Source organism: Salminus brasiliensis, chromosome 2 (genome assembly GCF_030463535.1).
Source record: "Salminus brasiliensis chromosome 2, fSalBra1.hap2, whole genome shotgun sequence".
Classification (NCBI taxonomy): Eukaryota; Metazoa; Chordata; class Actinopteri; order Characiformes; family Bryconidae; genus Salminus; species Salminus brasiliensis.
This window is the reverse complement of record NC_132879.1, coordinates 12,947,503-13,012,118: the sequence shown is the minus strand read 5'-3', so window position 1 is coordinate 13,012,118 and position 64,616 is coordinate 12,947,503. Positions and strand designations below refer to the sequence as shown.

Sequence of the window (64,616 nt, the reverse complement as noted above, 5' to 3'; positions counted from 1 at the left end):
AGCATTTAGTATGTTTGCTAACTAAATTAAATAATTAATTATTGACATCATTTTTTACACATTTGTATTATTTCTGAGACTGCTCTAATTGTTAATATTCAGTTTTTTCTTATCATTACCTTTTAATCTATATTGATTATTGAATAGTGTTTCACACTTTTATATCTTTTTATTTTTATCTGTTGCTGTTGTGTGAATTTACATTCTTTTCATACTTTAACTCTCCAATCTTAAATATAAATGGGCTTCAAATAGTTCTTTAAGTGATGCCACTGAAGAACCTCTTTTGGTTCCATAACAAACCATGTTTGCAATAGAGACTGTGTGACTGGTAAAGAAATTTCATCAATTAGGCAAAGGTCTAAAAAGTTATTAAAAATTATGTCAAGATAACAATCTCAAATAAATACTTTATTAATTTTTCTAAACAAAACAAAAAGATGCCTATAGGTATAACAGAGGTTATAATTCGCTGAAGTTCAAGATTAGATACCTTGAAATTTTAGACTAGACCAGTCATCAGTCTTCCTGGAGATCTACCTTCCAACAGGTTTCACCTGCAATCCAAATCTAACACCTCATTCAGCTGTTCAGGGACCTCCAGGGGCCAGTAATCGGATGGATCAAGGGGGGTTGATTAGGGGTGGAGTTCAAGCCTGCAGGACGGTAGATCTTCATGCACAGGGCTGTTGACACCTGGCTTCACTTGTCCAGCTATCAAGCCCTTACAGACCTAGCTCACATGCACAAATGCATTTAGCGCATAACTGCTGTCCTTCAGACTGCAGACCTGTCCATCCCTATCCCAGACTAATTAATTCCCAGTGCCCAGAGTAGTTTACTCCAAGCCTAGCCGTGAGCTCTGTTTGCAAAGTGTCCCTATGTGGTTCATGACCTTGGGAACTTTCACAGTGAGTGAACAGATCACTTCCCTCTTCTCTTTTTCAACATCTGCCATCTGTTTCTCTGCCCTGCCCTCTCCACCTTCCTCCCTCAATTCATCTCTCTCCATCCAACTGTCCCTCCCTCTGTTTAATCACGTCTGCTCTGCTTCTTGCTCGATCTCCTCTACCCTCTCCATCCACCCCCTTTTCTGCATCAATGTCTTTTCCACGCCTCCGTTTCCTCTCTCGTTCTGCTTGTTTTTTCTGTCAGTAGGACGCCATTCTGATAACTAGAACATGAATAAAAGTGCTTCTTAGTAGAAAACAGTAATATCAGACACCTTAAAGGCTGGATTCCATTTCTAAACCTTAGACAAAAGCCTCAGGGCCTTCTAAATCTTCAGAGGAGGCTGAATGATTTCTGCGAAACGCATGTACTGGCGCTTACACATACAAATATTGCATTAACACTCTTATTACCGTTAGTTTTACAAGTAAGTTTCACATCAGGAAATTACCCAGTCATTTTTCCAGCGTCATCTAAGCAGGGTGGCAAATTCTTGTCTTGGAGATCCTCTGTCTTTCCATTTAAGGTGGAATTACAGCTGGCGAATAAGAAATGAAAACAGTTACATATGAGAATTGATATCTGAGAATTGTTTCCAATGCTCCCCCTACAGATGATGAGTGTAACTCACTTTTACATAACTGTCGTAAATACAAATCGTGCTTTGAGCGCCCCCTCATGGACAGCTGTACACATGCATTTGTTAACAAAGTGATGTACAGAACCACTGAAGTACATAAGCATGTGGACTGAGGCTGTAGAGTAATATTACAGGATTTCACACCAATATGACTTGGGTTATGCAGCGTCATAGTTCTGATGGGAGGTCTCATGCAGCTCCACCAAAGTTCCATAGTGCAGTAGCAGAGTAGCAATGACAGAGATGCCATTCTCCCCATTACAGTCAGTGGAGCATCAACATGATTTTTAAGCTTTTTAAAGTACAGACTTTTTAAAGGACAGACTGTTGATCCATATTCAAAGTCTAGATTTATTAACTTAGTTCAGCACTGATTTGCATACAAAACAGAGGAGCGGGAATGAAGCTAGATATTTATTTTGAAATTTCCTTAAATTTAAGATCCACACATCTGTGCAAAAAAAAAAAATGATAATAGATCATAAAGATAATCTGCTGTCTTTTATTACTGAGTTTTATTTTGGGATAAATCTCCTTCCTTTGCTACAATGTGTGCGTCTACTGACTGACTAGCATCAGTCAGTGTTAGCAGCATTAATCAGTGTAAGGGTATTATTAGTAAGTCACATTACCATACTGGGTGGATCTTTATAGACTGACAGCTTGTTTTACAACTGATTGCGGTTTGTGGTATTCAGGTTTTAAATTAGACCATATTATTGTAATATGTAAGTCTGTGAGCTTGGGTCTCTTTTGTGTGTGTGTGTGTTGCATGGATGCTGTTGCTGGGGGTTTGGCTGCGCTGTGTGCTGATGCTTTGATAAGGGCCTGTCCCAGCTGTGTGTGAAATCATCCAGAATGAACCAGAAACTGAACACTTTACTGACCAGCTGTGGACGGTCGTTACTCTAGCTGTGCATCTCTCAATCTATAATGAAACACCAAATGTTGGAATTTCATCAAATGAATTCAGATTGTCTATTATCATCAGGTTCTACCAAATTCAGCCGCAAAGAGCTGTTCAGATGTTCATGTGCCATCCACTGATGTTCAGTAGCTGTTCTGGCTGTGTTTGAAGCATCTATTCTAGTTTGGTGGAGGTCAAACAACAATGCCTGGAGACATCAGCCATGTAAAATGAGAACTGAATATATGACATGAAATGAAGCCATTTGGTAAAGTTAAGTCATTCAACAAAATACACACTTAGCAAAAGGGTCTTAAATTGTACTGCAACAAAAGTGCTTTTGACCAATAGTAGTGGAACCCTTTTTGGTGCCATATTGAATCATTTTAAAAAGAGACTCATTTTTAGAGAATCATCAACAATACAGCCATAGTTTTCACACAATCCAAAATATGAGAAATTAATTGTAGAAAAATGACACCCATTGGCCAAATGTTTGTGGACACAATGAATACACTTCTAATGCATTTAGCTACTTTGAGTTGAACCAGTTTCTGACACACATGCACAACTGCACTTAAAAAAAGCTTGTCTAGTCCCTGCAGAGAAGTATAGAGTCCTATAGAATAGGACTCTCTGAAACAAATAAATACAAACCTATTGGTACCATGCCTAATGCCAAGTATGAGCTAAAGGGGTACAAACCTTCATTGCTCAGTGCACAACATCGTTCACTAGAACGATGTTTGGTTTTCCATTCAGTACTTTTGTGAGGAGTTGGGGAGCCAGGGATGAGGTGGGGTGATGATAATCTAACATCCTAATCTTACTAACGCTCTTATTGCTGAATGCAATCAAATCCTCACAGCAATGCTTCAGAATCTAGTAGAAAGCCTTCCATGGACAGTAGAGACAGTTACTCCAACAAAAGCAGGATAAACTCTTTAACAACCTTGATTTCAGAAGAAACAATGAAAGAGCAATTTGTCCCAATGCTTTTGTCCATACGTTGTATGAGAAATTACTAATTATTGTTTTGACAAAATAATTAACCTAGGTAAAAGATAAACCAGAGAAAACTAAATTATTACATGTAGATATTGTGTCATTTGTCCTTATTTATTAATTTATTGTTTTTAGTCTGCTAAATAAAAATTCTTCAGACATAATTTCCTGCTGGCAGAAACCTTCACCCTGGCAGCGAGAACGGTTTTAGTTGTAGAGGAGCGTGACAAAAACCTCATTTTGTTAAACTTATGCTCATGCAGTTATTTACACTGGAAGAAGATCCTTCATTCGAGCAAAAAGTGGAGGAGCAAAAGCTATTCGTTGCTTTCCTTTACTAAAACTGGGAGTGCTGTTCTTGCTCCATTGCTCAGACACTATTGCGTACACTGTTCTCATCACATGTTTATTACCTTATTCTCCTAGGTTATGACCCTATAACTCGAGGGCTCCTATCCTAGGTCCGGGGGAACCCACACTATGCACATTTATGTTCCCTCATGTTCCCTCCTGTAGCACACCTAATGTCTTATTTGCAAAGAGCGAACCACATTCACTATGGATGGAGGCAAGGATAGGGGGATAGGAGGATTGGGCTGGAGATCTGGGCAGCTTTAGTTGATGAGAATTAAGGCCAGACCCCGCTTGCTGAACAGAGACCGAGCAGGAGTGGCAGTTTCGTGTGGATTTTCATCACGAGAAGATGAGGGAAGGGGAGAGATTTTATAGGGTGTGTAATAATGGAGAGGAGGAGTTTGAGTTATTAAAAAGTTGAAGGACATTAATCACCAAAAAAAAAGAAAAATCTGTAAGTAATTATGAATGATGAATTATGAAGTTAAAATGCTAACTAGCACACCCTTGAACTCGGGAGAACAAATAAATGTGTGTGTGTCTTAAACTGTCTTGAGATCTTTTTCCCCCCTTATATATAGTGTATAGATATAGATAAATGATATAGACAGGCTGGATTCATCAAGCTAAGAAAGGAGCTGTGTGAGTGAGTGAGTGAGTGAGTGAGGGTGAGAGAATTAGAGTTATGTGTTTTAATGCCAATTTCAGCATAAATGAAGTGTAATCTACCTTCTAAACTCAACAGTAGTGACACTGTGTTTACATTGCTAAATAAAAGCGCTAATACATCACTAGGTTAAAGTTTGCAGACTGATTGTGTGTGTTAACGTTGACAACACTAGTTATTTCATAACTCAATTAAATGATTAGGAAGGCCTGTCCCAGTTCTGGTTTACTGATCGTACACACAGACACACACCCCAAGTGGACTCAAGTGTATGCAGACCAGAATATGACCCTTGCGAAACTGAAATCCTACATAGTTTTATTTTAATTTTTATTACAGTGCGGCATCATTTACAAAAGCACATTTGGTAATACAGAGTACAAAACACCACTGGGCTTACTTCCCTTAAGGAGATCTTACTGTGTTATAAAAACAAAAAGACATGAATACATGAGAGCATTAGCACAAAACTCAGCCCACTGGACAGCGGACTCCATACTTTGTGAAAACCAGACTCAGGAAGGCAGGCCGAGACATGAAAGTCACGGCTGTGTGCGTTTGTGTGTGGTTTCTTTGACCCTTCGGAGGCGTGCTGCAGTGCAGCGCAGCGACTGAGAGGATTTTGGCTTCATATACATTACCTCTCTCTTTCCATCTCACTATATGAACAGGCTTCCCGGGCTGCTGTATATCTGTACATCAGCCGAGGGTAAAAGGTAGCTTGTAAATGGTGCAAGAGTCCATCGCTCTGCTTTGTTCAAGGAGGTTTATTTACAGGTAAGCTAACGCCACGTTAAAGAGAGTCCACAGTTTAGATGCTGTGTGTGTGCAGCGCTTATCTGATGGCGACAGAGGCCGGCAGATGAGCCGATCTGCTCGGTGGGCGTGTTCATCTGGCCGAAGCAGAGGTCAGCAGATGAGCGGGTTTGGTGGGGATGGGCGGTTTGACGCATGGCGAAGCGGTTTTGGCGCTCGGAGTGTTAAAGTTCCTCCTCAGCTGAGCCACGCGGCTTCCGTAAGATGAGCTGATTGCCTGTTCATTTGCCACTCCTTCAGAGAAAGAGAAAAGAGAGAGACTGTCATTAGTAAGGGTATAACTGTACACCATACATAGGAACGCAAAACTGTGATAACGTGCATTGTGGACATGAGTAGCCTCAGCTATGCTCTATTGAGAATGCCATCTAACCAGAGAAAAATACTCAAGTATTTGTATTTCATTACTATAGTCAAGTATTATGTACTGTACTGGGGTATCATGAAAATGAAATGAAACTGTCAAGAGAGCACAAAACCATCCATTTGAATCCCTATATGTGGCCGTTAGTGGCGCATAGTGGGTAATACCACTAGATTCCCTGTGGCAGACTAGGGTTTAATTCCCTTATAACTAAAGGAGCTTTGGTGGTCCTTGTGCAAGATTCCAAAAAAAAAAAAAAAAAAAAAAAAAAAAGACTCTGTACCCTTAAAAATAAAGGAGATGCCATAAGAACCATATTTGAAATAGAGATTTGTAAAGGGTAAAGAACCTTTAGACCTTTGCACTCACACAGCTCCATTACAAATATTTACTATTCATTACATTATAATTAAATGGCTCACATTTGATAAAAAAAATAATTTTACTTTATTTTCTATATATTGCATATTGTAGTCCCTCATTCAAGCCCGTAACATTGCCATTTCTTCCCAAAAAACAATGGTTTGAGCTTTCCGAAATAATTTTGCAGAAGTGACATAGAGGCAAGACAAAGCAATTTCCCCACTTCTTCACATAGTCAAACATTTCTACTTTTAGATCAAGCTTGTCAAGCTCAATGTTTCAATCCTGATCACGCTTAAAATATTAGTTAGCAAATTAATCACCAGAAAAAATATTGCAAATAGTGCAAAATCTGATGGGAAAACACACATTTTGTACAATAGCATTTGCTAACAAAGAAAAGCATTAGCCAGTCCAGCACCAAACCTTCAACTCGGGCACATTTTTGAATGTGATCAGATTGAACGGTTGTTACGGAGTTTAAAATCGCTTTTTTGGGAATTTCTGAGAATGACTCTTCCAATCTGTCCCAGCAATCTGAACTTTAGAACTTTTGGACCATATAAACAATCAATCAATCAGTCAAGCTTTCTGGATCCGAGAACATTTTATAAGCACATTTTCTAGTAATGCCAATTATGCACATAGTCACAACTGACTATGTGCAATATGGGCTTCTCACAATAGGTAGGTATATATTAAAAACTGGAAGTTAATCAATCATTTATACTTTATGATCAGTGAAATTCAGAAAATATTTTATTATATATTGAAATAACTGCCCTAATTGCTTAGTCATCTGTTTTGAGAACAGTCTAAACAGTCTGTTAGCTTGGCTGTAGCTTCAATTAGCTTCAACAACACAACCCAGCTCGGTAGTGCGACATCCTAAACTGGAAACCCAACATTATGTCTCAACGCTAAACAAGGAGTGCTACAGTTTCTCATTAGATTGAATGGGATTTTTGGTTAGGTTGCCAATAGCTGCTATGAAGGAATGCATTTGTGGCTGGGAGGATAAATGAATTGCAATGTTTGAACATAAAAGGTCACAATTAACTTTTTCCACGTTCGCAGTCATCCATCACTCTCTCATTTTTCTTCATTCAAATTTGGTTGAAAGTATCACGACAGAATACCACATGGAGAAACCTCTCCCTCAACCCAACAGTCAATCCAGAGTGGTGTAATGATAAGCTGTTTTATTGGCTGTAAATCTCTCCTGCCTGTAGAAAGCTCTATGGACCCTGACACAGACCAGCTGGGAATTCAATATACACAGCTGTCTCTCCTCCTCTGCCTCGCGCTCCCCTTCCATCTCTCTCACACTCCACTTCTACCCACACAGGACAGATCTGGAGGTCACAGAAGGGAAAGCAAAGGATAACCACAAAGTTGAAAAAAAAAAAAAAAAAGTCAGAGAATAAATGGAAAGTTTAGGGCAAGAAAAAAAAAACAACAACAACAAGACAAAACAAAAAAACACACAAGCCAATTAGAATGTGTTAAACGGGGTGAGCGATATGGTCAGACGGTAGGTGAAGGGATGAGTGAATAAGCAGGAGCGAGAGCGAAGTACTGCAGAGACAGATGCTGTTCAGGCTCAGAGGAGCAGCCAGAAGAGTGAGATAGACAGTATTTTTAGCTTCTCCCTAAGGGCTTAAAGCCTAGAGCTGACTCTCTCTCCCTCTCTCTCTCTCTCGGTCTCAAATCCGGACTCGACCCATGGATGGTCTATTTTCTCCCAAGTGACACTGTGCACCCTGCTGCTGCTGCTGCTGCTGCTTCAACGTCTACTCTTGCTTACCCTCTCTCTCCCTCTCCCTCTCACTTTCTCTTGGTTTCTCACACACACAGCCCTGCACACCCCCAACCCACCCCACATGGTATCTCTCCCTCGTTCACTCTGTCTTTGTCTCGCTGCCTGTCTGTCTGTCCCAGTCTCCCTCTCCCTCTCAGCCGGTCTGTACCCCTCTCTCTCCCTCTCTGCCCTTTGATCTGTACTTCCTCTTAACGTCTCTCTGTCCATTCCCTGCTGCCGTGACCCTCTGACTGTGTTAGGCTGTCGCCATGGAGACCAGGGTTTAGCAATAGGTTCTCCCTCTCGCTCTTGCGCTCCCTCTCTCTCTCGCTCGCGCTCTCTGAATTTAAAAATCACATAAGTTCTCTTTAACTGAACAAACTAACCAAAGTAAAAGATCACCTCAGATGTCCCTGCCAGCATAAACGAGTGAATTAGCAATATCTGCAGAGGCTGGTACTGAATGGGACCTGGCCAGCGTCCATTCAGTTCAAGGGCTTGAGATTCCTGAGCCATTTCACCACCGACTGTTTGAGCCAAGCCTTCTGGCTTCCTTCTCAATGCTGCAAAGCGGCGTAATAGCGGCCTGTGTTAGGGACTTAATAAATATAACATGTGGTGTTGCATCGAATTGTATCACAGTGCATCATACTGCATCGGTGTATTGAGACATTGCTGGCTAGCATCTTAGCTTTGGGCTTTTTTGTTAGCTTGGGGCTAACATATTAGCTTGTGGCTAGAGAGTTCGATAAAGAGATTCAGCTTTGGTTTCAAACTGTACTTCTAATGTTGCACTTGAACTCATAATTGCAGCTAAAAGCTGCATCAAATTCTGAATGTTTCACACCCCTAACATACAGATGTCATCAATAGGGTGTATTAGTCTCGTGTGGGACGTTTTTGCATTAGGATGCTTCCTATTTGAAGATTTCTTTGAAGATTACCTATTTGACATAATGTAATTTTGGTTATATCCTACCTACACTGACAAAAGCTTAGGTGTCCCACATTAGGGCAATTCTGTATAAGTAACGTGTGTATTGGTGTCGAATTATTGAACAGACAATGTTTGTGTATCTCAGATTCTCCTCGGACCAAACACACAAAAGACCCCTGGGATTATTAATGGAATCACTATCCACTTCCTGGCCTAGCCCCCTATCACTTCGCACAATGCAAGTCAGGGTGGGTGTCTGTTAGCTGAAGCAACAGAACTGACAATGTTCTCCAAGTGTATTCAGCTGTCCAGGGATGTTGAAGGCAAAGGAAATGGTTAGCTGGCTTCATGTGACTCGGCTGAAGCACATGCTAGCCTTCACAATCCCAGTATCAGTACAATTGTGTGATGGGGATTTTAAATATCGCGTCAGAATTGAATATTACTAATTGTGAAGAAAACTGTGGGTGAAAGAAATCATGTACATTTCTATAATTATTCAAAACTCTGTTTTCAAGTATCGTGAACATGCCATATGGTCCACCCATTTAGTGTTACCAACTGTGGGTTCTACCAGACAGTGGTGGATTAGTTACATTTTACACATGGTGGCCTATTAAATAGACAAACCACCAATCCTGAATTTTAATTCATCATGTGCATCATCAAGTATTGTGGAGATGCATATAATATAAATAATTTTTCATATATATTTTTTTTAAATAACAACATTATCATCTATTATATGTTGCATGTTGCATTTTTTATGCTAATCTAAGCCAGTTTTACTAACTATGATGAATAGTGGTGAATAAGATAAGACATAAGACATGGAGTGGCAACATGAATCAGCCCACCTGTAAATAAAAATCTGGTTGGATTGGACTGTGGACCCATACCGTATAGCATCAATACTGTATATAGAGCATCAATGGAGGTCCACTACACACAAGTTCACTACACACATACTGCACATCCTCACTCTGTACAGACCTTTTTAATCTCTGTATGTGGTCTACTCATATTGCCTCTTGGGATGGTTTTAAAAAAAAAAAAAAAAAAACACAACCAACCTGGCTTTTAATATTGCATAACTCATTATCTCTCACGTTTTGCTGTCTGTTCTGACCATTCAGTGATTGGTAGTTCAGTACAACTAAGCCCACTTTAACACCTAAACCCCATATACTGAATAGTAACACTAATGGTCATGAATCAGGCCAATTCAATTACATCTTGAGATTCATTTTACAGGTACAAAAACAAGCTAAATGAGAAATGTTCTGGACCCATTACAGCTAGCTCAAAAGTCAGATGGACATCTTCCTCACTAAGTGTTTCTGAACTGGGAACATTCATTACGGTTCGTTACGGATTCCAGTCCAGCATGCATCAATTTCTGAGGTGTTTTGGGTGAACAGTACAATGTGAATGACGGATCTTCGACACATTCTCTAGCACATTAAAGAACTCTGAGAATAAGTCAGATGGTGCTGGATTCAATTTTGCATTTTAGAGCCTTAGCAGAAAGCTAAGAAAGCTAAGGAAAGCTAAGAAAGCTAAAGAAAGAGTGATGACCCATCCATAAGGGGAAAAAGAGAAACCAAAAAAAACACAGTCTTACTGGCAATTTAGCATTTCCTGTGCCCTCGCTGACATTACTCAAATTAGCAAATTACCAGTCCCTTCCTCAGGCTGGAGGAAGTTAGTGGAGGTAAAACAGAGACAATATGCAGTGTATCCACAAAGTCTAGGACAAATAGAGACAGGAACAAAAAAAAAAAAAGTTTGTATTATAGAGAGGGTTATTTTTTGCTATGTTTTATATGGCTGCATTGCCTTTACCAAAGAACCATGTAAGAACTGTTTAAGATGGTGTTTAAGAACTGTGCACAACAGGGTTTGTTTTTTTTAAATCACAGAGAAGAACTGCTTGCAATGACATTATGGAGCCCTAACACCAAGGTTCATTTCAGTACATTAGGCATTAGAGCATTACAGTGCCACTATACAGCCACTAGATGGCACTAGATGACTACTTCCAGCACACCCCAACCTCCACTCCCGCCCCCCCCTCCAAACCTCAAGAGTACTACAACTTTCAGTCTACACTTATTTACCATTGTCTTGTGTGGGTGTGTCCTCTGGGTGTGGCTTGTTTGTGACAGGCAGCTGAACCTGGGAGTTTCTCTGCAAGTTAAGCTGGTTGAGTCTCTCTGTTACAGAAGTGTCTTCGTCTGTTCGGTGTGGTTTGGAAATGGCCAAATCGCTGTTATGGTCGGTCACATAATTTGAGGACTCTGAGGAGTCCGAGTCGTCCTTTTGGTCCTTCAGGTCTTCCTGAGAGTCAGAATCGCTGTCCTGTTTCTGGCTGTCTGGGACAGTGCCTGAATGGTTCATCTCCTCTGCTTTCTGTGAATATAGCAGCACCATAATCAGTAAACAAACCCTGGCCAACACTCGACACAGCTAGGCTACTGTATCCATTAAATGATTATTTTATTATATTCTACATATTCTCTTACATTACGTATCTTCATGATGAATGGGCAAAAAGAAATGCTCTGAAATTCAATTACTTTACTGTCATACTAATAAAGGCTTGTACAATACAACAAAACACTGTTAGGCTAAGTCTCTGGTGCAGAATAGTATGGACACGATACAACAGTGCAGGGTCTATAGACAAAACATGAGACATGATGCAGAGACAATAACTACAAAGACATTAAATACAAAAATTTACAAATGTGTGTTTTTGCAAATGTGTGCATGTAGGCTGGGTGATTAAGGCCCAAACTAAATGACTAAATTGGCAAATAACAAGATTGAGAAGACGTGGCTAAGTGAGGAGCCAATCACAGACTCTTCTGCTTTGTATGTGGCTAAGACCAGTGGAAGCAGCAGGTTCTCCAAGCAGCAGGTCGAGTAACAGACGCAGCAGAACCAAACTTTCAACCTCTTGGGGGCGCATTAGCCAGATTTAGAAAAGCAACAGGGTAATTTATTCCCATTAAATGGCTTTTGTTGAACAAAATCACTCGTTTTAACTAAATGCTATAAGGATTTTGGAGTTAACTCACTCTTTAAAGGCCTTATACGGTTTGTTATTGTTTAGTTAGGGCCATTTCTTCAATCAATCGTAAAAAGAGATGGAAGATTAATTAGCTACTAATACAATTGATAACGAGAGCTCTACTTCAGCCCATCACAGTTCATTAAACAGTTTCTATTGCACACTCAAAAAACAAACCTGCTCCCATTCGCAATTCACTTCATGCATACAGAATTTATGTAAATACACTCCATCATTGGTACTCACTTTGAGCAGCAGTTCGATCCCTGGCTTAGAGCTGGCTTGCTGGACCGGTCTGTTGGCATCAGAAAAAGGCATGCTTTCTTTACCCACTCATACTACAACCTGACAGTTTCTTATTGGTGAAGGGTAATTCTGTGGGTATTTTAAGATTTTACTTGTAGCAAAACTAAGAAATCAAACTTCAGACACCAGACATGAATTTGCTTGTCAACTACATTTGGTGCAAGAAGAAAATACAGCATAATTCAAATACATTAAATGTATTAGTATAGTGCTCGTCACAGAGCAGCTGTAATGAGAGCCAGGTCTCTACAGTGAGTCAGCCAAGAAAACACAGTACGTTTGATTTTTTACTGAATTACTACCTTGTGGACATACAACTGGAATCATGATGAGAAGACAAAACTATAACTGGCTGTGGTGTATTCATGGGTACAGTACCTGTTGACTTTGCTGGTCCCGTTTTTCTTCCTGAGTTCAGACAAGATGAGTTTTGGGGACTTTAACTCTTCTGTATCGCCAATGATGCACACATGCACGTCTCCATCGCGTCCTAGGAGCCAGCTGACACTCTTACAGGGACCTGAGGGGAGCAGCCAGAAGAGCACCTTTAGACACCCACTGGCTACCATAAAAAACACAAATACTAACTACTCAGTGTGGATTAAAGTACATACTGATTATATTATGAGATCTCTCTCAAGTTGTAAATGCTTTGTAATTAGGTTTAATCTCATATGTCAACTAGGTGGCAACTTTCCAGAAGAAGAAAAAAAAAATAAAAATAAAATCTCAGTCATTTCTATTGCTCCATGCATCATTAAATTTGGACACACTGTAAATAACTTGAAAGTGATACATAAGTAAAGCAAAGTTCCATATGCATAAATTACATACATGTATTATACATACATAGAAGAGATGAGGACAGCATTGATATTTAAAAACACGCCGTCATAACATCATGCACCAGCAGAGGGCACTACAAGACCAAGTGTGATGAGCTGAGTAATGGTGGACCACTTTAATTTTACTGGGGAAGAATAACCACCCTATTAGAACAGTTATTGAGTTGACTATGAAACATGCTTCCATTTCTGCAATAAAAACAAAGGTGACACCAAATGTTCAAAGAACTAAACCACACCAGAATCATATCACTTACATTAGGGTTCAGTGTTCTCAATATACATTTAATCAACCTTTCATTTTTCCTTATAACACAACATTATCTTCATTTACTGTTTAAATAAGAACTATGTAAACATGCTGTCCTGCCACATGATTGCAGGGACACTGTAGCAGAAGGCCATACAGTACCATCAATATTAGAAAGTATGTGCTTTATAACGCAGTCCATCTTTAAAATCAAACAACCAGCCCGTCCCGAACCTCAACACACTCTGGCTGCCTTCAATCACCAAGAAAGGTGTGTAATCCACACGTTCCTCCTCACTGGTTCTCACACCATCATTCTCGTCACTCCACTATGATGTAACCCTATCAAACTGCACAAGCTGTAACCAGATCGCAGGTTACGTGGTGAATTGTTGTTAAAGTGCTGTCCTTACATAACTGGCTTCTGAAGAATGTTTTGGGACACAAGGGACCGTAGGGGAGTTTTAAGCTGTGCAATAAAACCCCAAAACAACATTCCGTCCATCCAGGTGGAGGACAAACATGAACTGACAGGTGGAGTAGTTACAAGAAAGAGGTGGCACACCGGCTCTCAGTTCGATGGGCAAGCATGAGGAAGCTTTAGGGATGTTCATGATTTACGTCAGGGAAAATTCAGCACGCTGCAGACTTTGACAAAAGCAACCGGGCAGGGAATAATATTGTGTAAGAAACAGGTTCTCCAGGTCAGCCAAGCAGACCAGACAGACGGAGAGGCTGATAAAGACAGAAAGAGAGATGCACTGGAGATCGAATGACAGCACAGATTCAGAGCTGAAAGAAGAGAGCAGGGGTTTTACAGAGTGCCCAGGTACTAAAGCCATCAACAGCTCCCTACTCCTATTCATTAAAAACACATACCTCACACACTCTGACATGACCCACATTTTGTGGTAGACCCCAAGAGCACACTCCGATACTTGGTCATTACAAACACAACTTTGTGTTAAACATATGAACACACGTTCTGCAACAGTAGTTAAAAAAATAAATAAAACAAAGAGTAACACACACACACACACACACACACACACACACACACACACACACACACACACACAGGGAACGCTGTAATAAAACACTGCAGTAAACAAAAATGATCTGAAACAAAGACAGTTAGAAATTGTTAATATATCAAAACAAAACATGTATCTCCATTAACAATTTTCCTTTTTTTGCGGAGATACACGCAATGTTTTACTGTATTTTCCAGTTCTCATAAATTAACAGAAGTTTTCAAAAATATCTACACATTATTTAAAATAAACAAACTGTAAATCTAGTATAATGCCAGATGCTACAAGTTAACCAGTCATTGTTCTTATGTTAAGGTTAGGCTATGTACCCACTGCCTCTTACTGCATGATGTGTGATGAATGCTCATTAAAAGGCCTGCGTTTCAGCATCCTACACAGTAGAACATTCTTGAGAGGTCTGTTATGTAAAAACAGGCGACAAACATTCCTTGCTTTAAGCATTCTTTGCATTACATTCGATCAAATGTTGAGTTATAGCATGTGTGTGGTTCTTTAAGATCTTCACTGAATTAAACAGAGCTCAATTTACAGTGCTCTGTCTAATCTAATTTGGTACCTAATACTTAAGATTGCAGTACAGACATTAGAAAAACAGGTAATAACATCCCTAAGCACTCCATTCTTATCACCAAAAGGTAGTTTAAGAATTAAGCCACTCCCATAGTGGCATGGGGGTTGAGAGTGATCTCTATCCCTTCTGTGAATTTAACAGGTCTTCTAAGTGTCCTTCAAACTACCTCTCAGAATTAGTGGACTACGGGTTGATTGTCACATTCCTACATAACATGAGGGGATGGGGGTTACCTATCTCTTCCTACATCTGCAAACTGTCCCAAATATAACACCTGAGAACTGTGGAAAGCCCAGGACAATAAAGTGTTCCACGCAGCACAAATGCAAAAGAGAAAGCATGCAAACAATTGAGAGAACGCCAATGCAAATGTTCAGGCAGGGAAATCAGTGAGGTAAAAAGAAAACACATTCAGAAAGTGCCAGCATGAAAACAAACCCAAACATACATGAGAGCAAACGTACAGCAGCTGTAAACTGACCACACATTCGATACACTTTCTAGAAGTTATCGATACAGTTTTCTGTGAAACTTATGTCCTTGTGTAAAAGCAGGGGTATGAGAAGTACAGGCAAACTGTTTTTAAAGGTCAAAGTGTGGGAACTGTATAGATTTTTAAAAAATAAAAATACACATTCAAGTATGTAAATGTTTTAGAAGGTCATATTTTCCTGGTAGTGTGTTATGCAGTGCTGTACATTCTGGTAGTACTAGTGCTCAATCAAAATAAAAATAGTGTAAAGTACCTGCTTTTTGAATGTACTCAAGAACCAAAAGTAAAAGTAACGTGATTTATTATAGCAATTGTCATTTTTTGAATGTCTATTCAAAAAGGAACATTTTCAGTATTTCAGCATCTGAATTGAGGTGTGGGGTTTAGTAAAGCATGTCGTATGATATGAAAGTAAACCTATTCTTTGGATAGTAAAGTTTTCTCCTGCTTAAGAAAAAGAAATAACTGCATATACAAAGTATGCGCACATAGTAGTTGACTGGGAAAAACATAGAGGAGTAAACTTAACGCAAACAGCTTAAAAGAAGTACAGATACTTCCAACCAAGTATATGACGTACTTCATTAACAACTTCTAACCACTAAATAGGATCACGTATCATTGCTGATATGTGATTCCTATTCATATCATCACGTAAAACCTTGCATTTCACTTTAAGAATTTCTATTGGTTCATTCATCATGAATTCATCATGACAATGTGAAGAACAACTGCCTGAAGAACAATAAAAATGTATGAAATGTAGATTATGTATGAAGATGTAAGAGTTTTGCCTGACACTGAGGTGATAAAATGTCAGTTCCTGTGGCTGTAAGGGGGTAAAGGATGTACTGGTGCTGTGCAGGTTTCTTGTTTTTGAGATTTTACAGTTCTGTAGTTTGTTTTCTTTATACCAGTGTGCTTCGCTGTTTCGGGAATTGTGAGATGTTCTCCTGTTTCTCCTGACTCACACAGTCATGCACCACTATTTAGCATATATAAAACACAACACAGCATGTGAATATATTACATACAAAAATAAATAAATCAATCAATCCTACAACCACACACACAAAAAAAACAAAAAAAAACATCAGTCTTAAAAGTGTGGGTGTGTGTGCATGAGTGCAAATGGCTGTTTACTGTCGTTGGGGTCACAGGGTTCAGATGCACAGAACACTGTGTGTGTGTGTGTGTGTGTGTGTGTGTGTGTGTGTGTGTGTGTGTGTGAGGAGGGTGTCTGCAGCAAAAACACGGACTTTTGTCAGACCTGTTTACACTTTAGTACCCATCGTTCCACTTTCGTCCAGAGCCACTACAACATGGTACATAGCGTGCAGAGAGAGGAGGCATTCAGCAGGGCAAGCTATGTGAAGCGCAAAAAAGGACTGTTCATTTTCTTAGGCTTTTTAGGGTTATCTATATTACTTTATCATCATACTGTATTAAATAAAGTTGCACCACAAGGACACACAGTTGTGTTTAAAAAGTAACACACAAAGCACTACAGCTGCTGAACCATTCAAAATGCTCCAAAATGACTTGCGAGCCAATATAAATGCTCCATAGTTACTTATAGACCTATATAATTTTTCCACAATGACTTGACCAATATAAAACATTCCACAGCTTTTTGTAAACCGTTAAACCAATAAACAAGGCCAGGAGTTACTAGCAGACAAATAGAAATGCCCTGTTGTTACTTGTCGACCAATAGAAAAAGTCCAAAGTTGCTTGTAGATCAAAACAAACACTCCTCTTTTACTTGTAAACCAATGTAAAAGGTCCAGAATGACTTGCAGACCAATAGAAATGCCTCACAATTTGTTATACACCAAGAGATATACTTCACAGACACTTGTACTACAACAGACCCAAAAAAACCCTCTAAAATGACTTGTAGAGAAAATCATAATTATGCATTTCAATACATTAAAAAAAGTCAAGAGAATCCCTTATACAAATGTAAATTAGTAAAATGTCAATGATTATGTAGAACCAAGACAACCCAGTAAGCTGGTTAAATGGATCCTCTCTATACCTTATGGAAGGTTCTTCATATACTTCTAAAAGGTTATATTTGTAGAAGCCTTTTTGTTTACAGTAAACCAATAAATAAATAAATAAAAACACTTGCTCATTAAAACATTACATTTTCCTCAGTGAAGGATCTAAAGGATCCACTATAGCTTTGTGGTCTAGGTTCTGTGTAGCTTGGCTTCTTGTTGCCTGCAGATGTGGAACAGTTAATCAGCAGTTGTTACAGTTTGTGCACCGACTTAAGAAAAGAGCACAGCTTATCTCCGATATACAGACTGAGTAATTAGAAAACATAGACGTTATGTTATAAATTTGAACACACAGGCTGTGTTAAATGTGAAACAACACACACTGTCCTTAGTTACAGACAGATGGCTTAAATAAGGACACCTGTTTCCAGAATGCATCACGTAGTCTGTGAGTGTGTGGTGGGATTAGCGTTCAGGGGGCTCAGTGAAATTGGCCTTTTTAGGCTTTCCATCTGTTGTGAGAGAGGACAGGTGCAAATTCCAGTTTCAGGCCGCTATGTACACAGACTTCGTCACAAACCTTGTGACACGCCAACAGAAACTCCACCTGAGTATTCAGCCAGGCCCCCTCTCAAACTAACACTGACTCAACATCTACTCACAGTACCGATACACACAGTCTACTGAGCTTCATCCAGTACAAACAAGTGAAGACAGAAACAAAGTAAGAGAGAAAGAGAGAGAGAGAGAGAGAGAGCGCTCTTTGTTGGACAGTACTGCCACTGATTGGAGCAGTGAATTGAGCAAGAACGAAGGGTCAGACCAGCCTCCTAAACTGGTCAGTAGAAAATGGTCATCGTCTTCTACTTATGTTGCTCTAGAACACAGCCTGCCTTGTGTCCAGCCTGCACAACCATGATACGCATCTCTGGCAGCATAAAGGCGGTGTGACATTGGGTCCATGTGACACAGCACATTCTGATGAAGTGCAGGACCTACTGCCCGCGGGTGTGTGACGCGCCTGCAGGGAAAGTCAGGGCTATTGATAGGAATGTTTGACAGAACACTGTGTTTCTGAATAAGATGCAGAATGTGGACCTGCCGGATTCCACCGGTCATATGACTCCCAACACTATGCTGTCCTCTCTTCCTGGGAAACAGCTCCAAGTCCCCAATGCACGCTCTGCAGTTCAGATTCCATGCGTCTCATTTCAGATTGTTCACCCTTTTTGAACCGGAAAGCCCCACCACTTGTTTGCTGATATGAACTCTGGCTATTTTAATTGGTCACCTTCCCTAACGCATGTAACCCCCTAAAAATTATGTTCATTGCTCTTTCTGAACATCTGGGGATCCTGTGTCACATTCCGCTATAGGGAGTCCCAACAACTCCAGGGTCCCTTACTACCCTACCCACCAACCCTAGTACGATTACTGTGTATGCAAGTTATGAAAATGTAGGCAACTGTCCAAAGACATGTTTGTCTGAAAAGCTTTTTTAGTTTTACAGTTGACAACCCAAACATTCCCTAGCCAATCAACTAATGAAAAATTGATTACAGCCATATCCAAAAGTTTGGATACCCATGTTCAAATGTAAATACGTGACCAAAATCACTACAGTAAACTGAATATGCACATTTTCTGTGCATTTTTGACAAAATTCCTGTTTATTTGCTGAATTTCACATCAAATATACCCAATATGTTAAATTAGTTAGTTTTTTTGTATTATTATTAACCATTGCTTAAAATTCCAGACCTCAATTTCATCTTACCTGATTGATTTGGAGGTAGTCATCACATAATATTTCTTTTGACCATCATAACTTAAAAATAAAAATGGGGGGAACAAATCAATAGCTTGTATTAACACCATTAATACTAAGAAACATCCTCTTCTTCATCTTAGAGAGAATCTTCACCTGAAGATTGTTCTTATTTGTAGGAGCACCGTATGTCTGTATATTTTGGTAATTGGATGAGTATTTTTAAGCTAGCTAAACACTTTCAAGGCCATTATCATCCATCATGTGAAGTACAACCAGATATGACTTGAGTGTGAGAGAGTTATGAGAAGCTTGAGAGGAATCCAAAAGGCTTTGGGCTACCGTGTGAATACCAGAGCATTAGCTTAGACGGCTTCAACCAGTGGAGAAGAACAAGCGAGAGAGCAATTAGGCAAAGACAGTAAGTAGGTTTAGTATTGTAAACTGTGACAATTAGAGCTAGGTCTTCAGCTCAGACCACAAGGGTCAAAACTTGGCACCTGTAGGATAATCTACATTCGGCTAACGTTCATATGGGATGGTAACAACGAAATTGTACACTGAAGCCTGAAGCATGTATTAATGCGAGCCCACCTTCAGTTTAGCTTCTGAAGTCCCAGCCAATGCAAGAGATTTTTTCGCGAGGAACAGTTTTCTATTGATTGAGCAATTTTCCGTTTAACATTTCTCTTTACCAAGCCAAATGTAATATGTCTTAATAATAAGACTACACTCTATAAGGAGTTCTTTAAGTGATTGACCCAACACCATGTTGGGTCACCAAGAGATTTATTAGTGTACAGTCACTTAATGGCTAGGTTCCTTACTGATTTTAAAGGTTCTTCACACAAAGTGTGGTTCTTTATAGAATTAATAGTGGTCCTATGGCATTGTTCAGAGAACCATTATCATTAAGAGTGTAGGACTGTAATAAGAGTTTTAATGAAATAATCATTTTAATGCATAGAACTGACCAAAAATTATAGATGCATTTTGTAAATTTCAGAATTATTAGGCCTCTGCTTAAGGCTTAGAGAAGGCCCTGAGGGCTCTGCTGCGTAGTAAGAACTCTTCACAGCAGCTGGGCTTGTGGTATTATCTTGATGTTTTGACACTCATCCAGAGCTTCATCGTGTACCGAGACATTACATGCTAAACCGGCTCTCTGAAGAATGTCAGGATTTGCTTAGAGTGCTTCGGCTGTTTTGAAGGTTTTGGAGTGGCTTCAGCTGGAGAATGTCTCTATAATGGGCTCATGTGTCCCCTCCTATCTCAACTTCATTCCCTTCAAAACACATTCGCATACCGGACTCAGTCTGACCGTATCCCACAAAAATGTGTTTTGATTTCCTTTTAGATCACACTGGACGTGATGAGCCAGACACGCTGTGAGGCTCCTCTTTCTCTCTTATGTAGGCAGTGATCCGGCTTCATTTGTTTTGCTTTGGATAAGGACAGAACATACCTAATCATGCTCTAATGTTCTAGGATAACCTGCACAAACATTTTGTCTGACAGAGTCACTCTGAACCAGGGATTTTAAGCTTGGAAAAGCTAAACGAGAATGTTCTACGCAGCAACATGAGTGGAGATTTTCCATGGTAAGGTCACAACAACAACAATGGCCACAACAAAGAACCATAAGTCATGTCCTGTCCTGGTCTGTGCAGAGAGCTTCTCTGGACCAAAACCACACACTCTTAAAATGAAATCCACAATGATCCATGTCTCACAAGAGGGGTGGGAGTGTTAAGAACCTTTATATTGGTAAAGATCTTTTACAAACTAGAACTAAAAGTGATGCATGTATGGATTCATTCAAAAGAACCCTTTATAGCACCTTTCATTTTTAAAGTGCAAAGTAAAATCATCTTATATCTGGTCAAAATATGGGCTGCGAGGGGCTCAGCCAAATGTGCTACAACTATGGCCCAGTGGTCACACGTAGGTCAACTGGCATTACTAATTTGCGAGAAAAAGGGAAAAAGAAAAACCAAACACAAAATATCCAATCGTCCTCATTTTTAGATTAATGTAGGCATATTCATATTAGGTTAATTAACTTATTTTTAGATGTTTAGATGGGGAACATTACAAATTGGGGGGGGGGATTACTATGTATAATAATTTAAAACATGTAAGATAAGTAAAACAAGTTCTATACTGTTCTTAAAGCAATCGCAAAATTAGAAATATTAGATGCTACATAATTATGCTTGCCAAGATATCAGTCTTGGCAGTAAGTAGGAAAAATACTTTTGGTTCAGTGCATGGTTTTTTAGTTTCCCGATTTTGTTAAATAAGATGTGTAAAGTGTAAAAAACAAACAAATAAACAAAAAAACTTCTGAACCTTCTCATCTCATTTAAATAACCTCTAAATAACATACAAATACACTGTAGGCTGAGAGTGTAGGCCACTGTTTGGTAGGCCCTGCTCCTACTGCAGGCAGCCATTGTTGAAGAGTGCCAGCAATGCAACTAGCAGACATCCTGGTATTTGTTACACTGAGAGGAAATCCTTACCTTTCTTTGGCTTGAGCTTTTCTTTCTTCCCCTCTTTGCCCTCCTTCTCCTCTCTTTCCTTCCACCGCCGCACTTGCTCTTCCCTCATCTTCAGGAAGAGAGTCTTCTTCTGCTCCTCATTTAGGGCCTCCAGAATCTCTGGCTCGATGTACATATCTGCTAGGATCTGCTGCAGCATGGTGGAGCGTGTGGTCTGGTTCGAACTGCTAGGTGAAACTGTGTGTGTTTGCAAGTAAACAGAAAACACTTCCCTCAAGAGTGCTTCCCTTGTTTTGGCCTCTCAGATGTAAAGTTACCACTGTCCTCCAATAGTGGGTGCTGTTTGCAGGGTTTCGGCTCTGCTCATTCCTCTGACACACTGTTCAGGAGTTCTGTAGAGGCAGAAAGAGAGGGGGAATAGATCCATTACAACATCTGTTGCCATTTTCCACAGCCTGTCTTTATTTGGCAGGCTTCCACTTTTCTGCCTTAATCCCCCCGGTTTCATTCTTAAAGGAACAGTCAGTGAATATACTGACTTTTCTATTATAGTCTCGAAGCAAGGCAATGCTCTACTCATATTTACTAGGTGATCATGATACATGGCATAATATGTAAAGAACTGTTAAGGAAAGCTTAAAAAAAATAACCTTCTGGTAGAAAGGTTCTTTACCAGGCGTCTACTTTAAAGCCTAAATTACAGAAAGCCTGATTGCCCTTTTTTTAACAGCCACTATTTTACCATCAACTTTACACATAAAAGCCAGATCACTGGTTGTTGGGTAGTGAATAAATGGCTATTTTGTGTTAAAGACATTATGACCTCTGGCTCCACCAATGTAAAAAAATTCTTGCAAGTTTCTCCACATTGAACCAATTTACATCAAGACAGTCTGAAGGACACAACGTTTACTAAGGAATCCTCACAACGCCACAAATGTTCTTTGGAGTAATTCCACAGTAGAATCACAGTAAACCCACCGTCAAACCACCAACATCTCAGTGGCGTTTTTAAGAACAGTCCACCAGGAAACAAACTGCTGCTAAAAAGCTTCTTTTAGGAAGCGAACATGGTTCTTCCAATGCATTTGGCACCTTTGTTTTTAAGAGCATAGGAACGTCCTTCCTCTTATTGGCCTGACCTCACACTGTCCAGCTTTACTGAGAATATCCTGCTTTGAGAAACATCTCCAGGTGTGTGGCTGCTATTGGAAAGCCTTTGTTTTTGGAGATTAGCCCGTCATTCAGACTGACTCCTGATTGGGCCTTGTGTTTGGCTTATGACAGGACAGTGGCCTCTGTTCATATGATCCCAAACCTCTGCATGTGCTGACAAAGACAGCCTGTTTTAGTCCAGCCCTGCGTGTGTGTATGCAAGAGAGAGAGAGAGAAAGAAAAAGAGTGTGTATGGCCTCTCTGTGTTCTCCTCATGCTTTTCAGCTGCTGCTGTTGATTTAGCAAAATGAACCCATTTTTCCCCTCTCACTTACTTTATGTACTCATGCCTCATGATAGTCTATTCATCCTTCAGCCTGTTTTTATGAACTGTCTTCAGTCTTGCTGTCTGTCCGGTTTGCTCAGTTTATTGCATCCTTTCTTTCTGTTTCTCATTCCAGTTCTGTCGGTTGTCTCTTTTTCTTGTCTGTCTTTGGTCTTTGTATAATGATTACATGTATCAGAAAAGCTGTTCACACCTCTTCAATGGAGAGCGGCCCTCTTTTCAAAAGTAAACACTGATGTGCGCATTAGCTCTAAGACCATTCACGTCACAACGCCACTGAAGCCACCCAACATCTTTGTGGTTTGCAACCACATTTCTAACACTGGAACAATGCTTCTTGGTCAATATGAGAACTGTATATGGTCCAACAAATGAAGGTAGAGCATTGAGCTTTCTTTGGAGCAATGCCATAGAAGAACCACTTCCCTGAAGGACCTTTGCAATGGAGAGTTCTTTAATGTACTATTTTTGGGAATGTAAAGACCTTCCATGCAATATAAAGGGTTGATAAGGGGAAGGTCCTTACATGAACCATTCAGGAATTGTGTTTTTAGGAGCATGCCCAACCTCAGCATCAACAAGTTGTAAGTAAGCACTTGAGCAGCATTAGGGAACATTTAAGAATGAAGAAGAGCTTTGTATGTGGATTCTGGTAATGGTGCTACAAAAGGGGTCTTTGAGAGATGTTATAAAAAAGAACCATTTTTGATTCCATAGAGAACCATTTTGTAAAACAGATGCGAGTATGAGAATGTTAAAATTGGTAAAGAACCTTTACATTCACTTATTTAAACCTTGTTAAAGTTTTAAAGAGTTATGTGTGAAAGACATTTTTTATCTATACATAAGTAAAGCTAAAGGTTCACATCTCATTAACAAAATGGTTCCTTATGGAACCAAAAATAGTTCTTCTAGAACATAGCGTACAGAAGAACCGTTACTTTGTAGCACCTTTATTATTTATTATTTTTTTAAAAGACAAAACAGTCTCCAAAGACAACTTTTTTTCCAGATCAGCCACAATTTTACATTACATATAAAACTCAGAACACACATGTAGGTTCCCTAATGTTTTTTTTTTTTTTTTTTTTTTTTTTTTTTTTTGGATAGTAAATAGAAAATGGCTTTAATTGTAGTAGTTAGGCTTTCATACTTTAGTTGTAAATGTTGCAACCTCTGGCTCCTACCACCTCCTCTAACAACCATTACAAACACTCAGCTAAGAGAAACAATGGAATATCCCAAACCTGAAACATTCACAAAAAGAGACTGTCTGACTAAAGAGAGAGATTGAAATCTTCCTTTAAAACACAGTCAACAAAGCAAAAAAACCAAAAAGCAAGGGAGGCATGAAGCACAGAAAAGACCAAACTCTCTGCAACTCAACCAAAATGAGCTCATCTTTTCTCCAGCAAAGAAACAGGAGAGGGTTAGAGGAGCAGCCCCACAGTGAGAGTGAGTGAAAGAAAGCAAAGGAAGAAAAGAAGGAAAGCTAAAGCTAAAGAAGCTAAACACTCAGAAAGGATCTAATGAAGTGTTTGAGAAGAGTTGCACAGAGAAGAAACACATACTCACATCCTAGGAAAGAGAGAGGCAGGCGCCGAGTCAGCTAGAGCTGAGTTGTGTTTGAGTGTACTAGAGTGAGTGAGTGAGTGAGTGAGTGTGAGTGTGTGTGTGTGTGTGTGTGTGTGCTTCACTAGCTCACGCCTTTGTATGTGAGTGGGGTGGAGTGACATCATAGCATTCCTCTTTGTTTCTCCCTCCCGCCTCCTTTCTTTCTTAGACACTAACTCAGACATACACTGGCCTTTTTTCCCTCTCTCTCTCTCTCTCTCTCTCTCTCTCTCTCTCTCTCTCTCTCTCTCTCTCTCTACTTCCTACCTTGCACTGGTATCTCTCACATTCCTTCCTCATGCAAATTTATTTGATTAATTTGATCCTTCTCTTCCTTGAAAATTGCCTTGAAAAGTCTTTCTCCAAGAAAAGCATGAGCTCTGCAGATGAACTGCCATGAATCACTCGGCCAAACGGCCACACACTGTGCTGCCCCATTACCAGCATCTCTATTGATCAGGGTGGAGTGCAAGTGTGAAAGCTTGGGGGTTGGTGGTGATCATGGTGGAAAAAGGAAGGGTGGGGCTTTTGGGGTTCTCCAGGCCCATCTTTATCTACAGAATCTAGTCTAATGTAAGGTGCTCTTAAAAATAAAGGTGCAACAAATGGCTTTGGCAATGCCATAGCAGAACAGAGATGTTAGTAACCTTTAAAGGGGTTAAAACATGGTTATAAGAGTTCTTCACAAACACATCACTTTTACAAAACTGGTTCTTCATGACACCAAAAATTGCTCAAAGCCTTTGTGAGCCCTTTGTAGCGCCTGTATTTTAAGAGTGAAAGGCTCTGAACGATAAAAGCTTGTTTTCCTGTGTTCACTTAATCTCTCGTGGTATGAAAGGCAACAAAAGTACTGTTACAGATTTACAGATTCTAAGAACACACATCAGGGTTAACAAGTTTGATACACACCCTGTCGTGGAGCATTTCTGTTTTCTTTCTGTTTCAGAGCGCGCCACGTGTTTGGTTTGGATTGCATTTAAGATTCTTTCTTTTGTTTCTAAATCTGCAAGAAAATAGTCTCACATTCAGGCCATGATCCCTTCAGGTACTTACCATGTCACTGGTTACCTCTACTGCCAGTCAAGTTCAACAGCAGGCTAAATTTCATGATGGCGCTATACCAGTGTTCAAAGTACTGTACAACTGCTGGTTCATGCCGGGGCTGGTGATGGTTGACCACAATACCATTGTTCAGATCCTAACAGATCCTGGTTTATGCTGACCTACTGCTGGTATGGTGCTGGTTGACCAAAATACTAGTGCCCAATACATAACAAATGCTGCTTTGATTACGTAAGTAAACGTCAGTAGCTCTCAAAATGTATAAACACACAAACAATTAGCGAAACCCATTCGAAGCTAAATGCAACTGCTTCTTTGGGAAGAAATGAGGCTAAAAAAGCTAAAATGTACCACTAGACAGACACTAGAAGGGTGAATGGCTGACCGGAGTCTACAAGCTAGCACTAGGCACACAGGAGAAGAAAGAATGGCTGACAGAAGCCTAAAAGCTAACACTAGCCACATCAGAGAACAGAGAATGGCTAAACCGAGCTAAAAGCTAATGCTCGGTATACAGGGGCAAATTCTGCTGGGGTTTCCCGCACTGGTAAAAATATGGTTGTTTATTTTTGTTCTTGCTACAGTTCTAAGCCATGCTAGGCTAAGCTGGGCTGTGGATTGTCTCAGTGACGTAAACCAGCCAATAAAATCTTTTTTTTTTCACAAGCCCTTTGTAAAAGGAAAAACGTGTCATTCTGAGGTAAAATAACAGGCTTAAAAATAGGCTTGTTAAACTATACTTGCTATTTATACCTCAAAAATGTATCTTAAGGCTCCTTTAATTTTAAGATTAGCCACTGGCTGCAAACCATACTCCTTAAAGCCTTATGTGTGTGAGAGGGAAGCAGGGCGAGTCAGGATGAGCCGATGGTTGGGGGCTAGGGGTTAATTAGGGTTAGAGGCCATGGCTGAAACATTTACACAAAGGGGTTTTCTGACAAAAGAGATGGAAAGTTGACTCAACAAAATCTGTTTAGCCTCTGAATAGAATATAATGAATGGGAAATAAAAGAGGTGCAGCACTCAACATATTAGGACTAGATATCAGGACTGTTCAGCATTTACAGTGCTGTTCAAATGCAATGTAAAGCCAGTAATGAAAATTGTCCTCACTTAACATGGGAATTAATACAAAAAGAAGAAGAACTGAAAATGATGAGCCTCCTCAACGAGAACTAGGGAAATGGTTAAGGTAGCATGCTCAAACATTATCACAATGTATTGTTTATTTGTATTTATTCGTATATTAGTGTGTTTTAAACAAATACACACTTGCTGCCCAGGTAAATAGACTTGTGCAGAATACTGTATATGCTATACAAAGAGGTTGTGGAATTTACTGGTGAAAAAGGAAGAAGAAAATTAAATTAGGGCAAAGGGGAAATCCAGAAGAAAGAAAATTTGCAGTTTGCTATTAATGGCTATGCCTATTTCCTGATCATTATAATACCATTAATATGTGGGTGCCAACCCTCTTCCTGGAATCTGCTTTCTTGCAGAGCACAAACCCAAAACACACCTGATCCAGCTGAGCAACAACACTAGAAGGCCTTGATTTACCCCATCTATTGCTCATATTACAGGCCTCAATATTTTGCTCAGATCTGATCTTTCTGCCTTGTCAGTACACATTCATATAAGTGTTCCAGATCTGTTGTTAAAGTAAACAGATCCTGGAAGGACTTCACGTGCACTTTTGGCAGCTAGGTGCTGCTGACAAGCTGACCAAGCAGAGAAATGTGACTGTTAAAAAATCCCACTCTGTATTATCAGTGAACGCTGATGTTACATACAAACAGTCCCCATAGTGTTTTAGTTCCACCACCCTATCAATTACTGTTTTTTGTTTAGTCTATATTGTCCTGTACTTGTTTATATACACAATCAGCCATAACATTAGTACCACTGACAAGTAAAGTGAAAAACACTGAGTATATGAATATGATCTGATTTCCAAAAGACATAAAATTAAAGATTGTAATTTTCTGACACTGAATTTGGTGGTGAAAATGCTAGAGAGGATTTATTTTGATGACATTTGCGCAGGTGTTACTGCACAGTGAAATAGTGTATCACCACTGCAGAGACTTCTGCTTCTGTTTTTTGCACTTGGCCCTTATGAGGAGGGGGGGGGTGCTGCTCAGATCAAGAAGCCTCAGAACCTTGAAGTACTGTCACTCCGCTAGCCGACATTGGCACGATGTAGTGAAATCTAGGAAGCCCAGGAAACGTACCAGCCGTCATGAGTCACTTTGACAGCCAACTGTGTAAACATCCAAGCCATGATGTAGAGCCACTCAGGTGGGGAGCTGTGACGTGGAAACTCTAAGGTGGGAAATTTCAGAGCAATGTTTAGCTTTGATTCATTTAATATTCACTAGAATCAAAAGGGTTCTGCTATCATCAAGCTCTTTTCTTCAGAAACTTTCACAGGAACTAGGTTTCCAGGGAGGGGGAAAGGCTGATCACCAATAAACAGCTGAAGACTGAGTAACACTAAGACCTACATTAAAACCTATTAAGGTGTAAGGAAATGTAATTAGCCAGTTGTTCAGGTATTTTCCTATCATGCTACACAGATCAAGACTTACCAGGAAAATACCTGTTTAGCTAGAAACACCAGTTCATATCTGTTATTCCATCATTCCGGTGATTTACCGTAAGCCATGTTCCTCCTATTCTGCAATCTCAGTTTGTTTTGTGAGCTGTCATACCTTATTACTCCCCATACACACCCAGTCTGCAAGTGACTCAGTGTTTTTAACCAACTACTTCCTATATACAAATCCACAAATGTAAAGACGGATAAGTGTGGTTTACACCAATAACATTTTCCAGTGAAGGATACTTTCTATACCCTGTGCCATGACTACCATCCTTATAGACTTTGATTCTGGTGTTTGAATTACATATCTATGCCATACACCGAATGACAGGAACCTAACACTCACTCCAATATATTCTGTAATATTAGGAAACAGGAAGTGTGTGTGTGTGTGAGAGACATGTTTACCTGTTGGCAGTTGCCTTGCTAATGGGCAGGGCATGGTCAGGTGACAGGTGATATTGTTTTTAGCTTTACTGCAATGATGCATGTGAGGCTTTGAAGGCTTATCTCAGTGTATAGTCAAAACAAAAGGCACTAGAAGGTACCCTTTGCAATGTGACCGCATACACACTCAGCCACAGCACATGGTGCCTGGGCCTGAGTGAAATTTGACCACAACACATTTCACCATGGATAAATCAACACATTTCCCAGACTATTGTTATAGACGTGACAATAACATTGTCTTCATTGTTGTTTGACCAGCATTTCAGGAATTTATCTTGTCATTGGTGTTCCACAGTCCATAGCTCAAGCTAATTTCTTGAGCCATATGATGCACTTTTTGAAGAACCTTTTCTTGGTGTAAAAGATCTTAACCAATTAAACGGTTCTTCACACCTCTTTTGCAAATATGGCTCTTGAAACTAAAATTGGTTCTTTTATGGCATCGCTCAAAGAATCTTTTGTAGCAGCTTTAAATTAGTGTCAAATTTATTATAACTGTCATGCAAAAAACGGATTTCTTTAAAACAGTGACTTTACAGGAGAAAGGAAATGACCTTCTTAACTTTTAATGGAAGTCATTGTAAGCATGTTGTATTCCAAATAATTTCTGTTGGTCCATTCATCTGATAATGTATCATAAAGGTGGGAGGAGCTATTTGAAAAAAAATGTTACAGGTGTTGTTGGGGCTCAGATTTGAGGGTGGGCTATTTAAAAAGTGTGTTTTTGTGGCTAATATATGAAGAATAAATAGAGAAGTAAACCAGTTTACTAAGTTACTTCTAGGAAGCTAAATATCATGTTTACATTTATTAGCCTCTATTTCAGTGGCTAAGCTAGCAGTCAGGATGTCTTTATTGCTATGGGGGATTCGCAATGGTTGCATAAGGTATTGATGTAAGACATGCTGGGTGGTGTTCTGAGAGAACACTGTTGGATGAAAACAAAAAAGGATGCAAAATCATGAATTCTCATAATGACTAATGAGGCATAGGGATGCAGTGCAGATATTACAGAACATCACAAGTGAGACATGTTGACAGGGCTCTAGAATGTCAAACTTTGTCTTGGCTCAGTTGAATAATGAGAGTTTAGTACATGGAAATGACATACCCTAAACCCTAAACAAAAGAATGCAGGTATAACCAAAACAGGAATGTAAAACAGGCCAATTCCAAAACCCCAAAACTGTTTGGTAGTGGTCTTGACTGTTTTTTACACCACCAAAATGTTTACATCCACAAAATTACAACTACTAGTGAAAGATGATGGCGACATCCACAGAAGGGAAGCTAAGAGAAGCAAACTGGGGTCCATGCTAGGCTAAAAGCTAAGGATAGCTGTTCATCATCTCGTCTCTCCATCATCCACTCCCTCTAAAACAAACTGGTCTACATGAACCAAACTGAAGTAAAGGTGCACGTATTTGTCACTGTACAGCGAAATGTGTCCTCCGCATTTAACCCATCTGGTAGTGAACACACACTAACACACACTCACACGTGTTAGGGGCAGTGAGTACACACACACACACCCAGAGCAGTGGGCAGCCAACTCAGTGGGCAAGGCTAAACGCTAACCTGGCTACATCTCCAATACATTTTCTGGCACGTTGAAATTGACGTTGACTGGAATGTACCTTTTATAGTTATCATGGCATTTTCCACTGAGTCTAGGCCTAATACATTTACATTTACATTTACGGCATTTAGCAGACGCTCTTATCCAGAGCGACTTACAAAAGTGCTTTGCTATTTACCCAAGAAAGACCTCAGCTAGTTAGAATAGACGTATAGTTCAAAGATACCTCTGAACTTAGACACTACTAAACACAAGTCAATAAGGTGACCATAGTACTCTGCTATTCGCCCAAGTACTCTCGGAAAAGATGGGTCTTCAGTCTGCTTTTGAAGACAGCAAGCGACTCTGCCATTCGGACACCCAGGGGGAGCTCGTTTCACCACTTCGGTGCCAGGACAGAAAAAAGTCTGGACACTTGTCCAGGTCAATTCTTTTAGTGAGTCCTTTTCTTTATAACAAAGTAGCTTTTCAAACTGAGACACTGTGGCATTTGTGGCCTATTGGAATGTGGCAAACACTGGAAGGCAGAAGTATGTTAAAAATGTGCTTTTGTTGCTCTGTCAGAGTCTAAAATGCTTGTTGTTCCCTCTGGCTGCCGAGGCCATCAGTAACTTTTTTTGTGTAGTTTCGGCTGAAGTTGTTGGAGGTATCAGAAAGTTCAAAGTCCTGTTCAAAGTTTAGATCTTCACTGCTGAGGAACGTTTCTGCTCTGCTTTTATTCGCTGTCTCTGTCCTTCTCTTTGTATTTTGTTTGCTGTAGACATTAGGACCTAACATGCATTAAAGTCTAGTGTAAATAAAAAAATCAGACAGCACTGTTTACAGGTCACACTCATATCAGGGCACACATCGGTGCAAAACAGTGTGTGTGTGTGTGTGTGTGTGTGTGTGTGTGTGTGTGTGTGTGTGTGTGTGTGTGTTTCCAGACCACATATCAGGAAAAAACACTGGAGTGTGTATATTGACTGATAAAACTCTATTTTCTTCCTGGACTAAAAGAAATTCCTGTTAATAGTGGCTGTGTGTCAAGAGCACTGTGTCATTGAACAGCATGGCATTCTGGGATAGTGTACTGAGTTCTGATTTTAGGTTCCCCTGGTCAAATATGACCTAAATTTTAATAATAAGAATAAGAAAACTCTAATGGCACCTTATAAACTAATAAACAATAAACAAGCATATCCGCCAGCAGTCATATACATTCAGTAGAAAGGATAAAGTCACCGGATTAACTGAAACATGCTGGAGCATGTAAAAGTGGCAGTGTTCTTCACACTTGGAGTGGCACTGACAGCTAATAATGACAGGCCAGTATAGGAGCATACCGCACAGGCCTACGGGGAGAATGGCTTGCTGTGAAAGCAAAGTGTGTTGTTTTGTATCACCAATATAGCAGCTTTACCAGAGCAGGAATATATCATAACTTTCATTAGAAGTCAATGTAGAAATATTTTATTTGAGGTCATTTTGGAACATTTTTCTTGGCCCATTTAGAATGAAATATGAAAACAATGTAAAGAACAACTGCAAGATTTACATTATGTCAAAAAGGGTTAAAAAAAAAGAAGAATTATTTAGTAGAATTTAGAAGAATTTAGTATAGCCAAGGCATGCAGTCAGAGTTGCCTTAATGAGCAACATCTGCAAATGTAATAGGACCTCATACTGCAGTTGACTGTAGTGCTTTGTGGCTGCCACCTTAACCTGAAACTGACTCCTACGGGATTTCATTATCACCCTACCACTGATACTGTGTGGTAACCCAGACTGCTGTCAGATTTCATTACTGCCTTAAGGCTATACATGAACATTACAAAGCCACAGAGCTGTAACTGTCAGTTACAGCCAACAGTGCAATAGGAAATTAGATTCTGTTCTCAACTTTAGTTCAGTTCCTCCAAGAACATTTGTGACAAGTTCGTCAGACCAGGGCAATTCTGAAAAAATCTGGGGGTCCTAAGAGACATCCTACTATGGGGGCCCTCACACACCACGGCCATATCAATTTGTATGTAAAAATGTATGTAGATGAATGCAAGCCAAGGGCAACAATGGCAAGGAAAAACTCCCTCACAGCGAAAAGAAACCTTGAGATAACCCTGGACTCAACAGGGATACTAATTGTCCTCTGGTCGACGAACACAGAAAAAGAAGTCAGCTTAGTACTACACAGAAGTGCTCAGAATGAACTTTAAATCCTTAACACTGTGAGACCAACAACCACACATATATATATATATATATATACACATAACATGTCTCCAGGCTCGTTATAAACAGCTCATTGATGCCACCTGCTGGTATAGTTTTAGATATGCATGTTTCCAAATAAATAAATAAAATATTGTTGGTGCCCTGTTATCTTCAAAAATATTTTCCATAACTTATTTGATGCATATTTAGCCATGTCAACAATTTCAGTAGACCAATCAAATAAAAATAATAACCATTTTCTAAATAACATTGAATTGCGGTGTTTCCCCAATTCCTCTCAAAGTATAGAGGTAACTATTTGAATAAACTAATTAGACCCAAAATGTGTGACAAGTGTGGCTATGGACTTCAGTCATTTTGTCACTGTGTAAAGAGATTATTTTGCATTGAAACATCTCAGCACAGCTGATACACAGGCCCATTTAATAATTGTGTTCCTACAGATATTAATTAACATGTATTTTATTATTTTTATTTTCCTTACTATTGTTGGCTGTACACAGCAAAGCAAGAATATATTTTTGCATTTCCATTTTTACTGTTTTTCAGGTTCTTTCATACATTTTTAATGGAATCTAAATAATTGACTTCCATTCAATGTAAAAAAAATATACAGAATGCATTTAATAGTCAAAGAGTATAGGGCCCATTTCATCCAAAATAAAATTACACATTTAAAATGTTTTATATATTTATTTTTTATGAATTTTACTAAATAATTTAATATAGTTATTATAACATCTCAAAATGTCACACATTCCTATTCCTTATGGTACTGGCTTCTTCCAAAAGGTGCAAGATGAAACCTGTTAGTGAGTGTAGAAGTTGATGTAGAAGTGAGTAAATTCTCATTATTATTTTAATGACCATATAAGAACAAATGTCCAATTGCATAAGCATAGTTTAAGGGTGTATATTAGAACAGATGTACCTGCGAGACAAAATTCTGAAAAAAAAGTTTGTAAAAGGGATGCGTAGTTGAACCTTTCAGTGATTTAATGATTCTTTATTTGATGGAAAAGTGTTTTGCCAACTTAAAGGTACACACTTCACACAGATCACTTTCGAAAAATGTGCTCAAAAACTCTTTAAATGAGTGTAGTTTTGTTTTTCTCACTAAAGCTTAAATTAGTTTTAAATATTGAAGCAACCGTAATCAAACACACATCCTAGATTCCACTATGTTTCACATAGACTCTTACTCAGAGTGACTTACACTGGAATCATGTTATACAGGTAAAAGGATGTAGGTGGTAGTCTTACTCAAGGACTGTTGGTGCAGTGTGATGTGCTTGTCTGGTCAGGGAATCGACCCTGAGCTGCTCTTTTCTGAGCTGCTACCCTCTACACTACACCAACCAGTATGAAGATGAAAAATAAAGAGTCTGGTTAGGAGGTGAGATCTTACTTGGATTACAGTGGAAAGAATGAATGAGTGAGTGAATAAATGAAATAATAAATGAATGGTTTAATCAGTAAAAGAATGAATGAATGAAAAATAACACACGTCAGCTCTGGCTGTCAGACATGTTAGACACATCATTTACGGGTTATATTCTTGTCACTGATTAGTTTGTTAGTGAGATGTTAGCCAAAACAAAAGTCTTCCTCTAGCAGAGTGTGTCTGTACTGGAGATGTGCATCTAGACAGAAAACTGATGTAGTTTCTGATGTAAGTTTTACAGTTTACTTTGTCTTTTTTGCTGTTTGTAAGAATTCATCATGTGTGTTCAGGTGATTATTATTAATAAAATTACAGACTATAATTAAAATTATTATAGCCTGGAATAATTACTGTAGTACACCAATGCTGGCATCTGTTTCGAAGCTTTCTATTGGAGTTATCTTAAACTTGGAATTCTGCTGTACAGACGGTTCTTTGCCTCTAGAGGGCGATGGTGGTTTCATCATTAATTTGTACAATCAGTGTAAATCACCATGATCTAGATTCTTACACAACTTTGCATGTTTCCTTTGTGTTTAGATTGTTTTTAAAGTTTTTTTGATAACCAGTAATAATAATAATAATAATAATAATAAGAAGAAGAAGAAGAAGAAGAAGAAGAAGGAGGAGAAGAAGAAGAAGAAGATGAAGAAGAGGAGGAAGAATGTGTCTAAAAGACATTAAATAATGTTAATATAATTTGTTAAGGAAGAATAAGAACATTTAATATAGTTAGTTATAATAATGTCATTTGAACTCAGACTGGCATGGATTGTTCTATACACTTAAAGTATTATTATAGGTTGATATAGATTATTCACTATTATAGATAATAATTCTAGATCAGGCAGAAATATCAGACAGTGTGTCAGTGTAACAGAAGATATTCGAGGGTAGTTAATTATGTAGGGACCAACGATACTGGTCTGCGGAAGTCAGAAGTAACTAAGGATAACATTAAAGAGGTGGTTAAACTGGCCCAGACGATGTCTGATGCCGTAATTTGTCTGCTAGTTAGTCGGCAGAGTAGGCTGCTGACAATCCAGAGGCCGCAGACAGACAGGCTAAACGGACTGTCTGCAAGCTGCTTTGAGGCGTCTCCCAGGTTTTACCGTATTGAACCCAATTAAACCCAAATGTTGAACATCTAAATCAGCTCGTTTTAATAATTTAATCAGTGTTAAATTCTCACATTCAGATGATAAGAGCAGCACCTCAGACCTAAAGCTCGGTCTACTTAATATTAGATCATTAACCTTGAAAGCAGTCATTGTAAATAAAATTCTGTTTAAGTGATCAGCAATGAGATGTTTTCTGTCTCACTGAAACCTGGATTAGACCTGGTCAATGTTTAGCACTAAATAAAGCCACCCCCACAGGATATAAAAATGTACATAACCCTAGATTATCAGGCAGAGGAGGTGGAGGATGCATAATCTACCAGAATACACTAGATATTATTAAATAACACTGTAACACCTTCACTTCTTTTGAGATTCTCTACATTAATATATCCATTCCAGTCACAAATAAGAATGCATTCACACTAATTAATATTTATAGGCCTCCAGGATCCTACTCTAAAAGAGTTTAGTGATTTTGCTGCAGACTTGGCAGTTTGCAGCGACAAAGTTATACTAGTAGGAGACTTTAATGTTAATTTTGAAAAATATTCATATCTTACTTTTGTGTAATTCGAAGATAAACCTTGCAATGAACTGATTACCAGTTTTGAAATCCTCAGTAAAGTAGGTGTACATATATATTTTGGAAAAGGCTCAGTATTCTTTCGCAGAGGCATTATCATAGCCTATGAGGTTAACCTGAGGTGTGGTGATTGATGTTTGAAAACTATACTCAATGAAATACAGTCAGCCCTGGCAATTTTTTAAAGTCTTTTTTAAAGTTTTTAAAGAGATTTGACTGATTGTGGTAAAAGCAGTTTCTTTAGCAGTTTGCTTTCAGATTGTGTAAGAATGCTGTTTAGGTTAAGCTTTTAAGCTTTGTATTTCATCTCATCCAGTGGGTAAGAAGCTAGTAACTTGGGAGTGAGTTTTTTTTACCTCTGGTTTTATTGATTTTTGCATTTTTTGCTCATAGTTTTTGTTTTAGAATGTTGTTGTACAATAATAGTATGTTGGTATAACACAATTTGGAAAGTAATTCAGAAAGAAATTGCAATGAACTGGTTACCATTCTTGAAATCCTCAGTAATGTAGGTGTACATATATCATTCGGAGAAGGTTCAGTATTTTTTTGCAACGGCATTATCATAGCACATGAGGTTAATCTGAGGCGTAGTGATTGCTGTTTGAAAAATATGCCCAATACCCTGCCAAGATGACTTGAAATACAGTCCCTAATTGTGTTAAAAAGCAGTTTCTTTAGCTTTGTGTTCCGTCTCATCCAGTGGATAAGAGACTAGTGACTTGATGGTGGGTTGTTTTAAGACTGTGATTTTATTGACTTTAAACTTTTTCCCCATAATTACAATCATATTGTTTCTTGTTGCTTTATTGTGTTAAGATTCCTGTAATGCGTGCATATTTTGTGGTCAATCGTAACACCGCCTTCACAATGCAATAATACCCATAATGCTTTTTCATTTTGTTGTTTACTACATGCCATGGCTTTTAAGTGCTTCATGTTTTACTAATTGTCTTTTTGGGTGCTGTTTTCTTAGAATGTTGTTGTACACTAATAGTATGTTGGTATAACGCAATTCGGAAAGTAATTGAAAAAGAAATTGCGATAATCTGGTTACCATTCTTGAAATCTTTAGTAAAGTAGTTGTACATATATCGTTCGGAGAAAGGTCAGTATTCTTTCGCAGAGGCGTTTTCATAGCCTATGAGGTTAATTTGAGGCGTGATCATTGCTGATTGAAAACTTTGCTAATACTCCGCCAAGATGACTTGAAATACAGTCAGCCATGGCAATTTTTCATAGTCTCTGAAGAGACTTGACTTATTGTGTTAAAAAACAGTTTCTTTAGCAGTTTGCTTTTAGTTTGTGTGAGAATGCTGTTGAGGGTTAGTTTTTGAGCTTTGTATTCCATCTCATCCAATGGATAAGAGACTAGTGACTTGGTAGTGGGTTGTTTTAAGACTATGATTTTATTGACTTTAAATTTTTTTCCCATAATTACAATCATATTGTTTCTAAAGAATTCCTTGCTTTATTTAGTTTTCCGTAATGCCTCCATATTTTGTGGTCAATCATAACACCACATTGCTGATTGAAAACGTTACCCAATACTTTGCCAGGATATTTTTGATAGTCCCTAAGGAGACCTGACTGATTGTGTTAGAAATAAGATTGTATCTTTTGGTTTCATCTATTATTTTTTGTTGTGTTTGAAGCAGTTAGTTTAGCAGTTTGGTTTTAGATTGTGTGGGCATTCTGTTTTGGTTCAGCTTTTAAGCTTTGTGTTTCATCTCATCCAGTGGGTAAAAAGCTAATAACTTGGGAGTGAGTTTTTTTACCTCTGGTTTTATTGATTTTTGCATTTTTTGCCTATAGTTCTATTTTTTAGAAAGTTCTTGTACAATAATAGAATGTTGGTATAACGCAATTTGGAAAACATTTCAGAAGGAAATTGCAATGAACTGATTACCATTCTTGAAATCCTCAGTTAAGTAGATGTTGTTTAAAGCAGTTTCTTTGGTAGTTTGGTTTTAGATTGTGTGGGTGTTCTGTTCATTGATCTGATTTTTTTTCTTCTTTTACGAAGCAGGTTTCTGACAATGTTTTATTGTTTTGTTGTGTTCTCAATGTTTTAGAAATGTGTTTTGTCAATTGTAACATCAACTATATATTTGTCTATATTTTATTGTTAAGATTCCCAGAATGCCTTCTGGTTTTGCCATGAATATCAATCCTGCCCTTTTAATTATATATATTTTGAGTATTACTGTTATCCAGTGCCATGTTTTTGATTGTTTTTTGGTTGGACATTTGTTCCTTTATTGTGGATTATTGGTTGCTGCTGGTGGAGTTGATATAAATAGCTTCTGGGTAGCATATATATATATATATATATATATATATATATATATATATATATATAATTACTTAAAATTTCAGGAGAAGTAAATGAGAACTTGAGTTAAAGGAAAGTGATAATATATTTAAAGTCTATATTTCACAGTTACTTGAAATATTGTAAGCATGTTAAACTAAATGTCATGCGTTTGTCCATTCATATGAAGTGATTTTAACTTAATAACTAGTTATTTTGTCTCCATATTCATCTGCAAAAAAATTTTTACACCTCTGCTTTTTAGACAGAAACTAAACTAAACCTAAACTGATGAAATTAAAATAACGAGTTTACTAGTTTTATATTGAGTTCAAAGGGGACAGGCTGGGTGAGTGTGTCAGTGCAGTTCAACACATTAAAAAGTAAAATATTTTTGTGAAAGTCTTTATAGAAATTATTCAAATCAGATTACAGAACTGATGCTCAGCTCTGTTTGTTTTTCACAGAAACTGAATCTTCAGATTCATGTTCAGAATCTATTTATAAAAAAGTAATAGTTACGAGCTTGTATTAAATTAGAGAAATAATTAAGTTAAAGTACAGATTCATAAAAAATCTACTTAAGTGTATTAACAAAGTATTTATTTAGTAGTTACTTTCCACCTCTGCTGAAGGAGCAAACCTGTCACTCAATGCACTAGTTTACAGTTTAGCACAATGTAAGTAGAAGTAAAATATGTTCACTTTTATTGTAATATGTATAATATAATTGGTTATACAACATTACAAATATCACAATGGACTGATTGAATATTTTTCAAGCAGAAATGCATTTCTGTGTAGTTGTAAATATGGTTGCCAGGCCTCTTCTTATTTGTCTGTAGAATTAGGAGAAACACAGGGAAATCCTGTTAGTTATCTTACACAGAATCACAATTCCCTGCAGAGCTCTGCAAGGAATATTGACACGTTTTTCAGTGCATGTTCTTACAAATAAAAAATGCATTGCTTATTTATATAAAGGTTTATATAAGGTTTATATAAATATCCTATTTTGCATCACTAGTGGTTACCTGCAGCAGGCAGAACATTCTTTTCGAAGCAGTCTTTATTGTTCATGTTTCCGGCAGGCTTGTACTGACCAACCACATAGACAGTGTTCCCATCTGTGGCTAGGCCCACTCCAATCTCTTTTGTTTCTTTCCATACAACCTGGGTGAAGTGTCCTGCAAATGACATTGTACCAGTTACATGCATAGCATAATATCTTTCTTCTGCCTTCTCTTATGCACTCAATGATGAACTGTAAATCTAAATATTAGTAGCAGAGAGTGACTTTTTATGTGAATTTTAAATGTAATGTTTTTGTTTATTCAAACTTTTTAGTATACAAGAGATAAGCAAGCAATTAAGCAAACAATTCTTTAATTCAATACTACCTGTATTGGACTGAAAACAAGGTTTGCTGAAATCATAGTCCTTTATTTCACTGTACCACTTTTCCACAGGTTCAGTTCCTAAAATGAAAAATGGGGAAATTATTCAAATGTTTTTTTTCATTAATTTTTCCCCCCAAAACATTGCTTGAAAAACATCGACATATAGAAAAAAACATTTGTCCTGAAAAGTGTAGTCATTCATTCATTCACTGTTCACCCACTAATTGTCATTACAAAATACCAGATTGTTTGTGAGAAAAGACTTGCTGGCTTGTTCCAGATCTCTCTGTGACTCTTTTATTTTGTGGTCTAAAGCAACAACACACCCTGTGCCTGTAAATACTGTAATTACCGTTTACTGCAGCGCTTAAGGATAAACGAGTTCATGATGTTCTTCTATTTATTTCACAACATAAACGGATGAAAAAAACAACAGAACAGTGTCTTAAGTTGCTGTTCATATATACTCAAACATCCGGCAAATCTGTGTTTTCATCAGTATAAAATTTAAATGATTCTAATGTTAGCAACTTCACAGGTTTTAGTTATTTGGTAGGAAGCTGTAAATAAAATTGAACAAATGTTAGGAAGGATGATTGGAGTTATATACAATGCTGTAATGAAAACTAGAACATGGAATTAAGTTGCAATAAAAGTAATAACCAAAATATAAAAAATAGACATCAAAGATCAAATATTTAAAAATGTTTTCTACATTACTAATTGTTAATACATGGTCAACATAGCATGTTAGTTTTAATCATGCAGATGTGCACAGTTCCTGAGGGATGTTTAGTATGTCATAAGATGCAGTGTTTTGAAATAGGGTTAGGAACCTTTACATTGGAAAGATCCTTTAAATTAAGAGAAGGTTCTTTATACTCACACTTCTCTATTATACGTATTATACGTATTATAGTACATCAGTGGCATCGCTCATAGAACCAAGTACCTTTGTTTAAGTGTAGACCAAACATAGACCTACCTGTGAGTGTCTTTTTCTGGCTGCTAAAGGAGTAAAAAACATTTTCTCCATTCTCAGTCTCACTGTGCTGCAGGGTTTTGATGGACAGTAAGTGGTCAGCCCAAGTCTGTGCAGAGCTGCATAGGTCTGCGCTCAAAGTCACTTCAGGAACGTTGTGTTTCTTTCGGAACTCATTATGTTTGGCAAGGAAATTTGCCTTGTAGCTTTCATCTGTTTGGAGACAAATACACACAGAAAAAGCTTGTTGTAAAAAATATATAGAATATAAAGAAATCATATCTATCTTAAATTGTGCACAAATAATACAACATACTAACAGAAGTTAAAATAAATAAAGTGAAGAGAAAACAAAGGACTATATAATAACTCACCTGCCATGGCTGACAAGACTGTGATGCTGTAAAGAGTGACATAAAAAACAATTGTTAATTAATGCATTTATTCAATTAAATTAAACAAGTTCAACAAGTTCAGTAGGACTAAGGCTGTATTTTTACCACTTCTCCTCAGTGGGACTCCTCAGAGCTGCAGTCTCTAATTCACACAGAGTGTGCTGGCATCACAGAACTATAACCATATATATATATACCCTCATGTGCTCAAAGGGGGAGACTCAGATGTTCCAACCCCTGGTTTACACATGATGTCTGAACTTGCCCTTCCAGATCAGGGAATCAATTGTTTTCTTTCCTTAGAAAAGTCTTTCAGAAACCATACTAACATACATAGTCTGATCCTTTTAATCACGGTCTCTTGTTCCAGTGAATACAAAGAAATTAAGTTGAATGTTATTTTTATGGCTTGAATTACATCAGGTGTCAGTAAATGGATATCTGTGGCTGCCCTGCAGCATTCCATACTTACAGCCATTAGTCTAGTTTATTTTATGAAGTTTAAAACTAAAGTGGTTCCTTGAGTGATGCCTTAGTAGAGCCACTATTGGTTCCATAAAGAGCCACACTTTTATAAAGATGTGAGAGTGTGAAGAACCTATAAAGGCTTAAAGAACCTTTTCTTGTTGTTCACACTCACACATCAATATAACAAGCATGGTTCTTTATAGAACCAAAAGTGGATCTTCTGGGCCATTGTTCAAAGAACCATGTGAAGCACCTATATATTTTTAAGAGTGTACTGTGTCCACTGATGTGTGATATGTGTCTACTTTTAATAAAAATGCATTAGCATTCCACAGTCTTCATTTCTGTGACTCTTAAATTAGTGGATTTGAGTTTAGAATTATAAACATGATAAGTGAAAAGTGCATTTTTATTCACCAAGCAGTCACTTTTCAAACATGCTGAAGTAGTAACATTCTGTGTACACAGTATTATGTTATGTTTTAGTATGTTATTTCATTTAAATTTGCAGGGGTAAAAAACATTTAGTCTTGTTGAATAACAAACAAATAAATAAAGAACATAAGAAAAAAATGCTAGTCCTGTTCGAGTTTCTCAAAGAACTTCACAAACCACAACCAAAATTACACACAATTAGCACCCCATGGCTTTTAGGTGCTGAACTGCAGAGAAAAAACATACCAAAAAAATGCAATGTGAATAACAAAGAGATCAGGTTAGTCATTCATTTGCAAGTAAGTTAATGTAGTACTTTAGGAAGGCAGAAGGCTTTGGGAAACACTTGTTAATTACCAAACATGCCTAAAAACTAGGTAATTAAGTACGTAGCATTACAAAACTTTTGGAAAATGAACCCCTGATCAGTAATAATATAGCTAAAATCACAACAATAATAACAAAACAACATGCATTTAAACTTAATTAAAGCATGATTTTAAATTAGGTTCAAGAAAAAAAGAACTGCATAAGTTATAATGCAAGTTGACAATCAATGATTGTTTTAAATGTTACAAATATTTTATTTTAGATATCACTTCAAATAGAAGGCCTTTTTTATTTAAAATAAATTTAAATAAAACAAATAAAGAAATGTCCAGCTCACCGGTCACCACCTTCTACATCAGGGAATAGAAATGGAAGAGAGAAAAAAAAGGTGGTATGATTTGGTCTGATGGCACTCAGAAGTAGGTGAGTAACAGCTACTTTCAGCAAGATAATGCACCATGTCACACAGCAAAAGTCTTCTTAAACTGGTTTCATGAACATGAAAATAAGTTCTTCAAGGGTCTTCCCAGTCACCGGATCTGTATCTAATAGAACTCCTGTAGGATGTGTCAGAACAGGAGATTTACAGCATGAGAACAGTTCTGAAAAGTCTGAGAACTGTCTGACACTGTCAGGACAACATGGACCAGAATCTGAAAGGAATGTGAAATCCATGCTATCAAGAAATGTTAGCTGGTTTAAGAGCAAGAGGAAGCTCTGCCTGGTATTAGCACAGTTTTAGCTACACATGTTTAGTTATCATGTATTAACTAATAGATCATCTTAGGTAAAAAAACAGGTCTAAGTGACATAGTGTGAGCAGTAAACATTTAAAGTCTACAATTTCAAAGGACCACATAACTTTACTAGATGTTTTTTATTTGCACAAGTAAATTCCAATAATTTTCTTGGGGCTAATGGAAGATTTGCCACAGAAGGCAGGCAGCTACATTATCATGGATAGTACAGCTTACTATTAATGACAAACTAAAACAAGCAGTCATTTAAAAAACAAACATACATAATCTTTACAACTCTTAAAGAATGGTTAAATTTTTAACAACATTCACACATACTTTACATACTGACAGTGCCAGGACCATATCACATGGTTATGTTCATGGATGTTCAGTTCAATAAGAATAATGTTGGCACAGCAGTAAGTGTTATTAATCTATACAGTGTCTTTGTTTATTTGTATTTTTTCTCATCTTAAGTGCTCTACACTTACTGCCCAGATAAATAGCTTTACATGCCGCTTTCTAGGTTGCCAAAGACCATTCTGCACTGTACCGACTGTAGTTCAACACATCTTATTCAGCAATGCGAAATAGGTTATTTAACTGGAAGTTGTATGTTTAGTGTGTTTTTGTTCTATTTGCTAGACTAGTTAACTTGCAGTAAAATCTCTCATAAAGTCTGTTGGAGACATGCTGCCTCTGCTGTCACTAACATGGACAATATGGAGGTGGGCGACATAGTAAGAATTTAATACTTGTGGGAATTTTAACAAGGGTTGGTCACTGCGGATATTCCTTTCCATGGAACTGTGATCAAAGGTACAGTTTCATATACATTCCTAAGACTTAAGCCTTATTAAATGTACTCTCAAAAACCCACGCGACAACCACACACACACAAACACACATGTGGTGTGGTAAACATTCTGATACAGAGACATCCCCACTGGGCTGTTTAGGAATACAGAAGTCAGTCTGTATTGATGCAGATTTCGGTGGAAGATGCGGTGATTTACTAAGTGATGACATGTTTGCACATGTTGGCCATAAAATCTTTGCCGTGGATCTGTTTTCATTCATCAAAAAACACACTGTCTGGTGTGTCTGGACCTTCAGATTTACTATGTCTATGGTAGGTCTACACTTTTAAAAATAAAGATGCGTCAGATGGTTCTAATTAACTAAGAATAAATATATGCAAATGTTGACATAAACAGCTTGTGTTGACTTTGTGTTAGAAATGTTATAAAAAGTTAGATGTCTCCAAACGTTTTGAGCCAGTTTGTGTGCATGCATTTAATAATAATAATAATAATAATAATAATAATAATAATAATAATAATAATTCTTTTTTGTTTATCATGGTACAAATACCACTCTGCATGCGCGTTCCCAGTTCCCATTTTTTATTTCCTGTTAGGATGCGCTTTATCACACAATGCTACCAGCCCTGGCAGGGTGAAGACTAGCATGTGCGTCCTTCTATTCACATGAAGCAACACCACACCTTTTGGAATTACGACTAATAAGACTAGACAATCACTGGACAGCTAAACACACTTGGAGAAGAACTCTAATTGGCAGTTCAGATATGTCACCTAACAGACTGCCACACTGACTAACATAGAGATGTGTGGTGGGGTGAAAGGGAGAGCCACCCACTCAGAGGGAACAAAACGGTCATAAACGGCTGTTACCAGGGATGCATTCGTACCTTTAGACTACAGACTATGGCGGTAGGTCAATAGAGAGGTGAAACTTCTGCGCAAAACCAGCAAGGGGACAATAAAGTGTCTGACATTTCACAAGTTAGATAAATACCAGCTAAAACCACTAGTTAGTTCACGCCCCAAGACTGCAAGGTATTATGAAATGTAAACATGGCTCACGTCAACAGTGGCTCACACATGGGCTCACATGTGGATCTAAAAAAACTAAACAACATACAGAGCTCAAAGACCACAACATGTTTTCATCAGAGTAAAGGGTGATATGGGGAAAACTGCAAAGAACACCTGAGACCACCTGGCCACTGGTTCAGCCTTACAGTTGACAAAACAATCCCCTTAATCACAATCTAATCATGTTAACTACATGTTAATCATGCATTTAGTTTTAACCCAAACAAATAATAAACAATCTGTTTGTAAAATTAGTTGTAGTCCACCTATGGCTGAAATATTTTAGATGAACTAAATTATATGAACAGTTTTAAAATCGTTATGTTGAATCTTATTGTAATTGTGCTTTTTGAGCCTGTTACACATGTAGCCAGCTATGTTGTTTTAATAATATACAGTGACTTAGGGTTTACCAGATGTTTGTGCAATACAATCATGTTGAGTAAAATGTCTGGCACCATCTCTTTGCTGTTTGGGCGTGGCTACCTTCTTTTGCATGTAGCATATAAATGATACAAAAAACTGTAAAGTTTAATTAAATTATGTTAGCCCAAATTGTTGGAATATTAAGTTTTTATGTGTTATTATAACCTGATGTTTTTAAGTTGTTCTAAGACATACTATATGTACAAATGTTTGTGGACAACTCATCTGAGGTATGCATTTAGACACTTTGATGGGGGGAACCAAGTCCCTGTAGAGAAGTATTGCCATAGTATAGGACCTTCTGCAGCAGATACACATGAACCTGTTGGCTAATGCCAGGCGTGGAGTATAAAGCTCCCTGAGCACTGAGCTGTGGAGCAGGGGACGTTTCCTCAGGTTTCAAGTTAAGTGAACTTATCTGGGCTTAGGTATAGTGTTAACAGACATTCAATTCACACTGCACTCGGACACTTTATTATTAATACTCTATATATCACTGCTATGGACAACATCACTAAGTCACTTTAAACAACAGGAACAGACATAAACATACATATTTATATTTAGCTCCACTCTCTCTCAGACTATACCTGTCTCATAAATGTACATATAAAAAATGTATATGACAGATCCCTCCTGTCTTTGTATATTCTGTATGTTGTGTATATTTTGTGTGTATTTTGTATTTATTTAATATAATTTTTATATAACTTTATTTTAATATGTTGAGTATGTATATACTTTTGACCTCTTGTAGAGCATCAACCTGAGCCTCACCACAAGCATTTCAATGCATAAATGTCATGTCATGTTGTGTAAATGACAAATAAATCTGAAACTTGAAACTTGAATTTCAACTGTCTGTAGAATATGGTATTTAACTGTGGAACATTCATGTTAAGTATTGTAAAATCCTAGTGATAATAAACAGTCTATAATAATGCGAAGGTTTCCAGTCATATTTACAAAGGGCCTGAAGTGGATAAGAGTGGAACCAACTGTGCTTCTATTGTCCAATATGTTGAAGAATGAAAATAACTGAAGATCCTGTTAACAACAAAAAATCTTGCAACACAGGACTGAGAAATAAGTTGTGGGAATGTCTGTTAGGTTCTATCCTATCTGATCTCAAATTCTCTAAGCACAAACTAAAGTATAACTCAATGTAGCATAACAATAAGTTGGTTTTGTTAATGTCTATATATATTTCATGGCTTTGTGTTCTTGATATGTTTGTAAAAACAGTAGAGCTACAGAGAAGGTAATTTAGCTTTCTGTGGTTACAATCTCTGACCTGCTCTTTTTAAGTATGTCCTCCTGAGATACAATAATATTTTCAGTGGTGTGACAAAACCAGACGCTGGTGAGGTGGTATTGTGTGACACCTGGCACCCTTCAGGTTATATGGCAAATTTCCAAGCAAACCAACAGACAGGACAGGTTTTTACTTTGTTTATTGTGTCTGGCTACAGTTCTCTGTATTTCTTCAGAAGCTTATCTATCGTCTTGACCTTTGTTTTGCGCATGAAAAAGATTGTGGAGGTGCTTATGCACTATGGGTATGTACAGTGGGGAAAATTGTGCAAGTTCTCCCACTTAAAACAAATGAGAGGCCTGTAATTGACATCATAGGTAGACCTCAACTATGAGAAATAAAATGAGAAAAAAAATTCTGAAAATCACATTGTCTGATTTTTAAAGAATTTATTTGCAAATAATGGTGGAAAATAAGTATTTGGTCACCTACAAACAAGCAAGATTTCTGGCTGTCACAGACCTGTAACTTCTTTAAGAGGCTTCTCTGTCCTCCACTCATTACCTTTATTAATGGCACCTGTTTGAACTCGTTAACAGTATAAAAGACACCTGCCCACAACCTCAAACAGTCACACTCCAAACTCCACTATGAAGACCAAAGAGCTGTCGAAGGACACCAGAAACAAAATTGTAGACCTGCACCAGGCTGGGAAGACTGAATCTGCAATAGGCAAGCAGCTTGGTGTGAAGAAATCTACTGTGGGAGCAATAATCAGAAAATGGGAGAGACCATTTTCAAGACCACTGCTAATCTCCTTCGATCAGGGGCTCCGCGCAAGATCTCAGCCCGTGGGGTCAAAATGATCACAAGAACGGTAAGCAAAAATCCCAGAACCACACGGGCGGGGACTAGTGAATAACCTGCAGTAAGCTGGGACCAACGTTACAAAGGCTACCGTCAGTAACACACAACGCCGCCAGGGACTCAGATCTTGCAGTGCCAGACATGTTCCCCTGCTTAAGCCAGTACATATCCCGGCGCGTCTGAAGTTTGCTAGAGAGCATTTGGATGTTCCGGAAAAGTATTGGGAAGAATGTCTTATGGTCAGATTAAACCAAAGTAGAACTGTTGTGTTTGGAGGAGAGTGAATGATGAGTTGCATCCAAAGAACACCATACCAACTGTGAAGCATGGGGGTGGCAACTTCATGCTTTGGGGCTGTTTCTCTACAAAGGGACTAAGACAACTGGTCCGTGTACATGAAAGAATGAATCGGGCCATGTATTATGTGATTTTGAGTGCAAACCTCCTTCCATCAGCAAGGGCATTGAAGATGAAATGTGGCTGGGTCTTTCAGCATGACAATGATCCCAAGCACACTGCCAGGGCAACAAAGGAGTGGCTTCGTTAGAAGCATTTCAAGGTCCTGGAGTGGCCTATCCAGTCTCCAGATCTCAACCACATAGAAAACCTTTGGAAACCGTTTGACCTCTGTCATTGCCAACAAAGGATATATAACAAAGTATTGAGATTAACTTTTGTTATTGACCAAATACTTATTTTCCACCATTATTTGCAAATAAATTCTTTAAAAAAAACAGGCAATGTGATTTTCAGATTTTTTTTCTCATTTTGTCTCTCATAGTTGAGGTCTACCTATGATGTCAATTACAAATACTTTTTAAGTGGGACTAAATACTTTTTCCCCCACTGTACTTAGTTATACATCAGGGCTATGAATATTTTCAACTTGAGTTATTGGACTTTCTAATAGCGCAGGCAGCCTATGAGCTGAAAAGCTCACTGGCCAATCAGCACTTACATTAGAAAAATACACTATATGTCCAAATGTTTGTGAACACCCCTTCTAATGAATGCATTTAGTCACTACAAGCTGCACCCATTAGACAAGACAGCCATATTTACCATTTGGCCTCTTCCTTTATCCATGCAGTGAACACACACATATACACATAGTGACAGTGAGCACACATGCCCAGAGTGGTGGGCAGCCTTGCCAAGCCTGGGTATCAAACCCACGACCCTGTCAGCAATTGCCCGGCACTCTGACCGCTGAGCCACCACTGCCCCACAAACATGGATGTGCAAATGCACACACACAGCTTGTCTAGTCCCTGTAAATAATTTTTGCCAATGGAATGGGACTCTTTGGAGCCTATACCATAGAGAATCTGTGGATTCTAACTGGAATGATTTAGGATTTTTTTGTTCTGGTCTGGCTTAAATCACAGTATTGAGTGAGAAGCTTTTAAAACAAGCAGTAGAAGCAGTCCACAGACTGATTTCACCAGTGTAGCTCAGCTATGAAAAGTTGCAGCCATTAACATTTATCTTTCACTTTTACTCAAGTGTTGTTGTAGTTTCCTAAACTTCTTTATTTTGTTCAAATAATCACAAGCTACCAGAAGAAAAACCTATAGAAAACTCCACTAAATGAAACTCAATTTTCATAGCGTTAAGCTGATAAGAATACCTGATAATGGATCAGCACCATATCATGCGTCCTGACTCTTATCAGAAATGGTATAGTAGTGTTGCACGGTATAGTAGTGTTGCACAAAACTTTGTTTTTAGATTTTTTGAGCGTTATGCCTTCATGTCTAAACATGCAAACAGCTGAGCTGCAAGTGTGGATGTGTGTGTTTTTATGTCTTTCTTTTGTTCATCACTTTACTACTTTCAATACAAATTTTATAGATGGAGTGTGAAGAAGATCTTGCACAGATCCACAATGTCAGTGTAAGCATGATGGAACAGTGTGTATACTGGTCTTAATGCAATATTACAGAAAGATAATCTGAAACATTGATAGTTTAGAGATGAACAGATAATATAATTATAAAGCATTAAAACGAAATTAATAATCTGAGGTACATTCATCCATCCATCTTCTTATCCTCTTCTTTCTGGGCAGGGTCACAGTGGACAGGGTGCCCGTCCATTGCAGAGTACAATTCCAGTTTGGTTGTGTGGCACACATACTACACACACACTTGGCACTGAACACAGTCCACAGCTAAAACAGTTTTGTTTGGGGGTAAACAAAATCAAGAAAATCCACATCTGTTATGTAATAATTCATGCATGAAAGAGTTAAGGGAACAATGTTACATAAGTGTCTTAATGTCTTGAATTCTTGTTTAATGAGCACATTCACACAGTGAGCCCTGGATCTTTCATCTCACTCTTCACAACACTGTGGATTCATTTAATTGTTATACATTTGGTGTCAGCATTTGTTCTTTTGTGTGCAGGGTGCCTTTTGAGACATTTGAACTTGTTTATTCAGATTCAGTACTTTGTGACATTATAATTCTTCTCTAAGACAACTGTAAAAACAGCCGATAGATTATGGGTTGGCTCAGGTTCCACAAGCTTCTTGAGTGCCCCCTCGACAATGATTTTAAACTGTAAGAAGGTTTGCTTTTAACCTAAAAATGACTTACTATGGTAAGTAGTAATATATTTGGTTTTATTTAACTAAGACTTGCTTTGCATAATTCCATTCAAATAATTTATTTAAGTTAACAAAAGCAATAAAATTCTTCCACACTTTGCAACATGACAGTGACAGCACCTGTTTGGCTGTTCGCCAGCTGGCTACACTCGAGGAGATGGTCTCCTAGTTCTCCCGGACTTTTACTATGCCATTATCCTCTGTGTCCTGTGGCTCAGAGGACAGAAAAAAGCCTGGACGCTTGTCCTCTGTGGTTTTGAGGAACGGTAGGTGGAGCCGAGCCGTACTTGAAGTTTTTGACCATTGCCATCAAGTACAGAGGGGCTGGTCCATTCTTGGCTTTGTAGGCCAGAGTCAAGGTTTTGAACCTGATGCGGGCAGTAGTTACAGGAAGCCAGTGAAAAGAAACGCAGCAGTGGAGTGACATGGCTGAATTTAGGAACGCTGAAGACGACCCGTGCCGCTGCATTCTGGATAAAATGCAGGGGCCTGATGGTGCGCAGAGGGAGACCAGCCAGAAGAGAGTTGCAGTAGTCAAGTCTTAAAGTGACGAATGAGACTGAATGAGCACCTGGGTGGCCTCTCTAGAGAGGAAGGGTCAAATTCTCTGGATGTTGTACAGGAGAAATCTGCATGACTGAGTTACATTTGCAACATGACTTGAGAACGATAACCCATCATTATCCATGACTACACCAAGGCTTTGAGGTCCAAGGCCTTCCAAGGCCGGCAAGGATAGACAGGAGGATCTTGTGGTCCACTGTGTCAAAAGCTGCAGAGAGGTCGAGGAGGATCAGAACCGATGATAGTATGGCAGCTTTAGCTGCATGGAGCTTCTCTGTAACTGCAATGAGAGCAGTTTCAGTAGAGTGTGCTGCTTTGAAGCCAGAATGGTCAGGGTCCTGTATTTAGAGCACATGTGTCAAACTCAAGGAGAGAGCTTAAAAGATCTGATTGACTGCAATCTAGTGGCTTAATGCCGTCGCTTCACAGGTAACATAATCAGCATGAATTGTGGGAAATGGACTTTATGGTCAATGCACGCTTTTAGACTTAATTATTAATTATTCCGCCACTAATTCTAAGGCGTGCATTGACCTTAAACTACATTTCCCACAATGCATGCCGATTATGTTGCCCGTCAGTTCCAGCTGTTCTTGCCGGAGATGGGCTCGGAGCACGGAGACATGCCGTACCATACGGAGCTGCGGTGGCTGAGTAGGAGCAAAGTCCTTAAACGATTTTTTGAGCTTGAGACATTGCTCTTTTCATGCAGGGTAAAGAAAAACCCATGTCCGAACTGTCAGATCCAAATTGGCTGTGTGACTTTGCGATGTTGTGCGACATTACCAAACATCTTGCCCAACTGAATCAGAAGCTTCAGGGACGCAAACAAGTCATCATGCAGATGTCCGCCATGATCACTGCTTCCCAGCGTAAACTTGATCTATGGATGTGCCAGGTGAAACAGGACAATCTTGCCCACTTTCCTGTTTGTCAGAGCATCTCAGCCTCATATCCTGGCATTTTTTCATGTGCTCAGTTGGCTACCAAACTGAGCTGGTTAATGAATGAGTTTGATCGGCGCTTCTGTGACTTTAGAGCCCAGCAGTCAGGCTTTGCCATCTTTGCCAATCCTTTCACCACCGACGTCTTCACTGCGCCCCAACACCTTCAGATGTGTTTGATGATATTTTTCTTTATTCACTTGGATAGTTTGATCATTTTTTGATGGAGTAATATGAGTTTCTTAACCTGACAAATTAACAGGATTTATGTTATGTTAACAGAGCAACAAGCAAACATATTTTTACATCCATGCAAATATTTATAAGTTGCATAAGTAATAAATTCAAAGTTATTTAACATTAAGGAGTACTTACATTTATTCTGCATTACATTTGGTTACATTTAGTTACATTTATACTGTCTTACAGTTACATCTGGCCCTTTGAGAGCAACCATTATGCTGTGGCCCTCTGTGAAAATGAGTTTGACACCCCTGGTTTAGAGTGAGAAAGAGAGACAGTTGGTTGTAGACAGAACATTCGAGAATCTTTGAGAGGAAAGAGAGAAATGGGTCTGTAGTTGCTGATGTCCAAGCTGTCCAGAGTTGGCTTCTTTAGGATAGGCACAACTCTGGCAGACTTGAAGGCAGATGGTACATGACCTAACGACAAATAGCTGTCTATGATAAAGGAGATGAAAGGAAGGAGGTTTGGAGCAATTGTTTGGAACAGTGTGGATGGAACAGGGTCTAGCGGACAGGTGGTAGGATTATTAGAAGTGAGAAGATGTTACAGGTCATCTGTGGAGAGAAGCAGGACAGAGAAGAGGGAGGAGGAGGGCCATGTCTAGAGAGGAGGGTAGAGGCAGAGCGGAAGGATCGGCGGATCTTGTCAACCTTTTCTTCAAAGAAGGAGAGAAAGTGGTGATCAGAGAAGTCCAGAGGAGTCACAGCCACATCCAGAGCAGGGACAGGTCTGCTAAAGATAAGGTCCAGAGTGTTCCCTGCTCTGTGTGTTGGTGCAGACTGGTTGAACGTGAGATCAAAAGTTGATAGCAATGGAAGAAGGCATGATGACTGTAGATTCTCTGATGTAAGATTGAAGTTGCCAAGTAGAATAAGTGGGGCGTCAACAGGGAGTCCACTCAAGAGAACATCCAGTCTCAATCAACAAAACTGCCCAAAGGACCAGGAGGATGATAGAGAACAATGTTGTGAAGTCTAGTGGGCAAAGAGACAGTAACAGCATGGTATTCATGGCCTGGCCAACGCCCCCAACATCTTCCAATTGCTCATCAATGATGTCCTAAAAGACTACCTCGGGTGCTTCGTGGTGGCCTTTTTGGACGACATTTTGGTGTACTTTGCTGATCTGCCCACCGACGTACAGCATGTCCACTAGGTCCTGACCACCCTCAGGGACAACCAGCTGTACGCCAAGTTGAAAAAGTACACGTTCCATCTGTCGCAGGTCAGTTTCTTAGGTTACATCATCAGTGAGCACGGCATGCAGATGGATCAGTCCAAGGTGCAGACCATGCTCGACTGGCCCATGCCCTTCTCAGTTAAGGAGGTACAATGATTTATGGGCTTCGTCAACTTTTAGAGGTGGTTCATTAGGGACTTTAGCACAATGCCCATTACCTCCCTTCAAAAAGGGGCACCCAAAAGGGTCACTTGGACTCCGGAGGCAGAGGAGTCCTTCCTAGAGCTCAAGAGCATGTTCACATCAACCCCGTTGCTTAAACATCCTGTCCCTCAACGGGTGACGAGGAGCTCCTCGCCATCAAGATGACATTGGGTGAATGGCAGCATTGGCTAGAGGGCACCGCTCACCCCTTTTTGGTGGTCACAGACCACAAGAACTTGGAATACCTGCATCAAGCTGAAGTACTAAACCCACGTCAGGCTAGGTGGTCCATCTTATTTTCCCGTTTCTGCTTCACCATCACACACCGACCAGACTCCAGTAACACCAAAGCGGATGTGCTGTCCCGCGTCCACCAATATGGAGAAAGTGGGAAAACCTCCCCTGAACCCATTTTGCCCTCAACCATGTCCATCCATGCTATCCGGTGGGATATCAACACAGAGATTGCCCAAGCCCTAGCCAATACCTCTGTAACTGCCTCGTGTCCACCCGACAAAACCTATGTCCCTGTGCCCTTTCGAGAGTACCTAGTTGCCTGGGCGCATTTCTCCTAGACATCTGGCCACCCAGGGAACACCCGCACCTTCCACCTCCTCTCCTCTTAGTACTGGTGGGAGAGTACGCGTGCAGACGTCCACTCCGTGGTGGCCTTGTGTAGCACTTGCGCCCAGTGTAAGACCCCCAAGACTCTCCCCTTGGGCAAACTCATGCCCTTGCCTGTGCCCGAGCGTTCATGGTCCCACCTCGCAGACGACTTTATCCCCAACTTGCCCAAGTTCGGAGGGCAGGCGGTGATAATGACGATGGTTGATGGGGTTTCCAGGGAAGTGCGCATGAAGAATGCTCCTGGGTGCCGATCGACCATGTTTTCGTGATTCATGCCATGAATTAGCGCAGCTGCAATCTCTGTACCACTGCGTTCCACAGTCTGTTCAAGGGGAAAATATTCTGATCTTGGCATTTTCTGTCTGGTCTAGGGTCTGGTAACCTTGTTTGCCCTGGTAATCTGATTCTGTTTTTGTGTATCTCTTCCCAGTCTTTAAAGAATGTGATAATGGATAAGAACTATAGCATGTGTCCTGACTCTGAGTGTTGTTCTTTCCAGGGAAAAATACTTTTTCTGAGCCTTCATGCCTTAATGACTGAACAAACAAATAGCTGAGCTGCAAGTATGGATGCGTGTGTTTCTTATTTCTTTCCTTTTTTATCATTTCAATCATTTCTATACATTTTTTATAGACTTATATACATTTTTATAGATTTATATATACTTTTATGGAAATAAGTCCAGGTGACGAAAACACACAAATCCACAATGTCAGTGTAAGCATGATGGTACAGTGTATATACTGGTCTTCATGCAATATTACAGAAATATAATCTGGGACACTGAGATAGTGTGGAGATGAACAAGTAATATAATTCTGAAGCAATAAAATGTTAAAACTCTGATCCATCCATCTTCTTATCCTTTTCTTCCTGGGTAGGGTCACAGTGGATCCAGAACCTAACCAGAATCATTTAACACAAAGCATGAAAAAACAGGGCGCCATATATTTAAAGATTTAATCCACAATCCCAGTTTGGCTGTGTGGCACACACACGACCTGTGATGCCACCATGTTGGCACTGAACACAGTGGACAGTTGTGTCTCTCATGTCAAAATAATGAATAAAAAAACAGTTTTATTTGGGGGTAAACAAAATCAAGAAAATCCACATCTGTTATGTAATAATTCATGCATGAAAGGGTTAAGGTAACAATGTTACATAAGTGTCTTAATGTCTTTAATTCTTGTTTAATGAGCACATTCACACAGTGAACCTTGGATCTTTCATCTCAGTCTTAACAACACTGTGAATTAATTTCATTGTTATGCATTAGGTGGCAGCATTTGTTCTCATGTGTGCAGGGTGCCTTTTAAAACATTTGAACTTGTTTATTCAGATACAATACTCTTCGACATTATATTTCTTCTGTGAGACAACAGTAAAAACGGCCAATACATTAGAGGATATACAGTGTTATAGTAATATGTTTCTGTGCCTGTCTTCTTTTCTGCCTTCTTTTTGTGGCTCTCACCTACAGGTCACAGAAATTCTGTATGCAGGCATCTGCACAGACAGACTTTAAGGGTCATCTGTACCTTCAGATTGTATAAATGCCTTTTTGTACCCAATGGGAAAAGAGATTCTGGGTCGGCTCAGGTTCCCCAAGATTCTTGAGAGACCCCTCTGGTGAAGCACCAATCTATCAACCACAATGTAACCCCACATTTTCCTATAACCTTAATAAATTAAGTCTGTTCTCACTGAGAACGAAGAAGCTGCACTGATGTTAGATTTAACGGCCAGGCCAAGAGGGATGAACACTTACAGAGATGCAGATCAAAGCAAGAGGGTTTATTAACCAAAACGAGCTCAAACACAAGGGGTAACCAAAATGGCGAACACAACAAACCTGGGACTGGGAAGAGCCAGGAGCTGAGCTAGATACAAAGAGGAAAAACAAAGAGGGAACCTCAATGAACATCTACAGGCAGAGCCTGGGCTACAGGGGCTAAAGTAAACAGAGGCTAGAGCCACGCTCTATAAACAAAAGAGGAGTAGCTGGGGATCTCCTGGAAACCTGGACAGGAAGTGAGCGTGCCTCGCTTGCCATGAGAGTTACCGGGAGACCTACTTCTGAAGGTGAGTCGAGAACTAGAGCTAACCCGAACACGCCGGTATTGCGTGAGGAACCTCAGGGTGTCCTAGAGACTCCAAATGAGTCAATTCTCGACAGAGAACAAAGGGGTTGGAGTTCTTTAAGTACTCCCAGTCCCAGGTGCAAAACATGAACCAAACAAATGAACAATGAATGATCACAAATGAACATGAATCAACACAAGTGAACAGAATTGAACACACATGAACATAAACAAGGCGGAACTGAGAAGGAAGTCCTTATTTGGGTCTGTGGGTGGCTGCTCGGAATTGCCCTGAGGGAAGGGCGTGATTACGAGGGCCTGACAACACCTTTCCCACTGGGTTTAAGTTATAAGATTTGTCATAATACAATAACAGCTCTGCCCAGATGTCCCACAACATTAAATCAACATTAAAATTAATCCCAACTTTGAATATTGTTTGCTAGTGTGTTTAGTTAATTCCTTAATTATATTATAAAATATAATGGTATGCTACAAAAAACATTCGTGTGACAATCAATTTAACTATAGGTGTGTTGAACTCAAATAAATCATTTGAGTGAAACAATGGATCATTCAAAGTAAGTAAACCCAGTGTTCCTACAATGGTTAAATGGAGAAACTCTGACATTGTAGTTTTCCTTCTTTCTCCATACCCTTCTTCTATGAGAACATATCAGACAGACTTGTGTCTAAACTTATCTGAGGAGTTGTAGTGGTAACTGTAGTGGTAATTGTAGTGGTATAGAAGTATACATCCTTCATCAGGGATTGTCATCTGTTGTAACATCTGTCAGTTAAGCATCTAGAAAATAATAAAGTTAATGTTTTATTTTTGTGATAGTGCTGCAAAGAGTCCTTGGTAAGAAAATAAAGGATAAAGGTGCACGTATTCGTCACTGTACAGTGTGGACTGTACAGCGAAATGTGTCCTCCGCATTTAACCCATCTGGTAGTGAACACACACTCACACACACACACACACACACACACACACACACGTGTTAGGGGCAGTGAGTACACACACACACCCAGAGCGGTGGGCAGCCAACTCCAGCGCCCGGGGAGCAGAGAGGGTAAAGGGCCTTGCTCAAGGGCCCAACAGTGGCAGCTTGCCGAGCCCGGGAATCGAACCCACAACCCTGTTATCGATATCCTGGCGCTCTAACCGCTGAGCCACCACTGCCCCTCAAATGCCCTTGGTAACAATATGGTGGTCATAGTTGCAGATTTTAGAACTTCAACATCACTACATTATTTGCTGTGGAAATTAACTAAACTCAATTGAAGTACATACAATTTGGTTTCAGTGAGAACAGTGACAGCAGACAGCAGAAATGTCATTCTAGAGAATGAATCTATGAAGACAGCCAACCTACACCATAAATCTAAAGTTTGATCATTCAATTTTCTTTACAAAATCAATGATTTTTTAGGGTTTGCCCCTTTTTGCTGCTGTAATATCCTCTACTCTTCTGGGAAGGCTTATTACTAGATGTTGGAACATTGCTGTGAGGACCTGATTGCATTCAGCCGCTCATGAGAGCATTAGTGAGGTTAGGCGTTGAGTTCTACTGCTCCAGAACCCAATGTAACTGTTTAGGATATACAGCCATTCTTTACACAATGACAACAATTGTGTCACTGTCCAAATACTTTTGAAGCTGATTGTATTTGCCAACACTGTAAAAAAGCCTTAAAAATTAATGAGTGACACATTCTGTTTCTAAATTACACACTTAACAATTACACAATTAAACAAAGCAACAACACTAAAAGTTCACCGGTTTACATATGTTGCCCTAATTATTATGACTAATCACCTTCAATAAAGTGACAGTCCTAAAAGTTCCTTAACAATATTAACTAATTATCAATCACAGACAGAATAATTCCTCTGTAGTACAAAAACAAACTTTAGCACACAACCAGTCACACTCACCAACACAAAAAGTAGCAACTTGCTCTTACAGCCTACAACACTAATACCAGGCACTCAACCATTGCAAAAAACTTATAGGGACACCCAAGTGAAGGTAGCCCTGCGTAAATGACAACACATTGACTGTGAGTTTCAGTGACTGGAGGACACTTCCTGAATGTAAATACTTGTGTTTTTAGATATGTATTTATTTGCCATGTTGTTTGGTTTTGAGTTTAGTGATTCTACATATATGATAACAATGCTAATGTATGACAATATGACAGTTTGTTCATGCTTCAAGCCTGTTAAGAATGTTGTTGGAATCTCTTTACAGAAAATCAAACATCTTTAATTCATACTCAGCATACCTGGATTTTAAAACTCACACTCAAAGAATAACACTTCTTTAACCTTACAAATAAGCTATGTCCGATTACACATGCATTGATCGCAGGTATCATGTTCTTCATCTAACTGATATGGCATTTGTCTGCTACTCAAAGGACACTGATGGTCTATCTTGATTGATGTGTCCTGGGTGTTCTGATGGCTAGATCACTAATTAAAGATTGCTGAGCCAAAAGGCAATCAGACTCGCAGCCAGAGCTGCTCGGCTTGAGGCTCCCTCGCCAACTGTCCACATAAAGGTCGCTGGTTGATTGAAACCCACTCTCAGGCTTACTATATGTTCCACATCACTTATACCACACGGATGCAGTGGGTGTGAAACAACCTATGTTCTGGTTGGCAAATCTGGTTTAACTGAACTCTTCTCTGGTCATGAGCTGTGTACTGTTCTCTCTACTTAAACACTAGCTGCTACTTAATCCTGAACTGTTCATTCTGTCAACAAGATGCTGTTTACAAAACCAGAATGGTCTACATCAGCATACACTCCAGAACTCCCTCTTCATTTACACACACAGCACATCGCCGGTCTACATATTTATTCCATTTACTGTTAGTTTAGTAACTTAGTTTGAACCTTACTCAGCCTTCATGCACACATTTGCATATGTACATATTTGTATATTTTTTGTAATTATTGTATTTGCACTTATTGTCTATGTGCCCTGTCTCTTGTTTTATCTATTGTTCTTGCACTATTGTATGTCCTATTCTGCACTGGAGACTTGGCCTAACAGTGTTGGCTGTACTGTATAACCCTGTATTAGTATAAAGACAATACTGTTGAATTAAATTGAAAAAAGGGATCATATGGGCCCTTTAATATACACAATATGGACAAAGATATTTGGACAACTGCTCATTCTTTGTTTCTTCTGAAATCAAATGTTTATCGGAATAACTGTCTCTACTGTCCAGGGAATGCCAATTCCCAACTCATCCCAAAACTCCTATTCTGTCATAATACGTCTCTACAGGGACTAGATAAGTTGTGTCTATGCATTTGCATTTTTGTGCCAGCAATGGGTTCAACTTAAAATAGCTCAATGTATTCATTAGACATTTGGACATTTCCAAACCCTGGTCCTGGAGGACCACCTGTTTTAACATACCCCCTTCAACTCAGAAAGAGTTGTTTATTGGTTGATTAGCCGGTCAGGTTTGCTGGAAGCAGAGTAAACAATAAAATGGCAGGTCAGGAGGTCCTCCAGTACCAGGGATGGGAATCATGCTTATTCTGTACTTGTGTTTCCCAGCTACTGTGTGAACAAATAAATTAGCCTCCCTAGAGATATTTGCCTGTGGAGTCTATTATAGCAGAACATTCTGGGAGCAATGTATCTCCTTAGGCCCTGTGATCTGTTTTATTTTTTATTAGCTCTCAGCATGAATAAAACTTTCTCTGGCTAATGAGACAACATTTTCTGGGTACTGGGTGCTTGGACTGTATTGGGTTTCTCTGTAGTATGTATCAGGGTCATTTCAGGGTTATTTCAGGCAAATTAAGATTAAGTAAGATCAAGATTCATTTAACATCTGTAACATTCTCTCTGTTCTTTAAACTATTTAGTTTATTTAGTTTTGGACGTATTAGTAGTGAAAAAGTATTTTCCCATTCCTCAAGTAAAGACTACACACTTTATATTTGCTGCAGACTTGACCAGGTTCCCTTGTTTACGAATCTTCTAGACATGTGTAATTGAAAGGGGAGAAACAGCATTGCTAATTGAACCCATTTATGTAGCTATGTATCTATTAATGTAGTAGGTCAATTGGGGAGAGAAGTTATTATCCAGTGCTCTATAGCATTAGTGACAAAGAACCAGACATAGTGTTTGTATCTATTCAGTCTCCAATAAATATATTTGGCCTTACCCTGCTTGCAGAATCACTTTTTTATACATCACTAAACAAATACATTTTATGTCCAAATGTTTGTGGATACACCTTCTAATGAATGCATTCAGATAACTCCTTAACATAGAAAGGCTTATTATACACTAAGGCATATCATTCTGTAACTTTTGTCTATACAAACTGGCGGGGTTGTTCTTTAGTAATAGAAGTTTGTAATAACACTTTCAGCCTGCCGATGGGCCCTAGGCTGTTCAAGGGGTTAAACCCATTCATGAACCCATCTTTTTAAAACGCAAAACGATAAAGTTGAAACATTCTCTTCAACATTTTATTTAGGAATGATATGGCATATGGACCATATAGCATTTAGCAGATGCTTATTCAGAGCACCTTGCAGATGTACTTAGCTGTCTTCTAAGAACATATCCCTAGCTACTGTGAATAGGCTAGATAACTCTAACCGTAGATCCCACCTAATACAAAAGTCAGCATACTGATGGATATGGATACCTAGATGATACAAATGATTGAACATACTCAACAGTTACATAGACACTGTTTATAAGAAGAGAAGCAGTGTTGTCAGGTAGTCATTTCCTCATTTTGTAATATACTTAAGAAATGGCAGTTAACAGAAAAGGCAAAGGCCAAGTTGAGGTCTGAAAGACCAATAAAACTTTCATCTGCCTAATAAAGTGGCCCAGTCAGGGAGCTGCACACCTTGCCTGCTGTCATCCTGTTCTGTCACCACCTGTGAACCTGCAGAAACACCTCCACCGCAGGGTCTGAAGACTATCAAGGAGCTGGACATGAGCTGAGGTCAGTTTGCTGGAGTTTTCAAAGTGGAGCTGCTATTGTAGCTTCAGTTGGTCTGTACTTGTCAGGAGAAAACATTTGAAACCTTCAAAAAAAAAAAAAAACTCTGCATAGAGGCATTACTCATTTAAAAAAAGTACTGTGCCACACGTACTTTACTGTTTATATGTTCACCTTAACAAATGGCAGAGATAAATATAGGCACAAGCTAAAACTCATTATAATTTTGTAGGATTAGGTTTTCTTCAAGACAAGATGAGATTCAAAACCCTGTCAAAAAGACATCCTAAAAGGTTGTTTTTGTAATGATGACTGACACCAAAACATGATGTCAAAAGAGGAAATACACACCAAATGTTTACAGCATTTTATGGTTCCTGTAGTCTAGTCTCCTCTACTCAATCTAATGCTGTGTTCTTATACTTGCTAAAGTTGGTTTAACGTTGGTTTGAAGATGGTTTAAGGTAACTGCTTCCTACACATACTTCACATGGACTATCCATTGTGGTTGGATTTATCTTTTCCACACATGTACCTTACCCTAACCATAAACCTGGCCCACAATACAGTTTTTCTTTTTTTAAAGAATGCACTTATTCAGTATTTGAAATTGTTATTTTATGTATAAACAATAAGTATGTGACTTTGGTAGAGCTGCAGTTTTATGAGCTTACTTACAACCCTGTTATTTTGTCTCAGATTGAAACACATAGATTTTACCCCCAAGCAATGCAGTACCTCAGCTTATGCGTGCCAGAGCACAGTCAGATGGCAACAGGGTACCTCAGAGAAGCAGTACCTTGAGCCACTGCTTAACTTGCTCTCCCCATCCATCAGAGTAGCCCCATGACACATAACTTGCCTCAGCCAGTTAGCTAGTTTACTTTTTTAGCCTTTTTGGCTTCACTTCCATATACTACTAAAGTAGTATTTTTCTTAAATCTAGCCTCTGTGCAGCTAGTGGAAGTAGTCTTGAATTTGTTTTACAGCTGTTTAACTTACTTTTGCTTTTTTGAGAGGACAATGGAGTTGAGGTTCGCAGAATGTTACTCTTATTATTCGACTATGCTAAATAAATACAGTTTTCCTTTCAAGAACACCTTTTACTCAGTGATCCCCAGCCCTGGCACCCTGAGACCCAGTGTCCTACACATTTTAATATCTGTCCGCACACCTAACCCAGCTAATCATCTCAAGCACTTAATGCATTAAAGTGAGTGTGCCAAAGCAGGGTAGTAGTCTGTACATTTTGTGGGGCACAAAATAAAATAAGCCAAGACCATAACAAAACAGTTTTGGGGTTTTGGGGTTCTGTTTACTTACTTGGGGTTTCCTTTTAAAAGAGGACAACGGTGATAGAGGTTCACACAACGTCTGTCCCATGTCCAGAACCTCAAAAAATGTCTTGTAAACAAATATAACAGCAAGGCACAAGGTTAATGCACATGTGCGCATTTAGCATCAGAAAAATAATCTTATTGTATTATTTGCCATTAAATGAATGAATCATATCCCGCTGTTCTTGTTAGCTCTCCATTTTACTCGGCTCTCGTTGGTTAACAGTCTTTCTTGCATGAAGTCAACACTGTGTTTCATAAGAGAAACTCTGTGTTCTACCCCACGCTACGGGAAGTAGAGTCATAAATATTGAACATGTGAATACAGCCAGAGACCAATTCTAAACATTTTCACATGACGAATCATGAGGAGTTTTATTCTATTCTATTCAATCTTCTCTCAGGAGGAAATATGACTTTAGATTTAGGAACAGTTCCAGGATAACTTGTCCACAGAAAGGTTTTAGAAATGAACTTGTTCTCTATGTTGCTTCCTAAAATAGCATTTCTTTTCACTACAGCATGACTGAAGCCTCCGCCCTCATGCTTTGTTTAATTTTTTTTGCAGTGTGTGCCTTAATGTACTTCAAGAAGAAGTTCTGAACTCTGTCACAGTCATTCAGACGCCCATCTGGCTAGATGCCACAGCAGTGTGAAAGGGAGGGATGATGCTGTCTTTATTTTCAACAAGAACACACACACACACACACATACACACACACATGAAAGCTTTTAAAAATGTTTTACACTAACAAATCACTATTACACACATGGTTCTTTATGGATCCCAAAGCAGTTCTTCCATGTCACTGCTCAAAAACCGTTTGTAGCACCATTATAAAAATAGCAGATACAAAGGGGAATTACTTTTTTTTATATTTCTCTGAGATTAAATGAGGCAGATCTCAACATTGTTTTACTGATTTTTTAATTATTTAAATGTCCCTGCATTTAGAAAAAATAAGGGGATCAGCAACAGCTTTTAACTGTAGGGGGTTCTGGTCACAAATCAGGTCCCCTTCTGTATTAATAGACTGACGAAATATTTCTGAGATGTAGATGAGACTTAGAACAAAAATTACAAGTCTTATGCTTATTTGAATATTTGCTTCCACTAAACGTGTCATAATTGTAATAACTGCGTAATTACACATTAGAAATCCATGTAAAAGCAACATGAGTACTGGTGATGTACTCACTGTTACATATGCATTACAGTAGTACAGCTTATGCAATTAGACTGTTAGAATGTGTTGCCACTTTAGTTTTCACTCATGGAATAACACAAGTATATCCCAATAGCTGTGCAATTGTAATGACATCAGTGAAAATTCACAGACATGTTTTTCTGCAAGCTGTACCTTTGCAGTCTATCTGTAACAGTGAATACATCACCAGTTATTGCAGGGGTTATTAATGTATAATTACACAGTTATTAGAGCCACTTAACCCTCTAAAGACAATCGTATAATATCTGATATGTATTTGAGTTTTTAAGTCCTGCTACATCAGTGTGATAATTACATAATTATCTTAAACAATTATTAAATTAAAATCTATATAAAATAACAACTTAAAAATAAGAAAAGAAAATCAGACAAATGTTCTCTGTGGATAAACTGCCTGTGCAATACATCCCAGATGTTTCAAATATAATACAAAATAGAAGTCATATATGCAGTTGTTTAATTATTTATTTGTTTTATTATAAGATAAGATAATCCTTTATTCATCCCACAGTGGGGGAATTAATTAAGGTCAAAGGTTAAGGTATAATTGAGGTCAAATAAACACTCCAGTTTCAAAGAATTTAGATTTTCTGGAAGGCATTTGATGGTTCAGGTTTCAAAGGATTAATATAAAGTGGGAATTAATATTATTCAGCTGAGACTGATGTAAAATCAGTCTTACATAAAGAGATAAGCCACTTAATTTCTGTGAAACAAAATTTTAGAAACAGGAAAAAAAACTGAAATGGAAATTCTCACTGGTTTTTAACAGGACTTAAACGTGTCCAAGAGAACTGAATGAGGATAAGAGGAGATCTTAATTAGAATATTTTCTTTCTTCTGGGCAGGTACAAAGGAAGGAGGGATGCATATAAATCACAATTAGAAGCGTGGAGAGACTGCTAGACAGGAGTCCTGTCTCCTTTCATCAGAATTCTGCAGGTGCAATGAAACTTTACAAGAGAAAACTTAATCTTACAGGCTTCTGAATTTATGTATCATGAATGCTTAATTACTGTACACTGTAAAGAATAAAGGTGCTACAAAGGGTTCTTTGAGCGATACCATAGGTTTGTGAGAAGTCAGTTGTGAATGTAAAACTGGTCAAGAACCTTTAATTCAAGTGAAGGTTCTTTAAAGGTTCTTTAAAAGGGTTCTTCACACTCATACAACTCTTTTTTAAACATGGTTCTTTAGGGAAACGAAAGT

General features: G+C 38.7%; 2 protein-coding genes, 1 non-coding gene and 2 pseudogenes across 3 annotated transcripts; 3 read left to right on the top strand and 2 right to left on the bottom strand.

The window, feature by feature from the left end:
- Positions 1 to 4,488: 4,488 nt before the first annotated feature.
- On the bottom strand, positions 4,489 to 24,843 carry LOC140549818 (uncharacterized). The gene is made up of 6 exons (XM_072673560.1): positions 24,759 to 24,843; positions 21,704 to 22,074; positions 12,566 to 12,707; positions 12,128 to 12,176; positions 10,926 to 11,217; positions 4,489 to 5,574 (listed from the first exon to the last, which is right to left on the bottom strand). The coding sequence occupies exons 2-6, from the start codon at positions 21,879 to 21,881 to the stop codon at positions 5,414 to 5,416; spliced, it is 822 nt and encodes a 273-aa protein (XP_072529661.1). The 5' UTR covers positions 21,882 to 22,074; positions 24,759 to 24,843; the 3' UTR covers positions 4,489 to 5,413.
- Positions 24,844 to 35,937: 11,094 nt separating this feature from the next.
- LOC140550467 (U4 spliceosomal RNA) lies at positions 35,938 to 36,070 on the top strand (annotated as a pseudogene).
- Positions 36,071 to 36,404: 334 nt separating this feature from the next.
- On the top strand, positions 36,405 to 36,532 carry LOC140550477 (U4 spliceosomal RNA; annotated as a pseudogene).
- Positions 36,533 to 36,975: 443 nt separating this feature from the next.
- On the top strand, positions 36,976 to 37,115 carry LOC140550462 (U4 spliceosomal RNA). The gene has a single exon (XR_011979160.1). It is a non-coding gene; the product is annotated as a U4 spliceosomal RNA (small nuclear RNA).
- Positions 37,116 to 39,198: 2,083 nt separating this feature from the next.
- LOC140549625 (Golgi-associated plant pathogenesis-related protein 1) lies at positions 39,199 to 40,938 on the bottom strand. Its single transcript, XM_072673374.1, has 3 exons — positions 40,932 to 40,938; positions 40,561 to 40,770; positions 39,199 to 39,362 (listed from the first exon to the last, which is right to left on the bottom strand). Exons 1-3 carry the CDS (start codon positions 40,936 to 40,938, stop codon positions 39,199 to 39,201), a joined length of 381 nt encoding a protein of 126 aa, XP_072529475.1.
- Between the last annotated feature and the right edge of the window lie 23,678 nt (positions 40,939 to 64,616).

What these genes read in the sequence shown, in the direction of transcription:
- LOC140549818 (XM_072673560.1), bottom strand. Translation starts at nt 21,881, where the DNA reads ATGCTGCAGCAGATCCTAGCAGATATGTACATCGAGCCAGAGATTCTG. An exon ending in AAAGCTCAAGCCAAAGAAAG is followed by an intron (nt 12,708 to 21,703) that starts GTAAGGATTTCC and finishes TGCTCCCCTCAG; the next exon opens with GTCCCTGTAAGAGTGTCAGC. An exon ending in GGATCGAACTGCTGCTCAAA is followed by an intron (nt 11,218 to 12,127) that starts GTGAGTACCAAT and finishes CTATATTCACAG; the next exon opens with AAAGCAGAGGAGATGAACCA.
- LOC140549625 (XM_072673374.1), bottom strand. An exon ending in CCAGAAAAAGACACTCACAG is followed by an intron (nt 39,363 to 40,560) that starts GTAGGTCTATGT and finishes TGTCATTTGCAG; the next exon opens with GACACTTCACCCAGGTTGTA.